The sequence below is a fragment of the Hippopotamus amphibius genome, chromosome 2 (assembly GCF_030028045.1).
Source record: "Hippopotamus amphibius kiboko isolate mHipAmp2 chromosome 2, mHipAmp2.hap2, whole genome shotgun sequence".
Lineage (NCBI taxonomy): Eukaryota > Metazoa > Chordata > Mammalia > Artiodactyla > Hippopotamidae > Hippopotamus > Hippopotamus amphibius.
The window spans coordinates 42,264,808-42,336,896 of NC_080187.1; positions in this window are offsets into that span (position 1 = coordinate 42,264,808).

The following is a 72,089-nucleotide window of genomic DNA, read 5'->3' on the forward strand; positions in this document are numbered from 1 at the left end:
GAGAGAAACTTAACACTTGCCTAGGTGACACTGAGTTTCTATGGATCCTAAATTGCCTATCATGAACTGGGTGTTGTTTGACCCCTCCCCCGCCTCCAGCCATCAAATTGGGAGTGTGCAGTAGTTTTCCATCAATGAGTAGAAGATTAATTTCAAGCAGGTCCAGAAAGTTACAAATAAATTTCATGAGCAAGTGACTCAGACTATGATGGTACCTCATCATGGGCTGAATTTTGTCCCCCATATTCATATGTTGAAACCCTAAACCCCAACACTTCAAAATGTGAACGTATTTGGAGATAGGGCCTTCAAAAAGGTGAATCAAATCCGACCTGACTGATGTCCTTATAAAAGGAGACTATTTGTCACCTACACAAACAACAAGGATGTGTAGGCACAGAGGAAAGGCTGTGTAAGGACACAGCAAGAAGGCAGCCCTCTGCAAGCCAAGGAGAGAGGCCTCACCAGATACTATATAAGGTGCTAACACTTTGTTCTTGGTCATCAAGCCTCTGAAACTGTGAGACTTGAAGTTTCTGTTGTTAAAGCCATGCAGTCTGTGATATTTTGTTATTGCAGTCCTAGCAAACTAATACCTACCTCGTCCTGCTTCATTGCCTCCTCTCCCTCAACCCACACCTCTGCTCTCATAGGAGTTCCCTATAATCAACTGACTACAGAATTTAAAAAATACACAAAACAAATCATGATATTCTGGGACCACATGGAAGAGGATGGCTGTAGAATTTTATCACTATTCAGGAACTGTATTAGTTTTCTATTCCTATCTAACAAACTATCGCAAACTTAGCAGCTTAAAACAACACCTATTTATTATCTCACAGTTCTGTACATTAGAAGTCCAGGTGGGCTTGACTGGGTTCTCTGTTTTGCATCTCACAAGGTGAAAATTAATTTGTCACTTGGGCTGGGTCATAACTGAAGGTGCTAAGAAAGAATCTGCTTGAAAGCTCATTAGGTTGGTTGGCAGAATCCAGTTCTTTGTAGTAGGTCTGAAGTTCCCCTGTTGGCTCTGGCTGTCAGCTAAGAGGCCTCTCTCTGCTCCAAGAGGCCACTCGCATTCCTTCTCTCATGGCCCCTCCACCTTCAAAGCCAGCAATGGCTCAACAAATTCCTCTCACCCTTGGAATCCCTCAGACTTCTGTCTACCCACTGGAGAGATCCTGCTTTCTAATTCAAGCCCACCTGGATAATCTCCCCTTTGCCGTATAAGGTAATATAATCATGAGAGATACCTCATCACATTTACAAGTTCTACCCATGCCCAAAGGGGAGAGGATTATAAGAGGGTGAGAGTTATTGGATGGAGCTCACTCTTGGAATTCTGCCTACCATGGAAGTGGCCCTGAAGCACACTGGGAAGAGAAATCCTCCCAAAGAGCAATACACCTTACGGTTGTTCATTTCATCTGGAAGAAGATTCAGCAAAAGTATGGATCTCTACTGACTCATGGATAGAAAGAGTCCAATGGTATGGCTAGATAATCAGGGATTTGGAAGAAAAAAGAAAGTCTGAGGAAAGAAGTTTGTGGATGGAACTCTCAGAATAAGCACAAAGTTGAGGATTTTGAGTCCCTGTGAATGTTTAATAAAGGAAAACCACTAGAGGGGAGACTCAGTAATCAAGTAGATGAGGTGACCTATTGTGTGGATATCAGTCAGCCTCTTCTCCAGCCACCCAATCCTCACTTAATGTGATCTAGAGAAGCTGGCCAGCAGTAGGGATTTTCATCATGGAGAGTGCTTTGATTTTTCTGGAATATACTTTGAATTTGCTTCAGTTAGCACCACTACATGTACTTTATTTACTGCCATGGTATCCCACACCACATTGTTTCTGACCAGGGACTCATTTTGCAGTGAAGTACTATAGCAATCACCCCACTCCACAGAATTCACTAGTTTACCATACACTCTGTCATCAAAAGTGGTCAGCCTTGTAACGTATTGGAGTGGTCTATTGAAGACTCAGGTAGAGCACTGGTAGAGGAAAATTTTTTCATGGCGTGGGGGTACCACCCTATAAAATACAGTATGTGCTACGATCCAGGGACTTATATGGTATCATTTCTCTCGTAACCAATTACACAGACCAGAGAATCAAGGGGTGGAGATGGGAATAGCTCCTCTCTATTATTCCTAATGATACATTGGCAGCATTTTTGCTTCGCTTTGTTGCAACTTTGAGCTTTGCTTATTGAGAGGAAGCTAGGACTTCTATCTGGCTGTTTTGAGCTTCTTGGGGTTTGAACCAACAGAGATGGGTCACTGTACTGGCTGGGATGATTCTTCCTGATAAGCAATGGGAAATTTAGGTTGCTTTTATACAGTAGAAGGATGACTATGTTTGAATCCAGGACATTCTCCAGGAATTCTCTTATTAATTCCATGTCCAATGGAATATGCTAATGGAAAACTGTAGCACTCAGTACTGTCAGGACAACTAATGGTTCCCCTCTGGAATGATGGTTTGGGTTACCAGCCAGGTAAAGAATGAAAGTAAATGAATGAGAAAATGTGTCAATGTCAATCCTTTTGTGTTGTAGAAATTTGACTCTTTTCTGTACGTGGCATTTAGACGTGAAAGCCCATGGATAGTGCTAGCATCAATCTACATGTTAAGTATCATGAAAGCTTCATTTCTTTCTTACTTTTTAAGATCAATATAAATAAAGGGCCCAATATTTTCTTGCGACCCCTTAGTGGGATGTTTTATACACCCCCAGAGGTGAACATTCCTGATCATTTTGAAGATCATTGACCTAGACTGTGGATGATTTTACTAATTAACTGGAGAGAAGAGTGGTTTCAGGGATGCCATAAAGGTCTCCCTGTCCAAAATAGTGTCTGGCTTTCTGAGTATCTGACCCTGAAATTATACAATTTCAGACCCAGAGCTTTGTGAAAATTAAAATCATTAAGCATCATTGGCAACTCAGGATGGATTTAGTTCATCAGGCTCTTATAGATTTTGTTGAGGGTAGGAGAAGATTGTATATCAAGTGACATGGTGGAAAGGTCTTTAGGGATGGAAATGGGATGAAGAAATCTATTTGGTGCCTTCCTTGTTGTGCTAGGAAATTTCACATATTTATTTCATTGAATTTTCTGAGTCACTCTGTGAGTTGGTAATATCCACACTCTACAGATTAGAAACTGGATTTCAAGAAATTAAGTTGTTTGCCCAAATTCATACAGTTTATAAGTGGAAAAACTGCTTCAAACCCAGATCTGTCAGATCCTAAAACAGATGCTCTTTATACTACAGTCTTTGAAAACAAACTTTGCTAACTTTTCATTGAATTTGCTTCTATTATTATCTTCTCTTTGTAGAGAGTCTGGATTCACATAGATAAGTTTACAGATAGAAACAGATTTTTGTTGTTTTATTTTTGTAAGTAGCTTGCTTTTCCATCTCAGAAGAAGCTTTAATTGAATTGTTACAGAAGCTTGGAAGAGGAATAGTGGAGTATTTTTGTCTTGAATCTGAATCATCCACTGACTCAAGATTTGGGAGAGTCGGCCCTGGCCTTCTACCTCCCTTAGCGAGGTTCTTTTGCTCCAGCAAAGAAGGCACCTTCCTCCTTTTCATCCAAGCTTCTTCCTTTCCCCCTTCTTTTTCCTGGGATGGTGAGGAAGGTGGCAATGGCCCAGAGAGGATTCCTCCAGGCAGGAGGTTGTGCAGGCCTGCCTTGCAGACTATAGGGTAGTTTTCCCTTTCCAACATGCAACTTGAGTAGCCCCAATACTTGGCTAGTAGCCAGGAGTCTGAGAAAAAGCTCTCACCTTGATCATGGCCTGGTCTGTCATGGCCTGGTCTGTCATGCCCTGTTTCCCTTAACTATCATGTCCAGCTTGGTTAGACACTGTTACTCTTTGACCCTCCTCACGTTAGCTCTTCTTCCCCCACAAATTCCTGCCCTTCTAATCATAAATATAAATGTCATGATGGAAACAATCCAAAGCACCAAAAACTTTTGAAACTGTCTACAATACAGAGCTATTATGATGCATTCCCAAATCATTGTATAATTATTTATAATGCTGTGATTTGGGCATGGTTTGAGCCTGGTATTTAATTAAAAATGGTGCACATGTACATGGCCGCAGGCTCACTTCAGCGGATATGCATGGGACTGAATTTAAAAAGAAAAAGAAGAAGGGGCAGGGAGAGGAGGAGGAGGGGGTAGAGAAGGGGGAGGGGAAAGGAGGAAGAATGGGGGAAGGAGGCGGGCAGGGAGGAGGGAGGGAGGGGGAGGGGTGAGGAGGAGAAGGAGAAGTAAAAGAACAGTACATATTTCCTACCCTCCGAACTGTTCTCTTATATGTTAAAGGTTGGAATGTAGCATATTTGAGGTGTATGGATTTTTATTACAGTATTTTAAATAGGTCAATATAAGAAAACTGTTTAATCAAATATTTGTAGAACTTCTGATACTCTTCTGCAGGAGCCTCTCATTTGGTCAATACAGTTAAAACACTCAAGGTATGGTAAAGCAATTATACTCCAATAAGATGTATATAAGCAAACAAACAAACAAACAAACCACTCAAGGTGTGATGGTACAGGACAACGTGGAGCTCTACTACTTGCTGGCTGGGTGACCTTGGGCAATTTACTTAATCTTTTGGGACTTCAGCGTCCTCATCAATCAATGCTAACCAAACCTCCTCACAGTGATGCTGTAAGATTTCATCAAAAATAGCAAAGACATAGCACACGCCAGGCAAATAGTAGGCATCCCATAAATGTAAGCTCTCTTCCCACCACTTGCAACATGCATGCAAAAACATACTCAGGCACCCTCAAAAACCTGTTGCTTCCCAAGACTTCCTGCTGCCTCAGAGCATCTCAGTTTCTCAGCCCTAAAGATAAGAAACAGTGCTATTCCATGTTAATAAAAGTACTTTATATTCGGAGCACACGACTTTTCCCCTCTGCAGGAGAAGTACATACAAGAAATGGATGGGATCTGGGTATTATCGCCTGTCGACCCAACAGGCTTTTGTTTCCCCAGGTACAGAGACAAGTCTGCTGGGCTGGAGACCCTACCAAAGGGAAACCTCTTAAGCACCACAGAAGCCCTGGGAATTCCCAGCTGAGCGAGTTTGCAGGTATCTGGAGCTGCTAAAGTGGCAGATGAGACACCGAATAAGTATATCTCAGGTAATTGAGGCTGGAGGAAAGACAGCATTCAGAAGCTCTCTGCACACCCCCACCTCCCTTTTAAATTTTTCTTTCTCTTCTTTTTCTTTTAAGGTGATTTTGTCATTGTGAAAAATATGAGCTACAAGAAGAGCTTTTGCTATGTAACAAATAAACTTAAAATTTAGTGGCTTAAAATAATAAACACTTATTTGGTTTGGCTTAATAAACACTTATTTGGGGCTTGGCCACTTGGGCTGGGTTTACTTCTTATCTCAGTGGGGCTCACTTAGGCATCTGTAGTTAGCTTCTGGGTTCGCTGAGAACTGGCCGGTATAGGACAGCCTCAGCTTGGATGCTTCCCCTCTGTCCCACATGGTCCTCCGTCACCCAAGAAGCCAGCTTGGGCTTGTTTACATGACAGTTGGGCAGGGCTAAGAAGGAGAGAAAGCTGAAGTATTCTTAAGGCCAAGAGTTTGGAAATGTCATACTCTTGCACAGGCAGCAATCTACTTACTGGCTAAGGCAAGTGCAAGGCAAGTCCAGAATCAAGGGCAGGGGAAAGAGATGCTGCTTTTTCATGGGATGAATTAGAGAGTCATGGTGCACAGTGATTTGACATAGGGAGGGATAAAGGGTCAAAGCCATTTTCACAATCTACCACACTCTGCGAGTTCCAAATCGCAACCTGCTTGGGGGCTGCTGGAATGATTAACATGAGAGGCGAGATTCAGCCTAAGAAGCAAATGTGTCCGGCAATTGACGCTGAATAAAGGCCAAGCATGCTGAAGGCATTTAAAAACATTTCTTCCTCTCTTCCCTTTAAGGTGACTTTGTCGTTATGGAAAACATCACAACGCTGTCTGCATGAGAGGCGCTTTGAGGGAGGAATGCTTCCTGGACTGGCGTGACTGTATGGAGGGTGGCCCGCCCGCCTCATTCCTTCCAGCCACCTTCGCCATCTTTGCTGACCATGATGGCATTCCTGCAGCCACAGCGATCAGGTTCGATCCCGGAGAAGGGTGGCTCGCGTGGCTTGGCTGGGGCGCAGCACAGCTGGCCTCCATCACGCTTCCTAAATGTTTCCTCTCAAGCTTTTAAGGGTCTCAGAGAGCTGAGTGCACAGGAATCCAAACACGCCTTAAGACTGCCTTGTTCAAAACTGGCTCAGCATCACCAAGAGAGGGGACATAAGGCAGGGCAAGGATAATGACCTGCTCAAAACTGCATTTAGGAGACTTTTTCTCTGACACAGCGCAGATGGCTCAGACCCCAAAAGGCTTCTTTCTTTAGGTATGGTGACCCTTGCTGGTGGAGAGCTTGGGACTCTGCCTGCTCTGTGGCTTTCTGAGCTGGAAAGCACAGACTGTGAACAAGGACCTTTGCTATCCTCGGAGGAGACTTTATCCATCATTTTTTTTTTTTACATCTTTATTGGAGTATAGTTGCTTTACAATGCTGTGTTAGTTTCTGCTGTACAACAAAGTGAATCAGCTATACATATACATATATCCCCTCCCTCTGGAGCCTCCCTCCTACACTCCCCATCCCACCCCCGAGGTCGTCACCAAGCACAGAGATGATCTCCCTGTGCTACGCAGCAGCTTCCCACTAGCTATCTATTTTACACATGCTAGTGTATATCTGTCAATGCTACTCTCTCAATTCGTCCCAGCCTCCCCTTCCTGCCCTGTGTCCACAAGTCCATTCTTATGTCTGCATCTCTACTCCTGCCCTGCCACTAGGTTCATCAGTGCTATTATTCTAGATTCCACATATATGTGTTAATATACTATCCATCAATTTTCTATCTGTGATGAGTCAAAAAGAGAAGAGGCTTTGAATTTTATTCACAGGACCCAAGGAAAGGAAAAGAAGAGCTTCTTTTCTTAAAGGTTTTCTATTTTCCCTTTTTGACACAGACCAAGACAGTAGTGTGGTGAAAACAAATATGACATTTCCCATCCTCCAGCACCTTGCTTCTTCCTTAGCTCCCCTTCCAATATAGAGCTGGATATAGTCAATCTGGGGATATATAAGAGGATATAAGTGCCAACAGCTGGATCCCATGCTTAGGTGCTAAATGAGGCTAACCGAACTCCCGTGAACATTTATGTTGTTACACCTGACAGCAGCCAGAGAAGCACAGGGACAAACCGCAAGATGGCATTGCCCTCTGCCTTCTGGGTCCAAGGTGGAGGACTAGTACAGAGGGGCCTGGGTGATGCTAGAGGGCTTAGAGAAATGCCACTGAACTACTCTCAAGCGATCGATTGGGATATTAGGGGCTCCAGTTTTCCAATACTTGGCTCTTTACAGTCCAGTTCTATAAAGATTTATGTAGCATTGGGGGATGGCCGAAGATGCAGCACATCTGGTTTTGAAGCTGTCAGTCAAAAAATGAGGCCAACTGATGCCTTCAAAGTGCTGGCACCTGTCTGCTGGAGTTCTCCCAGGCAGATAAAGGCCCACCTGATGTCATGGCTCTAAGACTGGCAGACATGACTGGATTTGAGTTCACAGGTGCTTGTATGACACTTGCTATGTGTCAGGCACTAAGCCCTTTACAAATGTGGACTCATTTAATCTTCATAGCCTAGCTCTTATTCTCCCTGTTACACAGATGAGGAGATGGAGCACAGAGAGGGAAGTAGCTTGCCCAAGACGGCACAGTGTGTAATAATGGTCAGAGCTGGGGTCTGAGCCCTGGCAACCTTGTCCAGGGTTCACGCCCTTAGCTATGTGCTCGGCTGCCTGTCATATTAATGAAAGCTTTTTGGCCTAATCAGACTCTTCATTTTTTGCCTTGGGTTATTAATTTTTGAGAGAGTGGGGGCAAGAAGAGAAGGGAGGACTAATACTTTCATGCTAGATGCTGTGCTCAACCTTTTATAGCCACCTCATTAAACTCCCAGAACATTGCTATGAGATATTCTTATCCACAATTGAGATGTGACACTCAGAGACTCAGAGAGGTTAAGTGACTTGATGGATGACACACAGCTAGTGCAACACGGGGCTGGGATGCGTCCTCAGCTTTTGTGGATCCCACAGCCCATGAGAGCTCTCACTACATTCTTCTGGTTACCTGCCTTAGTTAGCTAAACCTTGCATCAGTTTCCAAGAGCTAGGAGTTCAGTTCCTGGTTTCTGGTCTCTCAGTCCTGGATTGTCCTTCCAGTTCATTTTATTTTGTACTCAGGCAAAAAAAAAAAAAAAAAGATTTGAGGTTTTGAAGCTGTGTGAAATCTAGCCCAAAAAAGCCTTGCAAATCCTTTCAGTTTTCCATCAAAATATGGTCTCAGAGATGTCTAAGTAAGTCTAATGTGCTATTTCCTTTGGCTCTTGGACTGCCATAGGAACTTACTCATGGATTCATCTGTTAGATGGAATGATGTCATCTCCAGGTTCTTTCCTTTTTAATGACTATAGGAACATTAGAAAATAGAGATTTCTATACGCGTCCCTGGTCTAAGTTATCCCTGCATGTGTCAGAGAGGCTGAGACCCATCCACCTTGCCTGGTTCTACGGAATTTCACTTTGCACTTAACCCTGGGTGGACATCTTACAGGTTCCCCAAAGAGCACTTGCTATGTTGGTGGGAGACTCCAACACTGCTCCCTGAAATCATGCCCCTCCAGAGGACAGCGGTGGCATTGTCCTACATGCAAAGGAGAGCACAGACAGCTTTGGCAATCCTCCAGTGACCAGCAAATCCTTCCATGTGATTTCCTGAACACAGCAGACCTGCTTAAGGATTGAAATTAATGACTTAAATTGACGTTTTAAAAACCTCATAAAATAAAGCACGACACCAGAAGAAAAACAGTATATGCTTTTCCCCTTATTGCACTTTGTAGTTCATGAGTGCTTTCAGGGATCTTATTCTAATTTTGACCCACACCTATAAGGTAGAGAGACCAGGCATCATTATCCCATTTTACAGACAATGGAGCTACCAAGTTCAGAGATGTTAAGTGACTCACTCCAGATCAAACAGCCAGGGACTTCCCTGGTGGCGCAGTGGTTAAGAATCCACCTGCCAACACAGGGGACACAGGTTCGATCCCTGGTCTGAGAATATTCCGCATGCTGTGGAGCAACTAAGCCCGTGCGCCACAACTACTGAGGCTGTGCTCTAGAGCCTGCGAGCTCTAGAGCAATTACTGCAACAAGAGAAGCCACCACAATGAGAAGCCCATGCACCTCAACAAAGAGTAGCCCCTGTTTGCCACAACTAGAGAAAGCCTGCGTGCAGCAATGAAGACCCAATGCAGCCAATAAATAAATAAATAATAAATTAAAAAAAAAAAAAGAAAAGATCAAACAACCAGCAAGAGATGGAGCAGAGGCCTGGGTTCAGGTCATCTCACTCAAAATTCAGCAATCTCTACAAGATAGCTTAACTTGCTTTTATATGACCTATAAAGTAATGACGGCAATAAGGAATTATAGTGAAATCAGTCTGACTGTTGAATAGCTTTGTGTTATATAAAACACAAAACAATAATACTTGCTAGCTTTTTTGTACTGTTACTGTGTGCTAAACGCCTCACACATATACTTCATGCATATCTATCTGTTTGATCAACACAAGTGCTGACTATGATCCAGATGTTGTGCAGAAAGGCAAGGATTCTTTGCTCCATTTTATAGTTGCTTCATCTGAGACTGAGCAGGAAGGAAAATGACATCCCCAACGCCACACTGCCAGTATGCAAAAGAATCAGGCTCCAAACTCTGGTCTCATGACTCCAAAATCCAAAATCTAAACCATGTCACAAATATATCAATCAACTAGAATTCCCAGCTTTTTTTAAAATGAGGAGATAATAGCTTTGAGCCACCTTTTCTGTGTCTATAATGTAATTCTGGTGAAAACCAAGAGAGAAATATACATTTTGCCCCCACGTGACCTGCTGCTGGTTGGCTACTGCACATTCCTCCTGTTATTGGTAATAATTTCTAGTACTCTTGGATCTGTTTCAAGAAATAAATTCTAGTAATTGTATTTTTACAATGTTAATTATTTTACAAAATATTTTCTATGTGAGCACTGTCAGTGCATAATAAATAATCATAATAGTAATTATCATGACATATGTGACACCTATGGAAATGAGGGGCTGTTAACTCAGCCCAGATCCAGGCAGGGCTTTCACATGGAGACACAGTGAGAGAGGTTGACTCCGCAGGGACACTGTCACTGTCCTTGGTCTGCTCACGGTCTGCTTACACCTTGGCCATGTGTAAATTTCCACAGAAATGTGAAGATGCTGGGAGATCTGGTTGTGGAAGTCTGGTGCACAGAAGGGACTCCATGCTGCTGCCCACATCCACTTGGCCCACCTTGGAGGTTCCCTGCAGCTTTTGCGCACAGTCCCCTAGTGACTTCCTACATCCAGCTCCTGCATCTCACTCCCAGAGACCTCCCTCTGGCAGGGGAAAAGCCAGAGCGGGAACCAATCAGAGGCTGGAGTTGGTGGAAAAACAGCCCAGTTTCCTAGGTATCATCTATATCGTCAATTGCCCATAGCAGTGGCTTGATTATTAATACACCATGCCGTGGCGTTATCCTCCTCCCTCCTTCCTCATCGTACTTCAGGGCTCACCTCCCCAAAATACCACTTGCAAGCAAATCTTTGCCTCAAGTTGTGCCCCTCCCCAGGTGGGGCGAGGTCTCAGAATAAAACTACCACCTTAATCGTGGGTGATTCTGCCCTACTCCCATTACATCCAATGCTAGTTCAGGGCTCTTGCAGCTTTTCTCCACCCTACATGGGAGTGGTCCTTCTCAAATGCAAGTCTGCTTTTGGCATTCCTAGACTTAGAGCCACTCATTGACTCTTACCTGTTTGTAGGCAAGAGTCCCAGCGTGTTGGACTCAGCTGGGTATCAAAGGTGCTCTGCAATCTGTCTACCGTGTATCCCCCAGCCTCCTCACTCACTCCTCCACTCCTTCTGTCTTTGGCTCCAGCTGCATTGAACCACCAGCCCTACACTTCTCCTTCTAGGCCTTTGTACAGGATGTTCCCTCTGCTTTTCTGGCTTCCTCTCCCTCTCTCTGACCTCTCCTCCCCATCCTTGTGATCCAACCCTCACTTGTCCTCCATGTCTCCAGTTGGATGTCACTCCGTTGGTGAATGAAGTTCTTCCAGGCCTTCCAAATCTGGGTGGGGCACCCTATGACTTGTGCCAACCCATCTCTTTGTGCCTTATGGCTCTGTTCTGTCATAGTCTTACTTTGTCTCCCTCATCATCAGAGTATGAGCTGCTTGAGGGCTAGACCAGCCTTTTTACCTTTGAATTCTTAGGACTGAACACCTGGCATGTGGTAGGTGCTTATGAAACGTTTGTTGAAAAAATTGCTATGAGGGGCGGGTTGGTCTTCTCTGGTGATGCAGTGGTTAAGAATCTGCCTGCCAATACAGGGGACACGGGTTTGATCCCTGGACTGGGAAGATCCCACATGCCATGGAGCAACTAAGCCCATGGGCCACAACTACTGAGCCTGCACTCTAGAGCCCGCAAGCCACAACTACTAAGCCCTCATGCTGCAACTACTGAAGCCCGCGCTCCTAGAGCCCGTGCTCTGCAACAAGCCACTGCACTGAGAAGCCCGTGCACCACAACAAAGAGTGGTCCCTGCTCGCCGCAACTAGAGATAAGCCCGTACACAGCAACAAAGACCCAACGCTGTCAATAAATAAATAAATAAATAAATAAATAAATAAATAAATAAATAAAAAGAGAGAAAAAGAAAAAAAAAGAAAATATTGCTATTGGAATTTATGTTTTCTTAATTACTGGTGTGGTTGAATTCTTTCCCCTGCTTATGTTCCACATGTACAGATTTTTTTAATTTTTTCCTGTGAGTGGTCTGCCAGGCCATTTTATTTCTTGTTTTCCCTTTTCCTTCCAAAGACCCCATGTGTTTCAGTCTTCACCAGGGAATACCTGTCTGCAGCCCGCAGGTTAAAGAGCTGCTCACTCACGTCCTTCTCTGTGAACCATGAAGAGTGCAGGACCATCCCTGGGCAGTTCCACCTCGGCCACCAACCAAGGCAAACCAGGAGAGACTTTTTCCTACGTGCTAGCCCTGACAGGAACATGCCCGCTAAAGGTGTTTCACCTTTATTAAATCTCTGACTTACACTGCCAGCTTTCTGGACTTGTGTTCCAACTTTCTGGCTTTGGGTTCTTGCTCTAAAATTCACTGCTGGCTCTTGAATGAAGTACGAATGTAATGTGCAAGTTTGGCCAAAATGGCAGACTTTGGAGGAGGAAAGAATAGCCATTCTACTCATCAGGCGAGATTCCCTTGTTCTCAGAGCTTGAAAATGGGCCTGACTCAGAGGCTCAGGACAAATGCTCCTGAAGAGGGACTGCTCGCTGCATGTCCTCCGTGCACTGTCCCTCCCTTCCTGTCACACAAGTGCTCTCTGAAGAGCTCTTTAGGGGTCTTGGCTGCAGAGAGCTGAAAGCCTTCCCAGGCATCCTCTACAGAGCAGTAACTCCCCACCTCTTAAGATTTCTGGTTTAAGATTTCAGACACATTCTTTGGGTTTCTTTCACTTTTCAGGGAATCGGCTGAGGGAGGGGTCCTGGGCACGTTCTGGTCCCTGGCTCTAGCTCTCCTGAGTGTTAAATGCCAAAAACACATGTAAAGTCTGACACTCAGTAGGTTTTCTGTGAATATTGCCTTCTCCCACTGCTCTTGCCTGTTGACTGATTCAGTGATGAAATCCCTGTGTCACGTGACAATCACTACCTACTAGATAACTACCAGGTTTATACCCAGAGAATTCAAAGAGGGGGGCCTTCTAGAAACTTCTACTTCCCCGGAGTTTCAATGCCACTCGGGAAAGGATAAGTAGGTGAAGGGATTGAAAGTGAAGCTCTGTATTATTAGCACACAATTTCAATTACAATGCTGGTCATGACAACAATAGCAATTATTAACAGCTACCTCACTAGATGCATGGAACATTCTGGAAACTTTAACCCGTGTTCCTCTGTTCTTTACAACATCTTTTCAAAGTTGGTGATTTCGTCCTTTACTGGAGATGAGGAAACTGAATTTTGGAAAAGTTAACATCAACTGAATAGTTTGGAAGGGAGTACAGTCAGTAAATAGCACTGTTCCTCTCCTTGCCACCACTGCTGTTCAAACCCCCTCTGTCAAACTCCACTTTCTCACCTCCTGAGATATCTCGGCCTATCCCATAGCTTTCCAAGTCCTTTTCAGATGTTCAAAAAGCCTCCTTTCCAGATTTTTTAAAAGCCCAATTAAACCTAAATCAAATTTCAATTTCTCGTGGGAAGCTGCTGCACAGCACAGGGAGATCAGCTCGGTGCTTTGTGATGACCTAGAGGGGTGGGATAGGAGGGTGGGAGGGAGGCTCAAGAGGGAGGGGAAATGGGGATATGTGTATACATATAACTGATTCACTTTGTTGTACAGCGGAAACTAACACAACATTCCAAAGCAATTATACTCCAATAAAGATGTATAAAAAACAAACAAAAAAACAAAAACAAAAAACCAACGTCAATTTCTCATCCAAATGAAAACTTTTCTTTACCCAAACCTCAGGCTGAACCCAGGCTCTAGAAAGTACAGTGGAGAAAGGATGCTGTGTGGTTTGTTTTTTAGTACTTGTGCTCCCCCTTTCTCTAGGTCAAGGCAGGAGAAGGAACGAGGGGCAGACGGTGAGAGCATCTTTCAGGACTGTGTTTGGGATTCTCTCTCTGCTGCTGAATGTCCTCTGTTAAGGCTTATGACCAAATTCTAACTATATACGAGAGGCTTTGGAGGGTTCTTTATGACTTCCTCCCTGACACGCCTTAACTCCTTAATTTCCTCCCACTTCATGTATCTTAACCTTCTCCCAGACTCGCCCCATCCCTCCCCTTGGCTCCAGGAACTTCTGACCTTGTGCACTTTGACTTCAGAGGTGGATCCTCCCACCGTCCACTTACAAATCTCCCTCTCAGTTTATTTCTTTGGGGGTTGACACACTGGCAGGCAGCCCTGTGGAGAGAGCCACTCTTGACCTTTGTGGGCTCCAGACAGGAGTACAAACAGAAGCTTATGACTTTAAATACGTAAGTGTATTTAAACATTTTAAATCAAGCTAAATATTCTTTATTTAATAAAATGTGTCCTATCCTTATTCCCTAATAACCACACCTTTATAACAACCTGGACAGCCAGGCAGGCTTGCATCTAGAATTCTCACACTCCTTGGAATTTCATGCTAAAAGCTGGCTCCAAGCCTAAGCCCCCAGCCCACTGTTAACCTCTCTGCTATCCTTGGCATCACTGCTATCTCTTGCTATCACAAAGGGTCTTATATATAGGCATGTGGGCACCCTTGCCCTCACATCCACCAGCAAAAAGCTAGCCCTTCATACCCCATGGGCTTAGGCACGTACACACAGTGATGGGTCTACCCCTGGAGTAGTCTTGACTTAGGGCCATTTGGGAATGGAATTCTGCAGTCTCAATGACCCAAGTCATGATTTACAAGAGGGTATCTTCTCCGGGGTGGGGGGGGAGTGTGTGTGTGCGTGGGGTGGGGGGGGGGGGAGGCGTGTCTCTAAAGTGGATGTGTCTCCTTGGCTTCATGAACTGTTTATCTAAAGAAGAGGAACGTGGCTGGAGGAAGGCCAGAGGAGTCCGCTAAAGCTCAGGGGCCAGGGCAGGAATCCCTCTTGCCCTGGTCTAAGGGGGCTACTGCTCTTGAGCACAGGCCTTACAAGACAATTCACACCCATCTAACTTCCACAGAATTCACTCAGCCTATGGAAAAACTCAGACATTATGGCCCTGCAGGCTGCTCCTAAGAATTTTGGTTTTGTATTCTCATAGTTATACAGGTGAGCCTACAGATGACATCTCTGTCTCCCTTCTCACTGACAACCACATTTCTCTAAGGACATTTCAGGAAGCCCTCCTCACTTGCTAAAAGTAAGCAATTTCTCTTCACGGCTGTACTCCTGGTACCTTGAACTATGCTTGGAACCTAATAGGGGCTCAACTCAGATTTGTCAAACACTGAAGGATTGGAAAGCATCCCTTTCCCTCAGCCTCCTGGGACATTTCCTCCTGGGACACAGTGTTCTTCAGTCTCCTCGGTGCATTCCCAGACTCATCTTATGTGGGGGCGATGGGCTAAGAGTCACAGGGCAACTTAGGCCAGCTCTTGGTCTTGCATGGATGAGCAGTATGTGGGGATGGGTCCCTTCTTTGGACTTCAGCTGGAATTATAAGATAACAGGAAAAGTTGCATTTATCAAGCTCCACATAACTTGCCTAGTTCATGCAGCTGTAGTGGCAGAGAGTCATCTGAACCCCGCACTGACCAGTTCCATAAGATATTTTCTTCCATTATGCCAAGCTGCATCCGGGACCCCATTTTAACAAGATGGGGTGCAGCATGGGAGACTGCACGAGCGCACTGGCAATCGCGCGTGGCTGAGGGCGGCCTGACCTCTGCCTGCCCGGCACTGGATCTCTGATGCTTGTGACACACAGCTGTTCCCACATCTCATTTGGCAGCTGTTTTATGTCCATCGTCAGACGCTGGCCTCACAGGAGTACGGCAAGTGCCCCCAGCTAGTTTGAAAGTTCAGTCAAATGGCTGCACAGATTACTTGGGACTGTTCCTGTGATTCAGCTGTGCTGTGATTTGTACAATTAGAACAGCTTTCTTGCCCGAGGCCTTTAAAGAACAATTACAAAAACAAATAGCAGCAGCAGAAGCAGCAGCAGCAGTCGTAGCTGCAGGAAAAAAAAAAAAGAAAAGAAAAGGCACCGAAGGAAGGAGGCCAAGCCCTCTCGCCGCCTCCCCCACATCTTTCAGTGGAAGGCAGATGCATTTTTTCATCCGAGGCCTCAGAAAGTCAGTTTCATCAAGAAAAATAGCAGTTAGCGTCCCATGTAATTACAACAACAGAGACTAACCCCTATTTCATAATTCTTCAGAGATGAATACACCAGTAAGATTCTCTCTCCTGGAAATTTTCCCTATTAATGGTTGGACAACCCATCCAAGCCAGCAAGTCTGGGCTGTGGAAAGTCAGGCTGCCGGTCTGGCTGATTGGAATTTGGTGCCTGTGCTGCTCCTCTGTGTCTTGCCTCGGCTGCTTGACCATCACACCTCCAGGTACTAACGCTCCCCTGCTCCAAGCACGCCTGGAAGTGTCTTTCCTAACACTGACACCTTCCATTCCTTTACGTTTTTAGAGTATGGTACTTCACCGTCCCACTGCCTGAATGAAGACCATTCCCAGACAGTTGAATAATAATACCCCAAACCAGCGTGTATAATTTACAGCAGGGAAGCTTGTCATCCTCATTTTGCAGATAAAAGAGAGGAAGGGTTAAGAGGCCAAGAGTAAAGCTAACCAATGGCAGCCTCAGGTCAGGTTCTCTTGTTTATACTACTGCTGTATCAGTTGCAGGGTGGGGAGAAGATTTCCCAATTTCTCATGCTACAGCATATGTTACCAAAATCTGAAATGTTATTCAAGGAAAACATAAACACACGCACACACAGAGAGGGAGAGGTGGGGAGAGAGAGACACACACACATACACAAAGAGAGAGAGAGAGAGAGACAGAGAAAGGGAGAAGGAGCGGGAGATTGGGAGAGAAGGGGAGAGAGAGAGAAAGCGTGTTCACGATAGAAAAAATAGAAACACAGAAAGAGAAAAAAGAACAAAAAATCATCCCAGAGTCCCAGCAGGCAGAGACAGCCCCGTTAGTATTTTGATTTATATGCCTGATGCCCTTTGTGTCTACATAGACATAATTTCAAAATTGATGTCATACCAGATATGCTGCTTTTAACTTGCTTTTCATTTAACGGTATTTTATGCACATCTTCCTCATGTCCATAAATACAGAACTTCCTCCGTGATAAACTTTTGATTTACAAAGTTCAAAGAATGAAAAAAAGCTAAGCATTGGAACTAAAGCATGTCAACTCTACCTGCCACAATTGGAAAGCACTAGGAGTCACATTTATGGTGTCCAACCGGGTTTGTGAACAAGTAAGTTTCCAAACAGGTTTTCAGAAACCAGTGAGTTCATACTTGCAGAACTGTTTCTAGAATGTTCCCCCAGCTCTTTATAGGCTGCATTTTATTCCATTTTATGGGTATGTTGTAGTTTGAGCAGTTCCCTGTTGTTGGATGTTTTGTGATCATAAACAGTTCTAGGATGGATATACTTTTTAAAAAAGTTTAATGAAATATAATTGATTTACAACGTTGTGTTAATTTCTGGTGTACGGCAAAGTGATTCAGTTATACATATATATTCTTTTTCATATTCTTTTCCATTATGGTTTACCACAGGATATTGAATATAGTTCCCTGTGCTGTACAGTAGGACCTTGTTTATCCTAGGGTGGATACACTTTTTCACATACCTTTGTCATTGTCAGATTATTCAAGGTCAGCATTGTTGCACTGTAGTTCTGTGTAGGGATCAGAGGTTTTTTATTCCAAAGGCGAGTGGCCAGGGGGAGTCAGTACTCCTTGAGCTCTAGCTGCTAAGGGTCCTCCAGTCCCTCCAAAGCTCTATCATTGTTGCCAGTCCAGGTGGTTCCACCATTAGATACACATTCCTTTGGATTAAGTCTCTGTCCTCCATGAAATTCAATTGCCTCAGGAAGAAAGCATCTCCTGAGAGCATTTTGATGCAAGGATATCCCTTTATGTGAACTCATGTTGTTCTTTTTAATTGTTCCTGAGTCAAAAAGAGAAGTAATGGAGAAAAGTTGTTACCAATGTGGGCTCTGAAGCCAGCCCGTCTGGATGACCACTAATACTACCACTCAATAGCGAGGGCAAACGTGGTCAAGTTATTTAATGCCTCTGTACCTCAGTTTTCTTATCCACATAATGGATATAATGATATCACCTTATGTCATACACTTGCGAAAATCAAATGGAAGATGCCTACCTAATATAGCGCCCTGAACATAGACATTTGCTCAATAAATGGTACTTATTACTATCACCCCAATGAGATTATGATCGCTGATGTCCGTGATTACACATCATAGCAGAGGCCATGGAGCCTTGCCAGGCCCCCTCCGCCCCCCCTGCTCCCCTGCACGCGGGCAGCTTCTCAGGGCAAACATCAGCCTCTCTGCCCAAGGGCTTTCTCTGGTCTCTAGAGTGTGCCCAGATCACATGCAAGGCAGGCTAGGGAGTCGAGGCCCTAGGAGCTGCGCTAACCAAATGACAGCGCGGAGTGTTGGGTATATAGACACACACATCTTCCTTGCCCCTCAGATAGGGCAAACCTGAAGCAAGTTTTATACCATGTCCCAGAGGGCTCCAGCAGGACTGAGCCCTCGTTGTCCTGGTAACCAGCTCATCACATCCCCTGCACTGGCATTTACTGTCTTCTGTTTACTGTCTTGCCTGGTCACTCCCTCATGAATGGAAGAACCAGGGGAACACCTTCCAAGGAGGCCTGAAGAATCCAACCTGAGCCACACACCAGGATTCTTTGAAGATGCCATGGGATCAGGGGGCTCAGTACTTATCACTTCTGAGTTTACCAATAAATATGTGCTTAATAAATTAAGTACCTCCAAGAAAGTACAATTTGGACGTGTAGCTTTCTTCTCATTTATGGGACTTCATACGTGAGTATTGTGTTCTGTCATCTCTGTCAACTGGAAAGCACAAGGGTCATCTTGGAGAGAAAAATAATTCTCTTGGTAACTAACCTTTCTCCTGTTTCAATCCTAATGTGAGTCTGAGGAGAGATTCTAATTCAGGAATTGCAAATCCACCTGCCTGTGGGGGCCAGGCAGGCCAGCCGGGTGAGGGAAGCCAGTTCAAAACAGCAGTGAACTGACACATGGGTGTAATAAAAGAAGCGGCCTCTCAGCTCCAGCTACTCACTGCCATGCAGGAGGAAGGCCCTTTGCTCCTACATCTTCTGTCTCTTATTCTTTCTCACTGTGTACTTTTGTGTCAAAGAGTCTTATTCTGAGATATCGACAACTAATTTCATTTTCCCACAAGCATCTCATCCATGGGCACAAACTCTCCTCATCAGTGACTTTCCAACACGTCATCACTGCTCTAAGCAATGACCCAAGTTCACCTGAGTCACCACAAGGACTAATTTAAATGCTCAGGGAGGCCACAGCACCTGTCCTTGTTTCCATAAGGCTCAGAGAAGCTGCATTCTACCTGGGGATCAGCCCTCGTTTCCAACCTCAATTCTCTTCACATTATGTGTGGCTGAGATCATTTGCCTCCCCAAGCAGTTACTGATCTAGAATTATGCGAGCAGGTTTCATTTCCAGATCTCATGTAAAATTAATTTTCATAATTCTTTCAGTTCCTGCCTATCTATACATATCTTTCTTCATTAACCACCTTATTTCCATCTGAACTGCCTCTGTCCCATGTCTAGGAGGCAAAGATGGCAGGCGACTTGTAAGCATGAACTAGCAAAATCCATCCTGGAGACCTGAACTATTGGTCTCAGAGTCTATCTCCCTGTGCCCTTTAAAACATTAGCGTAGCATCGAAACAACACAACAAAAAGCATTAAGTTCCATTATGAGTAATTAAATCAAATACAATCTTAGAGAATATTGCTCTAGTGAGAGATGCTCAGGTGTTTCTGAACCCACAGTGCCCAACTTTAATAAAGTTTTTGATTGTATAAAGGAGGCTTTAAACTCACAGGAAGGACTTTTCCCAGGCACCTTGCTCTGAGGAGCAACTGTTCTGCGGGAACAGTTTTGTTCTGCTTCGATTTTGAAACATTCGCTAATTAAGTTGGGCTCCCTCCACCCACAGCTTACATTTGCCAGTTGCTTCCTCCTGAAATCGGCCCTAGGTACCAGCCGACTGAGCATCTGTTTTTGTTCCTGCTTACATGGGTCAAGTGGAAGGTTCTACAAATGAAACTCATCATTTAGTTGGGGTCTCCAGGGCCATTCCCTATGGGGCTTTTCTTTTGTTGTTCTATGTGTTGGAGAGAGGTTTGTTTTTCCCTTTCTTTTTTAATTAAACTACAGATTTGGTGTTGCTGCCGTAGGGTCCATGCTATGTCAGAAAGCAGGTGATGAGATACTAGATTCTCAGGCGGGAGCAGTGCCCTCAGCTAACCTAAAGGGAACTTTGGTGTAATGGCAAAAGGGTTTGTGAGGAGGTATTGTCGTGCTTCTGCAGAATTATTTGTTTTCATACTGGTGTAAATTTATTAACCCTGTGGTCTTCGTTGTTGTTTTTTGTGTTTTTGAATGCGTTTCAGACAAACTCATAAAGTATAGGATAGAGCTGCTTCTGCTGAAAATGGTGGAGGAGGAAGAGGCAGAACTCCCCTTTGATCCTCCCCTGAGCCTCACGGGAAACCTCCCAGAAGTTCTGGGCCTTGCTACTCAGAGTGTGGTCTCTGGGACAACTGGGGTCACCTTGGAGTTTGTAAGAGATGCAGAGTCTTGGGTCCCACCTCTGCCCCCTAGTATCACAGTGTGCAGTTTACCAAGGTCCCCAGGTGATTCCAATGCGCATTAAGATTTGAGGAACAGCAGTTTAAAGCTGTGCAAAGCACTGTTAGAAAACTCTGGTCCAGGGCTTACCTCAGTGGTCTAATAAAGACAGTCCCAATCACTAGATTCAAAAGTTGTTTACTTTCTCTGGGACTTCCTAGGTGGCGCAGTGGTTAAGAACCCACCTGCCAATGCAGGGGACACGGGTTCGATCCCTGCTCCAGGAAGATCCCACATGTTGCAGAGCAACTAAGCCCGTGTGCCACAACTATTGAGCCTGCGCTCTAGAGCCTGTGAGCCACAACTATTGAGCCCGTGTGCTGCAACTACTGAAGCCCACACACCTAGAGCCCGTGCTCCAAAACAAGAGAAGCCACTGCAACGAGGAGCCCACGCACCACAATGAAGAGTCGCCCCCGCTCGCCGCAACCAGAGAAAACCCGTGTGCAGAAACGAAGACCCAATGCAGCCAATAAATAAATCAAAAAAATGTTTAGTTTCTCCAAAACCTGTTCCAAAGTGTGATACTGTAGATGTCTACTTTGAAAATGGAAGTTAATTAAACTTCATTTTTTTCTGTTGTATTTTGATATAACATATATCCAACATATATAACATATATCCAAACTTGCGCGTTGGTAGCCATGACTGGGAACATGAGAGATATTATTCAAGCTCTTCCAGAGCAGAGTCTGTCTCTAACAGTCCCTGGGACCTCTAGGTGCACATGGTTTTGCTCCTTGGCTCACTCTCCACTGATGGAATAACATAGCTTTTTAGATAGTTTTCGGTGCCACATCAACTTTCAGCAAATAGGGCCACTATACCTGACAGCACCATGACTTGCTCGAGTGAATATACATTAAATGTCCTCGTGGAAACTCAGAGATGACTTTACTATCAATTGACAAGTCTGAAAAATCATCCAGCCTCTGTATACCTCAGGTCATGCGTCTATAACAAGGCGACCAACACGTTCTGCTTGGCCCCGGCCTCTTCTGGCTTTAGCACTGAAATGCCCTCATCCCAGAAAGCCCTGCAGTCCAGAGAACTCTGGGACCGTTAGTCAGACTAGCCTACTAGTGGGGACAGGCATGTTTCATCACCCAAAACTTTGAGCATCGTGTTGGTGAAAATGGCAAAGCAAGCTCTGACGTTCTCCTATGCTCAAGCACGTGAATTTTAAAAAGTGGCTTAATGATATTGTCTCAACACGTATTTCTTAGACAGCAGTGGCAAATGATTCCAAGACAGGAAACAGGTGTTTCTGCATAGTGTGCAGGCTAGAAGGAAGAAAAATGTCCTCCCAGATGACCCTACAGATGATGGACTCCATGGCTTCTACTTTCAAGTGAAAAATACGCTCAGTCACGTCGTCGACAGGATTCCATCTGGCCTCGCTATAACATCCAGGTCGGAAGTGGAAACCTCTGTCACTTCTAGATTCAGGCCAAAACTTCACAATGCTTCATGAAGCAAATAAAACAGGTGTGTATCATCCACACTTGCTGCTTGTGCAAACAGTCAGCACCCTATCCTCACGGTCCGGAAAATTACTTTTCGTGTGGGCCTGTGTGACCGCAAACAAATGCTTGGACAAGGCATACTTTCGTGGCCACCAGCATCTTAATAGGGGATTCAGGGTTCCCTTTACAGAACTGTCACTTTTTGCATTGTCAAGGAGGAATTTTCTAGCCAAAGACCCTCTAGTTTACTGTCTTTGGGTTTGGTTCTCTTATAGCTTTAATATAGTCTTGGGTTCTAGTAACATCATGATAGTTGAACATTCTTGTCTTATATAGACCAGGGTGACTGACAGAAAGTGAGAGGCCAGGCTTTAAAAAACTCCAAAAGATTTTTTAAAAAATAAGGTGTCATGTATAGAGAACAGACTCGTGGTTGCCAAGGAGGAGGAGGGGTGGGAGAGGGATGGATTGGGAGTTTGGGATTAACAGATACAAACCATTTTACATATATATATATGTGTATACTATGTGGATAAACCACAAGGTCCTACTGTATAGCACAGGGAACTATACTCAATATCCTGTGATAAACCACAGTGGGAAAGAATATGAAAAAGTACATATATATGCAAAACTAAATCAATTTGCAGTACAGCAGAAATTAACACACCATTGTAAATCGACTACACTTGAATGAAATAAATTTTAAAAAGACATATCATTTACAATCTTAACAATAAAAAATGCTCTTAAGGTAAGCTTAAGATCTTTTAGGCCAATGGATATCAAATTTGGTGAGCACCTGAGAAACACCCAAGAAGGTTGAAAAAATACTGATGCCCGGATCCTATGCTACAGACTCTGATTTAATTAATCCAGAGTGAGGTCTTGGCACGAAAACTTTAAAAGCTTTCCAACGTGCTCTAGGCTCTTAGATAATAAAATTAGTCTAGTCTTTCATATTCTCTGACTAATTTAGTCTTATTTATTTGTTCCTTCTCTCTTTTGTTCATTCATATCTGCTTATTGCCTTTCTACAAATTAATTGATTCATTGATCCATTCATTCATTTATCCCTCTGACTTATTTCCTCTTTGTCCTGTGCCAAACAACACACAATGAAAGGAGAGAGAACCATGAGGCAAAGTTTTGGTTTCTTTCTTCTTTTTTTAAATCTGGAATTCTTTTAAAATGATCAGATCCAATGATATGTTTCCAGGATAAATCATAGTCAGAAATTTTCCCTCAGTCTAACTTTAAATACTGATAAAATATTTCAGTTATTCATTTCCTACCTCAGATGTACCTGAGAGGGGATATAATTTTTTAAAATGCATAAGTTGTTTTTAAACAATTTAAAGACCAATTGATTGGGGTCAATTTTGACTTCTGAATATAGGCTTGTGTTAATTCTCCACTCGTATTCATTAAACGTGCAGTTCAATTACTAGCACTTAAAGATGTCATCAAACACAGGGTAATTCCTGCTATTTGTAATCATAAAGATGATTCTGAATGCTGTGTGAGCAAATTTACTCCTCATTAACAACTCTGTCATTTTGAAATCTCAGAATATTCTTGGATCTAAAATATTGTACTTAGAGATCTGTGCATAATTTGGGGGTTGGAATGGAACCAGCACTGGACTGGGGATCTGGTGATTCCGACCGGAGTCATCTTCCAACAAAATAGGCCTGATTATGTTGCTGTCCTAGTTTGGTGGGGCTCAAATTTCAGTGCAAATTATCAGCATCGCCTGGAGGGCCTTGTGCAATCACAAGCGCTGGGCATCCCCTAGCATTTCTCATCCTGTAGGTCAGTGCGGGAAGCTGAAAAATGTGGGAAACATACTCTGAGAACCACTGCCTTGTACTTACACACCTTTGCAGGCTTTCTGTTTCCCAGTGCCTTTATTCTTAGGGTGAAAGCTGAAGCCTTGAAGCCTTGCCATCACCTGGGAGCTTGTTAAAGATTCAGAATCTTAGTGCCATCACCTACTGGGTCAGAATCTGCATTTTAACAAGACCCCTGGTGATCTCTATGCTTGGCAAAGTTTGCGGCACACTAGTCTAAGTCTAAATCTTTAACACAATAGATGGGGCTCTTCAATACCTGGTCCCATATCCCCCTGTCGTGAATCATCTTCTGCCAGTTTCCCCGTGTCTCTAACACACTAGTGCTAGACCATTCTTCCTTGATTCTTCTTTGCTGTTATGGTTCCAAGCTTTTACAAATGCTGTTTCCTCTGCCTGCACTGACCTTCCCCCTTCTTTGATTGAAAAGTTCAATTCACCCTTCAAGTCATGGCTCAGATTTCCTCTTCTGTGAAGCTTATTCTACCTTCTCCAAGCAGACTACTTCTTGCATCTCTGCCCTACCACGTTCATCATTGTATTGTCATTATCTGTTTAACTGCACATTCTTCCCTTTACACTAAGAGCTCTCTAACAGCAGTGATACGCCTTAACAGTCCTATGTCCACAATCCTGCTCCCCAAGCATAGAGTCTGTGCTCAATAAATATGTCTTGAATGAACAGGTCAAGTAATTGTGACACTTTGGTTAAGTCACAACTTCTTTCAGACTCTGTTTACTCATCTGTAAAAAGAAGGGGGTGGGTTACAGAATCTCCAGCTGCCTCCTCTCCATCATTATCGCTCTCTATATAATTCCAAATTATTTTAAATTTCCTACAAATATTTTTTGAGCCAATGTCAAGTACTGGGTACATGGCCATAGATAGGACAGTGGTCATTGACTCCACACTTGTGGCCTCTTCAACCTAGTGAGAGAGGCAGACCAGAAACACCTCCTTAAACAAGAACAACTTATTTTCAATTGGTTAAGTGCTTCTTAAAGGGTAGAAAGGTGTTATGGCTTATATAAGAGGGGACATTAACTCAGTTGAGGAACCCAAGCTCTCCTGACATTATTTGCATTAATATTTTATTAAACCAAATCAAAGAAGAAAATTCATTAACTTTCTGAATGTAGTTCTTAGAATGTATCTTGCGAAGTCCAGGAAGATTACAAGTTAAGGAAATCAGCTAAACTGATAGGCTGCAGAGATGGAATAGACTTGAATCTTCTTTGGGATTCTTAACCCAAACATGCCTTTCTAAGCGAAAAGAGCTTTGAATGCAGCAAACAGTCTAGGAACTATACTGAATGTCTGGCCATGAAAGAGCTATTATACACAATTCTATGGGATAGGGATGTGGCCTGTCTCCAAGATGTAGTGTGGCTTAGCGAAGGGGGCTCTTAGATGGTAGGAGCCCCAGGCTCTAGTCCTGAATCCACCATGAAAAACCATGAGGTCTGGGCTCAGTTTTCTAAGTCATGGAATCATAAGGATGAATTGATGCTTTGTAAACTCAAATATCTTCCCAGGGACTCAGAAATCTGCCAGCACCTATGTCAGACAGTGATGATTTTCAGAGAACACAATTGGGTGTTTCTTTGGCGGTACAACTATGCATTCTTGAATCACTTGAGTAAATTAAATTGTCTCTTCCCATTCTCTCACAATGGTCCCTTCCGGCTGATGGGATTCGAAGGTTCTGAATATATAAGATAGAGGTTGAGCCTTGGAGACAGCTACCCAGGGACAGACCACAGCAAAACAGAACAGGGAGGAGCCCTCCTGCCTCCGTCATGGTCTTCATTTTCAGTACAAGCTCAGCTAAGCTGCCATTCAGCGGCTGCAGGAAGAGATATATCATCTGAAGAAGCAGAGCCAAATATTTGATTTGGATGATTATGCTGCAGGTGTCTCATCAGAACTGCAGTGCCTGGATTACTAATTATTTTTCCTCAACCTAGTGCCTCTTGCAGGGAACACAGAGCACGGCAGCAATCATGAGGGATGGCTCTAATAAATGAGGCCTGGACAGCTGATGCCAGGGGCTGGCTGGAGAAGCCGAAACAGCAAAGACAATGCGATCAGTGGGCAGAGAAGAGGGTGGGCCCCATCAAACAGTTAGACTGGGTGAAGTGGTGATAACAGCTACCTACAGCCACCTTGTTTGGCTCAAAGGAAAACAAGCATCATCATTTATAAAGTTGAGCCAGAAACGGCTACTCAGGACCACAAACTCCTCGGGCAGACACTCATCTGCCCTTCAGAATACTGGTGTTTTCACATACCTTTCAGGGTGGCATGAAAGGGCTAACATAATCTTCCAAGCTGCCCAGATCTGCTGTGGCAATAATAAAATTTCACACCTGTAGTCATTTTGCAGCATATAAAGCTATTGGTTCACTATTTGGTTTCAGCCTCCCAGCAAAGTGGGAGACAATTAATTATCTTGATTTTGACAAAGGAAAATTATAAGGGCTTAGAGATTTCTGCAAGGTCACAAAGCTAGGGAACGTTAGGGCCTCAGCTAGATCCTTCTGAACTCAAGACCAGGCCCTTTCCCATGTGCTATCTGGCCTCCCTCAAGCTGTACGAGGGTCCCTTGACTCATCTGGTTGGTGTGTGGTGTAAGAGAGGCCAGGGGAGGATATGGCCCCATGACAGCCAGTGGGCTACCAGCCTCTGGGTCCACAGATGACACCAGTTCTTCTAGACCTCTGTCTTTATGAAATGGCTATGTGGACGAACACAAACCTGTCACTGCTTCTTGAATAAATGGTTACATACAATCTATACACCATATGTCATACACCAGTGATGTGCAATTGTATATATTTAGCTCAAATTTCTTTTCTGAGATTCAAGTGCACATATCTAGCTACATACTGGACTTGTCTCTTAGGTAGTCAATGAATCCAAAGCTGCTAGCATCCTTTTCCACCAGAACCCCAAACCTGACCCTCTTCTTTTCTCTATGTTAATGGGACTACCATCTGCCAATGTTCTGAAGGCAGAAAACTGGTGTTATCCTTATTCTTTCTTATTCCTCCCTTTATCTTGAATGAAGGGTCAGCTTCATGGGCATGTGACCAATGCAGTCAGAGAGGCCTCCTGCTTGGGGTTTAATGCTCTACAATTGCTGTCCTGAAATTCTTAATAGTTTTTTATTTGAATTTGTGCTTTGTAAAAGGAGTCTGATAGGATAACAGAGGAGGATGCATGGGGTCATGGATGTGGGCATACAGACCCACCCACTGAGTGGTGGGGCCAGGCCCAGGGCTCCTGTGAGGATTTCCACATTCTCTCTGAATATTCCTATGTCTGAGGAAAGCTGTAGAAAAAGGAAAAAGATTTTCCCCACTTTCTGAAAAAGGGACCCATCATTTCATTTTGTACTGGGTCCCACAGATTATGTAGCTTGCTCTACTAACCAGTTATAAGTCTTAATGATTCCACCTCCTCCCCTAAGCCAGGGGGAAAGTGAGGAATTCAATCTACTGACTATCTTGAATCTATTTACCTCCATTCTTATTGACATTTCTCTAGTTCAGAAAATTATTTCCTTTCACCAAAATTATTACAACAGTTGCAATTATTACAACAGCAACCAGACCTCTCTAGCTTTCTGGTCTCCAGTCTTGGCGCCCCTCCTCCAGTGTTCTCCTCTGTTTGATGTGGCCAGAGTCATCTTCCTAAGCAGCAGCACTTATTCTTTCACCACTATGAGATGACCTCAACCTCATCCCAAATAGCTCTCTCTGTTGACCTTGGGATAAATGTTAAACAGCTCAACAAGGCTTAACAAAATTCTTTATAGACTGTTTACTATTTGTGATGGTTACTTTTATATGTCAACTTGGCTAGGCCATGGTACCCAGACATTTGGTCAAATGTCAGTTTACATGTCAATGTAAAGGTATGTATTAGAAGAGATCAACATAGGGACTTCCCTGGTGGCCCAGTGGTAAAGAATCTGCCTTCCAAAGCAGGGGATGTGGGTTCGATCCCTGGTCAGGGAACTAAGATCCCACATGCCGCAGGGCAACTAAGCCTGCACGTCACAACTACTGAGCTTCAGTGCGCCTCAGCTAAAGAGCCTGTGTGCTACAAACTACAGAGCCCACATGCCACAACTACAGAGCCTATGCACCCTGGAGCCTGTGCACCACAACTAGAGAGAAGCTTGAATGCTGCAACGAAAGAATCACATGCCTCAATGAAGATCCTGTGTGCCGCGCTAAGATCTGACACAGCCAAAAATAAATAAATAAATATAAATAAATAAATAAATAAGAAGAGATTGACGCAGAAATCAGTAAACTTCAAGTAAAGCAGATTGCCCTCCATAGAGTGGGTGGGCCTCATCTAATCAGTTGAAGGTCTTAAAAGAAAAAGACTGAGGTCTCCCCAGGAAGAAGGAATGCTGACTCCAGACTGCCTTTAGACTCAAGGTATGACATCAACTCTTCCCTGAATCTCCAGCCTGCAGGCCAACCCTGAAAATCTGGACTTGCCAGCTGCCACAATCTTGTAAGCCAATTCCTTAAAATCTCTGTTTTTCTTTCTCAAATTCTTTGAACATATCATATTTCTCTCACTTCTGGAAACTTTCCATTTTGTTTTTTTATAAAAAGAATACTCTTCCCCATTATTCTGCAACTTATTAACATTTACCTCCAATTCTGGACTCTAGGTTCCTTTTAAAATTCTCCCAGTCACCCTCTTTTTAAACACCACATTATATTGGACCACTTTATTTATTGTCTCCTTCACTGGGTTCTAAGGGATAGGGACCATGTCAATTTTGTTAAGAATTTTATCCCCAAAGGATTACAGTAAGTATCTGGCTCATAGGAGGAACTCTTGGATGACTGCACAAATTGAATACTTGAATCAGTTAAAAGGGGCATATCTTTGTGTCGTTAGAAAGAATGAGAAATTAACATAACACATGACATCAATATGGTCCCCGGACATCAACCTCTCATAGACCCTCCTAACTGAGTTTTGTTTCAAAGAGATATTAGAGCCTTGATGATACTGGCTTAAATATCAACCTGATAAAGAAAAACTAAATGGATCCTACACTAATTGCCTAATCTCTTTTAAGGCCCAAGAGTAGATGTGAGGCAACATTAAAGGATGAGGTTATATCTGATGGTCTGTGAGGGATGTCGTTAATGATTAAGAATCAAATCTCCAATGTTTTCATTGTGCCTGGGGTACTCCATTATGGATCAAAGAAATTTCACAAAACACAAAAAATAACCATATTTTCTGGGAAGATAAAGAGGCCCACAGACATAGTAGGAAAAGGAGAATCTGAACCACTAGGTTTAGTTCTGTTGGTCATCTTTGACAAATCTGGAACTCGGTCAGCTACTCCTTTATAAGAAAATCTTCAATGCTGACAGCGGAACCAGCAGTACATATCAATCACCAACAAGCCAACCATGGCTATTTCACAATCCCTCCCAGAAGGTGAAGTGGAGAGTGGTGCCACAAATTCTCCCGGATCCAAAGTAGGGGCTGGCAACTAGGTATTGTTTCTTTTTGCCCTGGAGCCATTTTTCTGAGAATTATTGACACACGGAACCAGGGCACTGATGAACTTCCATAGTCTCTTTAGAAACAGGGCTCCCCTCTAAAATCTTTTCTGTCAGCCCGAGGAGGTGGATTCTAGGCCTCTCAGAGTTTGCCCTTGGCCTTGTCTCGCAGTCGAGATGTAGTGTGAAGTGGTGTGGCCAGTGGCTTGAGGGATGCAAGGTTACTTTCGGTTCAACAGCGACACCTTTCCGCCTCCTGTCTGCTGCTGTTGTGTGACTGCCCAACTCTGGCTCTAAAATAAATAGGTTTGTACTTCTGCCGATGGAGCTGCGCAAGCAATTGCCCCCTCTCTGAGACGGGAGCCTCCCTCCCCACCCATACTTCACCCCACAGGCTGCCTGGCAGAGGCAGGGGGCAGGATGCACAGTGTAATAAATTCCATTCACTGCTGAGCCAAGGGATAACAGATGGATAGGTTTCCTCGTGCAATTTCCACTTCACTTGGTTTGGGTATAAGATAGCAGAAGGGTGGTCTCTTCTTGTGCAATTTTCAAACAGATGAAACCAGAGGGAGGGTGTACGAAGCTGGGAGCAAAGTGAGGGACTCGACTGTCCTTTAGAGAAAGCCAAATGAACAGGATGCCCTGAAAACCCCATGAAGGATGCAGACTTGTTTTTGCTGCTAGATGGGAGTCAGATCCTTCATCCAAAACTGCCTGCTCATCCCTACCAGGCATGGCAAAGGCAACGATCAGGGGAGGCCAGACAGTCTGTTGCTCATGTTGTTATAGTGTTATGGTGATTGCAGTACAAATTCTCAGGGTGGAAAAAAAGGTATAATGACAGATTGTGTGATTATACCCATACTTATAATTAAGCTGCTACAATACAGACAAGCGCCTGCTCGCTAATGTCACCAACAGAAACCTCTTTGCTTGGCAAGGAGAGTGACTCACTCTGGCAATTAGAAGGAGTTCCCTATAGGACTTCATTTTCAAACCTTATGAACACGCCACCAGGAAGATGTGTTGCTTGCTTGAATTACAGGGAAAAGTACAGAGATCCAGGAGCAACCACTCGATCTCCAGGTACAGGCATTGTGGTATTGTTAGAGAGGGAGTTATTACTATCACAAATACCCTCGCTGCAATGCACGGGGAACTTGGCTCCTGCTGCAAAGCACTTTATCATGGTGTTTATATCCAACTCTGTGGGGCAAGTTGGATCCGTGGTTTCCACTTTAGGGTGGGGAGAAGGGGGAGAGAGAGAGAGAGAGGAGAAAGGCGGCAGGCAACAGAGGAAGTTGGTGTCCAGCTGGGACTGCTGGCTACCTGCCAACATGGCTACTTCCATTGGCTGTCACTTGCCTGGTGGTACAGTGGATGATTTCTGCCTGAATAGTGCTCAAAATCCCAGACAGGGCTGTGTTGATATTTTCTGGGAACTTTGAACCCTTTTCACTTCCAAGGGAGTCAAAGTCTTTTTTTTTTGCCTCTTTACCCACTCCTCTTTGATTATTAGGTCTCGTTTTCTTTCCTCTAGCAGCCATCTTTCCTGCTAGACCTGCTATAAGGGAGTCCACCATCTCTCACCTACAATTATGTGGGTGGGATTCTGTTTAGGTAATCCACAATGTAATTGATGTAAACCTGTCAATGATGGATACATTCTTCTGTGTAGCAGGCAGCTGCTGTGAGATCTGCAGAGAAGGAGAGGCCCTCCTTCCCTGGTATGGTGTGAACCTGAGGTTTCTGTTGGAAAGGACTTTGAGGGAGGAATTGTAATGAGGCAATTATTGTGAGTTCATTGGCCGTTTTCTTGGAAGTTGTGTAACCTCTCTGTGTACCGTTTCCTTATCTGCAACTCCGGGTGATACCTATTCACCTCCAGAGAGGCATCTTGAAGACTAATTAGTTAATGATGTTTGTGAAGTGTCTTGAAGATGCAAGGCAAACACAAGTGGGAAGAATTAATAGTATCGTATTCACATAAAAATCATTCTTAGGTGCTCAAGGAACTCACCTTGAGTTATTTCCATAAACACACAGAACATATGATTAATACCAAGTATTCCTGAATTAAAAAAAAAAAAAAAACCACTTGGTTGAAATGTTGAGGGAGAAATGGTGGAAGAATTATACAACAGGGTAGAGAGCTGATCGGGAAAATATCAAAGTGAGAGAGAACAAACAGGGGTCTTTGCATTGGCCATTTCCGTAAGGTCCTGGAGAGGGCGTTTAAAGTTTTTCCTGCCCAGAATCCCTTTCTTCTTCTGATGGTACTTGATCTCCTTCTGGGAATCCACCTTTCCCACTTTCAGTCCGGTGTGGATATGGATGGCCTGTGACCCACACCAGTCAGGAAATTCTATCTCCTGCGTCAAAGTGATTTGTCCAGGGGCTCCTGTGTGACAAAGTAGCCCCCATCAGAGGAAACCCCAGCATGTCTATGGAAACTGTTGGTCATAGAACATCATGTAAGATGGGAGGCCCAGGGGGGAACTATGCCACCAACAGGCGAGGAATTACATAAGACTGAGACCAACCCACAATGAAGGACTATAATAAGGCACCCAGTCCTGATATAAACTCATTTGAGACCTGCACACAGTCGTGCCTGGACTTTCTGTTGCATGAGTCAGTAGTTTTCTTTCTTACAAACAAAATTTAAGCTAGTGTTGAGTTTGGGGTTTGGTTGCTGACACCTGAAAGAGTCTTAACTGTCAATAATATAATTCTATCAATCTTTTACATAGAAGTGCACTACCAAAATAAAAATAGCTGAAGCTGTTTTGACCCATTGAGTTGCCTTTCTCCCACTACATTTCTTCCCTATGAAAACCTCATCTTACGAATCACCCATTCAGGGAGAAGGTCCTCACTGCTCATCCACTGTGTACACGGTGCTGGGAGAGATACAAAGGTAAAGAAGATGGGGTCGCCATTTTTACAAACATATGGTCTAATTTGGGGCCTATGAGATCTATTCAAGGCATAATCACGTATAAGAAAAGGAGACATTTATTTTAGGATGTTCAGACGTGGGAATGATTATAAATGTTTGGGAGGGGGACTATGAAAGCAATGGAATCTGAACAGACTTAAACACTTAGGGAGGAGAGTAGAGCTGAGATCAGGAAAGAAGGATTCCAGCTGGGAGGGACAGTGTGAGCAAGGGAGAGGTGGGGGAACCCTGGACAGGGATGGTGGGATAGTGGATGGACCGTAAGTCTCCTGAAAGCCAATTAATTGGAAAAATTAATTTAACTCAGATTGTAGAGGGTCTTTGTGTCAGGCCTGGGAGTTCGATTTTATCCTTGATTAACAGGGATCTATGGAATCTTACTGTCAGGGAAGAAAGGTGATTATAGTTCTCCATGGATTGAAAGGGGGAAGAGAGGACAGCAACTGAGTTCTCTTTTGAGATTACTGCATTAGTCCAGGTAAGAGGTAATGAGCCTCAGTTGATTACAAGGATGGTAACTAGAGATCAAAAAAGAGGCTGAGATGAATGGAAAAGACATTTTGAACTGGTCTTAACAGCTGATTGGATGTGGAAACAAGGGAACTTCCCATTAATTTGGATAATGGGAAGATTTCATGCCAGGAACAGAATTAGGAAATATGGGAGGAGTAGTCTGTGGCTGAGGCAGCTTTGTCTTCTTAATTCTTCCAGAATTCCCTATATGGTTTCAGGTGAACGTTGTTTCACAAGACACATGTCCCATGGGCTTGGGACGTGGGAGTGAAGCAGAGCCACCTATTTTATGTTCTGCAGTTTGGTGCAGGATTCCAGGAACTGTGGCAGCTCATGGGTGTCATCGCAGATCTGCCAGCTCATCTTGTTGGTGTGGGGCCACACCTGGACATGCTCCTCCTGCTGCTCCTGCCAGATCTCCTCCTGCAGCTTCTTCAAGGCCTAGGCCAAGTGCAAATGTAGCTCTGTGGAGAAGGGTACCAACTGCTGCAGCAAATAGCAGCAGTCGGAAGAGGTAAGAGACTGATGTAGGTTCTAGCTCATCCTCTCAGTTATCCTTAACCTTGACCATGTCAGCTTTCTTTCCCAACTTCCAGTCTGGTTGACCCCTAGGACTCAGGCTCAACACCAGGCACAGAAACAATAGCACTGAAGACACCTCTCTACAAGCTCCCATGATTGTCGAAGGTCTAATTCCCATCCTATATCCTTTATTGTACATACATTCATGGTGGTTCTGTTGCTTCTGGTTGAACGCTAACTGGTCAGGAGATATGAATCCATTCTCTTTACATCTGTAGAACTTGAGATTGGTAGCATATTCAGGTGGAAATGTATTTCTCAGACAGTTGGAATGATGGGTATGGATTTTGAGAATGGGGTCAGGACTAGAGAAAGAAATCAGTCTTCCACGTAGAGATCATGGTCAAAGCCACGGGGACAGAGAGTATAGATAGAGAAGAGAACGTGGACAAGGAAAGAACTTTGGACACCGTCAGAGGCAGGAACAAGAGATGGGGAAGAAACCCAAAGTTAACAAAGAGGCCAAATGAGACCAAAAAGATCACATTTATGGAACCCAGAAGAAAAGGTCTCTGGAGGAAGTGGTTATGCAAAACTATAGCACAAAGGACAGGCATTCTCTTTTTTCTATGGTTGAACTTAGCATCATAGAGAAATACTGGACTTTAGTTCAACTCTCTCATTTAATAGAGGCCCACAAGAGCTTTCTTGAGGGCATGAGCTACTTTGGGGCGGAACTAGAAAGAAAATCCAGCTCTCTTGCTTGTGTTTAAATGATCTTGCACTATACTATTCTTCTTCCTCTTGTTTATGATGCTGCTAGAATCAATGAGACAACATTGAAAATATTGAGTCCCTGGGAGAAAAGATTTAATGATAATGCTGACATAAATCTCAATATTACCTTGTCTCTAAGGTACACAAAGCACTTTACATAGATTATTCTTTCTCAAAAGAGTTGTCTACCACAGGAAGTTGGCAATAATTTTATTCTTCTTTTACAAACAGAGAAACTGAGTTATGCTGAAGTAACTTTCCTTGTGTTATAATTACAATGGCCTTTGGAGATGGGTGCACCTTAAATGCTTTTGACAATGTGGTTACATGAGTGTCACTAATGTTTCCATGCTTGACAGTTATTTTCTGAAAGAACAGTTCCCTACCCCACCTCTCTACAATTACAGCAACCGCTGGGTGGCTGGTGAAACCTGTTTCCTTGCCTTATACTTACAGTTTGTGAGCAGTGTTCATATTTTTCTATTTTATATCATATTTTTATGATGCATACTGGGAGCCTAGCAGGTATGCAAGAAACGTTCTTGACTTAGGTGTTCTCAGGAGTGTTCTTTCACTTTTGTGATCTACAAAAATGGGGACTAGGAATAAATCCTCAAGATAATTTCTCTACATCTTTTTCATCAGCAACTCCAATGTGTCCCCACACGAATGCACTGGAATGTTGGCAAAGCAACAACTGATCTGAGTTTCATCTCCTGGGCAGCCGTTTGGATATTTGGTTAAAATTTGCTCACTCATCAGTGGTGGCGAATCAGATGGAGTGAAATGAACAAAGAATGAGAACTGGAGATGTGAAGTGAGAGGCTGGAAATGCAAATGGATGGGAAGGGTTACCATATGCCCAAGGGCCACATCCGTTTCTCCTGATTGGCTTTTACACTTAGGCTGTATACAGGTTTAGGAGAAATAACATGCTTAAAGTTCCTACTATATGCCAGATACTTTGTTATGCTTACCAGGTGTGATATGCAAGATACTTAGGGTTTCCTTCCCTAGTTTCTCTCCCTAGGCCTATTATCTAATTATCTGTCCATTTGTCTATGTACCTAGCTAACTTACAAAGATAGCAGTTTACAAAAATACAAAAGTTTAGTAAAGAAATGTATACTAAATATTCCTCAGAAGGTGGAGATGTGGATAGCAAGGTGTTACTGTCTGGAGAAGGGCTCCCTCTCAGCTCACAGAAGCTGGAAGCCTCCACAAAGGCAGGCCACCCCTTCGCCACTGTATCGATTTCCTTTCTCGCTCGCAGGAGGTTTACTGCTGTTCCCTGTCCACGCGGCACAGTCGTCCCCGCCCTGCGTTGCTGGGAGGGGAGGACCGTAATCACCCCTGACTGGTCTCATGCCTTCCTCTCTCTCCCATCCTTTGTGTCTGCAGTTCAGACTGCCTTTTGTCATTCTTGCCAGCGCAGTTTTCAAAAGGAAGAATCTCGCTTCCTTTGGCCACTCGGAGAGCATACAGTATATTTGATGTCTGGAACATCAAACAAATTCTTGTGCTCACAGTGCAGAAATAATCCCAGACAAAAGAAGACTACGGCCATGCAGAGAATGTGAAAGAGATGGGGTTGGGAAATTACCAGTCTAGTCAAAGAAGAGGCTGTTTCCCCAACCCTGTTCACCCTCACCTGTGAGAAATAGGAAGCGGGAGCCTGTCAAGAATCTGCTCAGAGCCCTCTGCCCCCAGCCACCCTGGATGGTGACCATGCCAAGGAAAGTCACCTCTTCTCCCGAGTTTTTCCTGAATCATTGGCTGCATTGCCTTATCTTCTTTGCAAGCAGACGCTTAAGCAGTTTCCTAAATGCTCCTAAACTAGGGCAAGGTCGTTTAGTTGTATGTATGGGCACAGTTTGTACCCATATGCGTAGCCCTCCAGGTAAGAAACTGATCCTGGTCTAGACTTCTACTATAAAAGCTGGGCTGCTCAGCGTCTGCAGAACAGAGTTTGGTGTTCTTAGTTCCCTCCTTCCCCCGAGCTGCTGGGCTCTCAGTAAAAGCCCAGGAATCTTGGGATTTCCTCTTCAGCATCTGGCTTCTGGCCACTCTCTCCCACCCCCATCTGCTTGTCCTTTCCCCAGCATGGCAGCTGGTTCAGTGACGCAGCCACAAGAGTTAAGGGGTGAATTAATTGGAGGAGGAGGGCGGAAAAGCCAGGGCAGGGAAAACCAGACAAATCAAAGAGGTTGATCTCCCCGGAGGGCGGCTTGTGGGACCGAAGCTTACTCACAATAGCAGTTCAAGTTCACCTTGTGTGAAGGCAAAGAGGTGTTTTAATGGCTCTGTAGGAAGACGGGAGGAGAGAGAAAGAGGGATAGAATATCAAAAGAGAGAGAGAGAGAAAGAGAGACACAGAGAGAGGTGCAAATCCAAATGTCGATGTGTAGACAGAGTGAAGAGAGCCTGCTGGCTGACAGGGTGATTTATTGGATTCTTCCAGTTAATCACTGCCGGCCTGTGGCCAAACGGATCTCCAGCAAAGCTGAAAGGCAGCCGAGGGAAACAGGCTTATAAGCATAAAGCCGCATAATGGTGTTCAATGAAGTGTGAGACTTTTAGTTCAGTCTCGCTGAGCCGGCCGCACCGCCGGAATGTCAAAGAGGGATTGTGGGTGGAAAAATTATGGATTTAAACTGCTAGCTGTAAATGAGGTCAATATGTCTGGTTCATAAACAGTCCGAGCCTATTCCAAGAATGCAGTGAGGGGGAAAATTAGCGTGAAGCCAACACTGTAGACAAACCTCATTGAGATATAATTGCAGCTATAAATACAAGCGAAAAGCTCACTGAGTGCAATAAAATACAGACACGCTTTTTTATTCCCCCTTCTTCTTCCTCCTTTGAATCTCTGCATTTGTTAAGGGCTGTGCATCCCTAATGCCCCTCTTCATGGCTCCCTCCCTCTCCTAGTGACACCCAGCGTTGCAATTAATTGAGTGTTCTTGATCTCCCATTCCATTTTATTTCGGCAAGATTGGAAAAAATCAAAAGAGCACATCTAAAGCATTTTCTTCCCTTTTGCTTTTCTATTTGAATCAGGTTGAAATGTGTGGGAAAAAAAAAGCAGCGCTTATTTTTTATGAAGGAGGAGAAAATCCAAGTAAAAAGCCCTTTTAAACTAATACATCTGTTAGATCATTTGAATCTCAATTTAATGAAAGGACATCAAAGGTGCCCACAGGATCCTAGGGTGGGGAGTTTTTCAAGGGCTACCTGGTCTTGGCTCATGAAACACTGACTCAAAATTAATATTTTTTTTTCTTCTTCTTCCCTTTTCTTAAACTCCAAAGATTCTCATTACCGTATTTTGTACACGAGCTCAAAGGACAGAGGACAGACATCAGCAAACTTGCTTCGCCCAGTTTAAAAGCCGATACAGTAATAAATTGAAGTCTAATAGCTCTGGTCAGGCTGTCTTTGCCCCTAAACCAATTGATTTAAATGGCAGTAATTTGGCCAGTGAGGCTAGTCCTGTTTAAATTAAACCCATTAATATAATAGCACAAGTCCTGAATGAAATCCATCTGCAGAAAAGGCTCCACTGGTCAGTAGTTTCATAACAGCCAGGGGATGTCCTTAAACACCCACAGTTGTACAAACAGGAATTACACATTACAGCCAGGACCCCAGGACCCTGGAAGGCTTCTGATGCAAGAGGTGAGAGAGAGAGAGATAGACAGAGACAGAGAGAGAGGGGGGGAGAAAGAGCAGGATATGAACAAAATAGTGTGAGCACATACATTCAAAGCAAGTGAGAAACTGACCTGAAGTTTTTGAGTGAAATGACCTTGGTTATTAGTAACAGTGAAAGGTTACTTGTATTAATAACAACAAGCAGTGTTCCTGTGGGAAATGCCCTCAGTATTCTTCTTCTTTTCCTCCCTCCCATCTCACTAGGGAGGCATTTTTTTCTCTAACTCTTTGGCCTAGACCTGCTGGCCCAAAAGGACGAAAATAATTTTGAAGGTGTATGTGTGCATGTACTTCAGCATTGGCTCTCAAGACTTGCCACATCCACGTCTGGTTCAGAGTCAGTTTACGTCAAGGTGGTCCAGTGCGTGGGATTTGAATTGGGGAATCAAGAATGCAGCTGCCATTTTCATCACTGAGGCTGAATCAGTGTTTAAACCTGAGCAAATTGTCTGCCATCTGTTCAAAGGGAATCGATGCTTCCTAAACAGACCAGAGAGAGCTTGAACTAAGGAGCTGTGGAATTGTAGGGACTTCAGCATTTACGCTGAAGGATGGCAGTAAAAGAGCACCATGCGTGTTCACAGGTGGCCTATGGAAGAAGTTTAATTACTTTATGGGCACACTCTGAGTCCAACATATCAGAAGCCAGTAGGAAGGGGCAAGGATCTGACAGCGGGACTAGGGGTTAGGGATCAGGCGCTCCAGGTTTTGATCCGTCTCTGTCATTTCTCAGTTGTGCAGTCATAGGCAAGGACCTTAAGCCAAGATTGTGTCCTCATTAAAAAGGAGAGAGTGGATACTTGCTCTGCATTCCTTACAGAGAGTTGCTGGAATCAAATGAGAGGGTGAGTAGAAAAGGACTTGGTAATCTATAAAACATTAAGCATACATAAGATTTAGTAGTAGTAGTTGTAGTACCATTACTAGGCTTACTAACAAGGCAGCAACTTATAACTATACTAAATCATAAGGGAAGGTTGCATAGACTCATGCTGTCTTTATTGGGTGCTTGCCATGTTTGGGGCAACGGTGATAGGCTCTCTCACATATGCTCCCTCAGTTTCTCCTCGCGCAACCAGGTAAAGCAAATATTACTATCCTTCATATTATAGGTGAGGAAATTTACGTTTAGAGAATTTGGGTCATTGCTCTCTGCTATTAATCATCAACACTGGAAACAGAATTTGAATCTAGTTCCTCTTCCTTCGGTTTTAATGTGCTTTGAGGAGATATGGTGTTCCCCTTCATCAGAATTGTGACCCTATTTCTTTACCCAAATATTTGTGCTTGGTGTACAACCTTGAATGTACACTAAAGTCACAAATACATTTATTTGTTTGTTTAATTGCTTTTAACAATGCTGTTCAGGGCCCACCCCAGAGTTTCTGATTTGAGAGTTGTGCATCAGGCCCAGGGTGAGATATACATGTTTAGCCTAAAAAGAGAGAAAGAGAATGAGTATCCCACTCCCCCTTCCAAACTTTGTGTGTCATTCTGCATGATGAAGACACACAGGCAGCGCTTACAAACAAGGGAACTGAAGATTTCTGTCACTACTTCTACAACTCAGTCCTCAGCAAAACAGCAGGATGACTGCAGTCTTCCCTACAAATGCCTGCCTTCCTTAGGCACTGCTCAGCAAAGAAGACAATGCTGCTTATCCTCTTAATCTGGGAGCACAAAGCATCAGGGTCTACCTTCTGAGTGACAGGCCCTCACAACCACCACATGCAGGTGGTGTCATACAAATGCTGATGGGCAGGGCACCCAACACGGGAGAGGCTGGGGACGGAAGTGGGGAGCACACCGATTTCCAAGTCAAGCTGCCACTTGGGGAAATTTCTTTGTTGCCTCTTCTTTCACAGCGTGATAAACACAGTTCCTATCCTACCTGGTCAGCACTGCATGTCTCCCAGTGTTATTCTGCAGAACTGATCCTTCCCTGAGAAATATCAGTCAAAGAATGTCAGATATCGAAATGGTTGATCCTTTCAGAGTGCAGTACACATCATACGGCTTCTAGGAGGTGGGCAGAACACACATTTTAAATTCATATTTCACTAGCAATAAAATAGAAGATATGTGATACCCAGTCACAGAGCTAAAATACATCATGTATTATAGGTGGGACATGTTCATTACCAAATATTTATTGAGTGCTTACTATATGCCAAGCAATGTTCCCAGTCCTGGGAAATCCACTCTCATGGAACTCACTTTTGTAGGAGAAAAGACAGATTAATAAGGTAATAACTAACAAACGTATAATATGCGAAGGGTGAAAAGTGATCTGAAGACATCTAAGGAGGGTCTGGGAGATAGAAGATGATGAAAGAGGCTACTTCATACAGGGTGGTTAAAACATCCGTTCTGATGGGGTGGCATCTGAACAGACCTGACTGGAGTGAGGGAGGTAGAGGAGAGAATAGCCTTTTAGGCAGAAGGATCGGTAAGTGCAAAGTCCCTCAGGCATGATTGTGCTTGTCTGTTTAGGGGGTTTCCCATTAAGTTTCTGAATCCAAGTCCTGTATTCTTTCAGTTATTCAGTACAGTCGCTATGGATATGCTGTATATCCTGGACGTGGTTTCTCCTTATCGTCTCAATCTGTGCCCATAATGCAAGTATATAAGCAGATCTTCTAAGGGGAAAGACAGAGAAATGCACACGCCTCTCCCTACTCATCAAGGTTTCCTGGGAAGGAAAAAGAATGGTGGAAAATAACTCACATGTTCTGGAATGACCGTGGCTCAGCAGGGAAAGAAGCCATTTTGCTCCCACCTGCCTCTCTTCTATGCCCTTAGTAACATGCAGCTCATTATAAAACCAGAAGACTTTGCTTCCTTTTATGAGCTTTTCTCATGGGTAGACTGGTTTGCTATGGAGCTAGTACAGAGGTTCAAAAGCCACAGAGAGCCTTAGTTCACAGCCAAGACTTGGTCACTGCCAAGATCTGGGCTGTGCCATTTGAGGAGTCATGGAAATGTCATCTAAATAGCATTGGAAATATAGAAATTTTCACAATGCTTCTGGGACATTTCCCATTGCCCACAAACTGTCATCTCCATTAGGGAAGCCTCCTTGTTTTAGGAACCAAGGGAGCAGGATGTATACTTGGATACACATAGGCTTAATTTAACTAGGTCATATCAGCTTGCTCTCCAGAATAAAGGACTTTCAAGGCCAATACATCTTTACCAGTACTTGCATTGGTCAGCTACAACGCATTACTCTGATGGGTATAAAAAGATACCTCATTGCCTTCTTAATTTACATTTCTCTGATTACTAAGTTTGAACTCACTAACCTTTTGAGCTTCCTCTTCCCTAAATTGAACATTTATGTCTCTTTAAGGTCTATCTTCTTTCTGGACAAAGTGTCCTTGTGATCACCAGGTGAGTCCACGCTCTCTGGAATGCCTCACACTCTGGGGTGGGGTAACAGGCTCTCAGCAATTCCTTTTCTCCCACCACACAGTGAATCCTTTCACATTTTTCCCATGCCCAGTTGCTCCATGACAAGAAGATGAATGCTATCTGTGCACTTACACGGCAGACCCAAGTTACTCAAATCCTGGGGTGGCAAAAATGCCTAGGAACCGTATACAGAGTTTTATACATTTTAGCATCAATTTTATAGAAAAAGGGTTTCTCATGGTAACAGGAAAGCATGTACTGAATTCTCATTAATGAGAAATGACAAGCTCAGCAAGAGTTTCAAGAAGCATCCAAGTTGCCAATGGATTATGTATAGTGTCTTTGTTGAATGAAAAACTGAAGTCTATTACATTGCACATCATCATGTGTAATATTCATGCCTTGTTCGAGGGGCTTGTTTGCAGAGTAAATACACTTTTAGTTTTACTTAGATGCTTAGTTATTAATATGGCCAAAGGGAAAAAAAAAGAATTTTGTTAGCTGGTTTTTACTACTTACAATTCTGATAAAAACTATATTAATTTAGTGAGATTATACATGCCATTCATTGACACTGTGATATTTTGTTGTCTGTACTTTTTACTCTAAGGATTTTTTCCCTTGGAGACTTTCTGTTTTGAAAATGGGAATTTAAGTATTCTAAACTAGTGTTTTAGTCTTCCATTTAACAGTCAATAGCTGCTTGTTTCTTCTTTTCTCCCTAATGGTTAATTTCTGAGCTGTTTCTGGCATAAACTAATGGAAGGATCACTTCATATTTTTAAAGTGAGGCAAAGAGGAATTTCTTTTTTCTTTTTTTTTACATAGAATCATAGGTGTTTACCTGAGGGGCAGAGATGTGATACTGTGGTACAAAGCAGTCTTTTTGTATACAATAATCGTTGAGCTTTTTTTCAGTTTCAGAGAATAAAAGTCTACACTGTGTAATTGGGATCTCTATTTTAATGTTTCCTTTGAGTTTATTCCTCCTAGTTTCTGGTAATTTCCAAGCCCCCTACAACCTGTACTATGCTCTGAAGGTGTTGTTTCCATCCTGCAGAAGTTTCTCCTGGACAAAAATTTCACCAAGGGGTGGGGGTCCCTTAGTAGGAGATCTAAAATGTATGTTGAGCAAAAAAATGAGTGAACGTGGTAAAAATTTAAGGCTTGATTGCCTCGCCCTAGGAAGATCGGAATATTAATAGATGTATCTTGAATAAATGAAACAAACAAACCTTGAAAACCCAAAGCCATTAACCTCTAAAAGAGGGTTTGGGGGTGACCTGAGGTTAATGGGGATATTTTGAATAAGAGGAATTAGTCAGACACCATCAAATGACACTTCATAGGCAACTATCAAAGTTACTCACTCATAATTCAATTTTATTTTACTCAGAAAAAGTCATCAAGGGTCCACTATATCTGGGCTTGGCCTGAGATGGTTACATAAATACCCATTCTCACAGTTTAATAAGGAAAACAGACAACATTGACATACTATGATATAATTTGATAGGTTTTGTTCTTGCGGCGCGTACAGTGAAGCCAGAGGTAGGAAATAACTCTTCCTGGGAAAATCCAGGAGGCTTCCTGGAGGAAGTGGCATTTGTATCGTATCCTCTAGATCTTAGAGAATGAGAAGGCATTCAGCAATTGACTAGTAATAAAGAGGATGGGAGACTAAAAATACCATGGACTAATCTCAATATTATATATGACCAATAGAGACAGAAATGACCTGCCAAACCCCTCAAGGCCACATACTTTGAGACATCTTGCTAAAATAGGTGAAGATCTTATGGAAATACACTGTTCAACCACATTTACTCCTCTTACATTCATGTCACCTTTTTCAGAGGCAGAGTTGTTCTCTTTTCATTCTTAGGTTGCCTGGGTGCATGTCTGTGTTGTGACAATCAAGGTTGATTGTCTTGGATTAGTTATACTATTGAGCTTAATTTTCTTTTTGAGCTGTTAACCATTCCAAATGTGCTTGAGTCTGTGATTAGTTTTGCTGAGGAGATTTTTCTGTTTGGGAACGTGGGTAGCTTTTCAACCCTGCTTTTCTGGCAGCATTATGCAGATTTAATAACTCTGGTTATAGGAAATTTGGGAAGACAAAGATGTTAAACCAATATTATGTTAGTATTTATTACCACTGAGCTTATTCTGAGCAATGAAGGAGAAATGGCTTCTACCTAAGAGGTCAGAGTTAACAAAGAAATGACCAGATGTGTTTAATTATAAAGTCTGACTTTCTTCCTTCTGCACCCTGCCCCCCTTAATCTTCTCTAAGGCAAGAAGTCAGCTGATAGGGAAAAGCCGTTCTCTGCCTTCTGTATCTTATTTGAGATGGCGGTACCATTTCATCATTCTCTTGAATAAATGAATACTGCATGTAAAATACTTGTTGACATTTCCATAGCAAAGGGGAGAGTTCCAATTATTGGGTTCTAAAAAAGGGATTTGGTCAGGGGCACAATGGGTTTCTGTGTATTTATTGCAAGGACAGTGATGTGCATTTGAAAAGAATCATAAGAAAATACTAAGGCAGAGGGGAAGCATTTAAGCATGGTAGCCAGGAAAGCCGGTTCCCAATCCTGGGTAGAAAACTGGCTTTTGCGAGCGAACCTCCCAAGACCTCAGCTTTCTTATCTATAAAATGAAAGCGGGCTAGCTGACTTCTCAGACCCTTTCCCTTTTTTTGAAGCCTCACGTGACAGTTTGATGTGAACTGTGTTGTGCAATTCAATTTTTTGAGAATGTGGGTGGAATTCTCATCTGTGATATTATCATTTGCCCAATATGTCTCCTCCGGCATACTGGCTAACAAAAAGCTAATGTTTAGTTTTTGGAAGGGGGTGTGTGATACAGCACTGCATCTAGCATTGAGAGAGAGAGATCATTACTTTCCCAATGTCCTTTGCAAGTAGGTGTGGCCACATGATACAATTCTGGCCAAAGGATCCTAAGAAGATGCTTGCTGGGAGCTCTAAGAAGACTTTTGCTTTTCCTGATAAAATGAATGACCGTTCTCCTTCTTCCTGATTTGAATAAGGATGGGAACTTTTGTACCCATCTTGTGACTATGAGGTCAAATCATGCTGTACTGGACGTCACTGAGCAGCCTCATATCTCCAGAAATATTATGTAAATAAACCCCTTCCTGTTTGTTTAAGGCACTATAGGGTTCATTTTCTGTTATTGCAACACTGTCTTTTCCTTTGGGGCTTTACTGGCCAATATACGCATTCTAGTAAGTTGAAATTAGCCTCTTCAGAATGAAGATGTTCATTTAAAATGTTAAATGTTTAGATCCTCTTCCTGCTTGGTCTATAAGCTTTAAGGTAGCTATTCTGTTAAATATGTGTGGAAAAAATCAGAATATTTCAAGGCATCTATACTGGACCCCTACTGATTTTATGACCAAGAGCAACTTAAAGCACAGGCTGGTATAAAGCTGTCAGGGCAAAACATGAATAGAAAAGTTATCTTGAGAGTTTCAGCTCTCTTTTTCCTACCACTACCCTTTGGAGTTCTTATTTTCCCATAGGAAGATAGTGTTCTAAATCATAAAAAGATGCTAGATAGTCAATAATTACCCCCAAAATGCTTAACCCATAGGAGCATATAGATATAGTGGATTCACAGGTATCCTCAAAGGAAGGTCTTTGTTTTTTTTTTTTTTTTTTTAAGCTCTTTATTGGAATATAATTGCTTTACACTCTTGTACTAGCTTATGAGGTACACCAAAGATTTGTTTGTTTTTTTAATGGCTAAAGGAGAGTTTTCTTTAAGATCTCTTTTAATAATATCCTGCGGGAGAAAATTTATCCTACACCTATAAAAGGCCAGCCTGGCATCTATAGCATAGGTTGATAAAGACCTGTTTATAGGTTTTATTCTCACTGATAGAGAAAAAATTGAGAGCGAACTATACATAATCCCAAATCACTTGTACCTGTTTTTTTGGAAGCAGTTAAGAATACGCATTTTGAAACATACTTACATACATGCTGTATACGCACACACATATTCTACACTCACTTGCCCACAAATCTCTCTTCAGTTTATTTTTATCACAGAGACACTATTGTATGGAAGGTGGCACCAAAGAGAACCAATAACTACTTCTTAAGTGTAATCAAAATTTGGCAGGAAGTAATTTCATGTCAATGAAGTAAATATACAAGACTTCACCCCCATAGGAAGCTGTGGTTCACCGCTTTATGTTTCAGCCCCTGCTAGGCAGACAGAAAGCCACACTTGGGGTCTATAATAGTACAGCGTGAGGAAAACACTACACTCCTGCTTTGAAGCACTCCGTGTCTTAGATGTGCTTCTGGGCTCTCCCAAGCACACAGCCACTCACGTGGAAACCCTTGATGTATGGGCTATCAATACTCCATGTGTTTACAGAGAGCTCCCCAACTGGGATCTCCTGCTGGAGGAAATACTGGATGTGATACAGCACACAATACATTTCAATTAAAACAGAAAGGAGTTGCTACTTCATAGAGGGCAATAAGAAGTAGAAGATGTGTGTTGAATGTAAAATGTGAAGACGAAAGTCTTGCTAATATTAGATGGTAGCTTTCTAAGCATACAATTTCTTGGAACAAATCACACTGCATTCCTCCTCAACATTTTATTCCAAATCTGGGTAAAATCAGGTTAAAATAATTGGCTGCTTTATCAGAACAGAAGAAAGAAGGACTCAACTTGAAAAAGTAATGTGTACAGACTGGAGGGGCAAGGGGAGAGAGAATAGCTTACTTGTTTTGCCTCAGTGATATCCCAAGCAGAGTGGTGGTTGTTATGAATGAATGTTATGCATAGCTAAGTGCATAGTTTCTCTTGATAAACATAATTCAAAACCACCTCTAGATCTGAACTCAGGAAGGAGACTCTCCAAGCAGGGAATGGGGACTTGATTAGACCCTGGTCCTCCGGGTCCTCCCCTGCTGCCCCTGGGTTGCAACCGTCCCTTTGGGAGTTTTAAGGCTGCATGATTCCTACTGTCATCATCATGTTCAGCTCTTAGGGTCCACGGCTCCTCTTTCAGATTCTACTCTAACATGAATCTAAACCCTTCTTTTTATTTTCCCTCAACGTGGTTGACATTTTCAAGGGAAACTTCTCTGTGGCAGACAAAAATAATAATGTAACCAAAGACTACATCGACAAACAAATCCATTAAACAATTTAGAAAATACAAGTTTTTTTGGGGGGTGTTGTCTTAAAAATACTATATCACGACCTTCAGATAGCTGGAACTACTATATTGGCCTTGGTTTCTTGATCTCTCGATTTCTGACCTCCAATGGGTATGTAAATCTTTATTTTTTATCATTGGAACTATTTCCTAGACCATTCCTGTTGCAAAGGAGGAAAAAATTATTTTCCTTCTACCCATCGGGGGTAATTTGGCTGGGGCACTGTAAATTAGACTGGAAAAAGGCAGATTAACAAGAGAAAAACAAACACAAGTTTATTAATATGTACATCGTGCATACACACAGGAGTACCCAGCAATGAGTAACCAAAAGGGGTGGCTGGAACATGGGCTTATATACCATCTTAGGCTACACAAAGAAAAAAGGGGTTTGATTGGGATTGCCATATATACATTACTAATTAAAAAAAAATACTAAATTGTACACTCTAAAAAAAAAAAGTAAAGCAGGAAAGAAAAAAGAAAAAAGGGGTTTGAGGCTTCTGAGTAAGAAGGTTATGGAAAGGCTCTTTCATTGGTAATGGATGCAGTGCCTACTTGGTTACCCTCACGCAGTAATGTTTACCTCATGGAAAATAAAGGACAATATCTTGACCATATCATACACATGCAATCTTGTTAGATTCTAGTCCACAGTCTTGAAACATTTTGTCCAAGAAACTGAGACCATCAAAGAAAAAGTAATTTAAAATTAATTCAGGTATTTTCCTTATATTTCTTGAAAATAGTGAAGGACATTCATAGCTCACAACATAACATTTCTACCATTTTTTCTCTCTTGACAATTTCCTTCATGCCACACAGGGTGTTTTTGACTGATTTACTTGCAAACTCCTTAAAAGAGGGCTTGCCCTCCTCCCCTCATAAAAGCTTTCCCCTAACCCAAGCCAGTGCATTTCTTCTTTTTCGGCCTCTCTCTTTTCTTTTATTCCTCTTCTCTCCCTTCTTTTATTCTATTCATCTCTCATATTTCATTCTGCATTGCAAAGGCCTGAATTACTACCCTGTTGAGGCTGGCATTTAGTAACAGAAGCTTCCTCAGCAAGTTGGGGAAGGAGGGAGAAAAAACTGAGAAAGCGAAGCCAAGATCCTTTTTTACTGGGCAGAAGAAAAGGCAAAGTTTGCAAACTCTCATGTTAAAATTTTTTGTTCTTCTACACTCAGAATAGGATTATATACTGTTGGACTGGGAAGTTCACTGTGTCTAGTCTTCTTTAAAGAGGAAAATGGACAGGTCCTCTTTTCAGCCCTTTTCTACTCACTCTCCCTGTTTCTACGTATAGTCCCTCATGTAGAACATTGGGACCAGGTCCATCTCTGATCATGGGATGACCTATTGTCAATTCTTTGAGTTGTTTGTATAGCAAAACTGTGGCCCTGGCTTTTGGAGTCATATCAATCCAAAGCCTTGAAAGTATCTACAGCAATCCCGATTCTTCCAAGTCCATCAAGTCTCTTTTTCTTCATTACGAAAGAGGAAAATTCTTGCTGCCAATATTTTTGAGACAGTGTACTTCTCCTCCAAGGTACATTTAACACTGACCTCAGAAATGTGACTTTTATTTTAATGTGGCTTTTAAGAAGAGAATATAGAGCTCAAAATAGTAAAAGCACATTTGAAATAGTCCCGGGAATTGAGAAGATATAATATTGGGAAGGTGGAAGTAAATTCTTATTTTTGAAATTTTCAATATACTTTCTGCATCAGCAGTCCCCCTCCCCCCTTGACAAGAAACTCTGGTTTGCAGGAACACACTGGTTTAATAAAATTGGCCTTCTTCCTCCTACTAAAAGTTTACCTGCGAGAGCCCCGAACATAATAAAATCAGATTATGAAGGCAATCATATTTACTTGTAATAAATCAAATCTTGCAGACATCAGTTAAGTCTCCCTACTGCACTGGGACAATATCATGCGTGCATACATCAATACCTGAGGTGTCAGAAATATATTTCATAAGTTCAGAAAAATTGCACATATACTCCCAGCACCATTATGAGCAGTGAATTTGTAATGTGAACATTATGATGTATAAAGTGGCTTTGTTCCTACATTTAATAAGCACCGCATGTCAAGCCCACAAACATAACGGAATTTGCTGGTGATTTCTTACCATTAAATGTAGGTTATTGTTTTCAAGGAAAAAAAGAGAGAGAGAGAACTTTTCCATGCTTTGCTAACATTACCCATTTCTAAGCACACACAGCCTCCTTCAACATAGTAGCCGCCTCTTTAAATTAGTAAATAAATAAATAAAGCCAGACCCACCACTGTGACATTAAATTAGGTGGGACTAAAATAACCACTGGCCCCACTCTTCGTTTAGAATTAGCTGCTATGAAAATCTATGCCTTTCCTTTTCAAAGACATCTTTTAATATTACAGCAGTCCAAAAAGGCACTGTCTTCTGTAGAAAGGTCCCAATACAACATAGCATTTTTAGGATGGATTCATTGAAACTTTATGGCTCTTGCCGCCAACCCAATACTTCAAATTATTAGCTTATTTATTAAGGGTTATAAAATGGAGTTTGAGTATGAAGGGGTAGTACATCTTATAGTGGTGATTTGAGACAGTTGGCACCTATGTGTGTTTAAGTATTTTTAAATTTTTTTGTAGGCTTATTATGAGTATATGCCCTTCTTCTGAAAATCTCTAAGAAACCAGTTATTAAGTGAAAAAAAATGTAGAATATCCTTTCTTTCCTTTGTTTCTTAAAAAATATTTCTCAGCAATTGATGTTTGTGAGATCTTACTGCTTTAGTAGATTAGCTTGTGTTCTCTTAGTGGAAGGGGAATGGTGAGAGAAGTCTGAAGGACTAGAAAGGGCAGCAGTAAAACTGATCAGTCTATGGGGGCATCGACATCTGATGCAGGAGATGAGTGCATTTCACAGGCACCCGACGATGCTGGGAAGGTGAGCCTTACTGGGCCACAGTGACATCTATCAGACAAACTCACTGTATTACAGGTCTCAAGCACTACTATCTGGAAAGATTTCACAGATCTCCCATGAGCTACTTGTTCACTCTTTTCTGCTCTGCTCCATATCTTGCTATCTGTTCTGTCCTTTTCCAGTTCTTTCTTATCCATTCCACTCCATTATTATTAGAGTGGGTCCTATGTGCCTTCATTGCTTTAAACACTCGGTAAGTTGAAATGCTGGATGAAGTCTCTCCTTTCATGGGGCTGATGAGATGAGGAGACAAGACAGGGACAACACACAAAGGGTCATTGATGATGGAAGGTTCTAGTTCATGCTCACAGGAGTGTTGACTGACAGCAGACGTAGATGATGAAAGGAGAGGAAGAGAGCACTGAACTGAGTTGTGGGTTTGAGTGGGGATTGGGAAGAGGGTTAGTTCTGTATTTGTGGAGACTACAGACAGAGTGAAGAATGGCCTGGAAACATACTTTCCACTTTCTGGAAGGAAGAACGCTTATTACTGTTTAATTTTGCTCTTTAAATTCTGCCCAAAGAAATTTCAAGAAACTCTCTAGAGAAAGTTCAGCATATTTACTTATCACAGAGGATTTTCAAATGGAACATTTTCCCCCTTTTGATGCCTTAGAAATAAGCATTTCCATTCACAACTGCTCTCAAAGATGCTATTTGAAAAACCGCCCACTCTGGGTCTAAGTAGATGGGTATTTAAAGAGTCCTATGGCTTATTGTTCGTAACGCTTAGGTCAGGTACACATAGTAGAAAAGCAAAGTCCAGTGCTGCGGGGAACTGAAAACACCCATTTTGTTGCTCTCAAAGTTAAGGGAAAAGAACAGAATGGATGGAAGAGGAGAAGGAGACAGAAGAGGAGGAGGCAAGGAGACAGGTCAACATCGCTTTAGCACATACTATACTGCCCAGCTCTGTGCCAAGTTCCTCTCATACACTTCCTCACTTCAACCACGCTGTGACCCTTCGAGGCAACTATCAAGGTTATCCCTACAGTTATGGACCATGAGTCCAATAGAGAGAGAGAGTAAGACCCGCTAAGGGACAGGATTGTGTTTGAAACTTGAGTCCATCTGTTTCAAAACCTGTGGGATTATCCACTGCACTTACTCCCTTGCTAATAAGACTATCAAGAAAAGCAACTGATTTTTGGTTGTTTGTTTCCAAATTCACCTAATACAACTGAACACAATCTTAAGAACATCAGCCTTAAAGTTTGAGGGGCTTCAAATCTTTTCCTTATTGCTATACAGTTGATGGCACAAAAGCAAAAGCAAATTAAACTGTTATCTGGTTGAAATTTTTGGGTGATTGATATATATGTATTTTTATTAGTAGTAAAGATCAAAACATCGTTAGGAGGTAAAATGTCTTTCCCATGTCTGAGTTGGGGGTGGGTGGGTATAGCATATATGCTTGAGAATGGCTTGATTTCTCAATTATCTTCATTCAGATTTTCAAATATTCAATAGTGAGTATGTAAAGTTTTTAGTGTAGCGGCTTTGTTGTGTGTCAACTTGGCTAGAACATACTACAATTCCTAGAATTCTCTTTTCTTGTAGGTTTCTGGCAAAGATGGGCCACCAGAGAACTTCTTGTATGAGATTTGGTAGGCAGAGCCAAAGCAGCAGCCGTTTTGGAGTTCACAGATTCTTGTTCACAAACTCACTTTATGGGTGTGGGGCAGCAGACAGGCTATACCTAGTGAGGGTTTAGCTCATGATGAAGCATCCCGTCTTTTCCAGCAGGATTCCCATGCCATCAAAGTCAGAGGCATTGAGAAATGGCATGGCTTTACGTCATCCCTGTGGGTTTCAGCTCTTGCTTGTGGGTCCCAGTTTGTCCGGGCTCTTCCCCACTGTTATGGGTTGAATTGTGTGCCCTCCAAGAAAGATAGGTTAAAGTCCTTGTCCTCAATACTTCAGATTGTGACCTTATTTGGAAAAGGGGTCTTTGCAGAGATAATCAAGTTAAAAGGAGTCATGGTGGTAAACCCTAACCTAATATGACTGGTGTCCTTATACAAAGGGGGGTTTGGGACACAGAGACATGCTCACAGGGAAGCCTGTGTAGAGACACACAGGAGGAACACCCTGCGAAGGTAGAAGATTGAAGTGATGCATCTACAAGCCAAGGGATGCTGAAGATTGCTAGCTGCCTCCCAGAAACTCCTGAAAAGGAACCAGCCATGCTGACAGCTTGGCTTCAGACATCTAGCCTCTAAAATTGTGGGACCATACATTTTTATCTTAAGCCATACAGTTTGTGATATTTTGTTAAGGCAGCCCTGTGGACCTCAAGCTCTGGTATCAGAAGTGAGGACAACTGCCTTACAGAGATGGCTTAATCAGCTCCCACAATTGTGTAAGATCTAGTCCCGGCAACAAGTCCCTAGTGGTTCTGCTTCTCTAAATGCTAACTGATGGGCAGAAAAGAAATTAGTTTAAAAAGGACCACAAAGCTCCATGCACAGCTGCAGAGTAGGTAATTTAGAGATAACAAGAAAGGGACGCCCCTGTGATATTAACAAACAGAATAAACCTGAATCTCAATTGGTGAAAAGTTTACAGCTCATAACAAAAGTTCTTCTCCTCTAACACAGGCTGTGCTATTTAATGTTAGTTTATTGACGTCACTAAACACATTGGTGACAACTGCCCATATCTTCGCTGTTTAAAAGCAATACTTTTTATTTTCGCTAAGTCACCAAACAAGCCCTGAACAATTTATGCTCTTAAAAGAAGTTAAATACAAATTCAAGGAAAACTGTCCCACATATTGCCGTATACCACATAATTATCACTTATTAATATCGCAACTTGCTTTGAAAAAAACTCAATACTTGGAAGATACGACTTTATTAAAACCCTACGCATGTCATTCTGAGTTAAGAGAGAGCACAATTAATTATCACTGCTTTCAGCCCAATCTGGGTACAGCAGCTGGTCAGCAGGAAAACTAGGACTAGTGCCCTGGTAGTTGCTCAGATCTCCAGGCTAATGTGTTATTTCCTCAGGGAAATAGTAAGTTTCCCTTGAAGCTGTGATTTCTTGGGATTTTTTATTACAATTATTACAATAATTATTTTTCTTTAAGATTCCAAATTATTTTGGCTCTAAGCTGAGAAAAACTTGTTCCAAAACCATACAAGCCAACAAAAAGGAAATGTGTTCGAGTTAATTTTTTTCCATGAAGGAAAGCATTTTAATATTTCAAAATTTGCCTTTCAGTTATCAGGATGATATTTTTATATAAGGTATCATCCTGTAAGTTATTTACTTTTGCTTAATTTTCTCTTTTGAAAAATATAGTCATCTATTTGGAAAGCTACCTGTTACTCAACCACGTGAAATGCATTTTGCAAATAGGCCTGGCAAAACTAAAATTTAGTGGTCATCCTTTCAACTGCTTTAATCAGGTCATCGGTCCGGCTATAAACTCTTAGAAGTATACCAGCCCATCTCCAAGTAGATTTGTCATTTAGTATCTTTTCCAAGATAGACCACAAGAACAAATCTAATCAGCACATACTCAAGGTATCTAATGGCTTTAAGCTTGGTCCTGATGTTTCTTCAGTTGATACCATATAACTTGTTTATATTAGTATGAAGAACTTTGATATAGACTATTCATCATTTTGTCAAATTCTTTATCCTGTTCTGCATGCTACAATCAATATAATTAGTACACCCATTTAAGCACATGGCAACTCTCTTGTAAAGAGGATCCTATGTAAAAGGTGGCTTCTTAAAATGGCCTGCTATGTTTCAGCTGTCTTTTAAAAATATTAAAAGTGGGGGGGGGGGGAGTAATAAAAGCAATTTCTACCAAAGATCTTTGACAGAGTAACAATCAGTTATTGGATTATTTTAACTCCATTAAGCAAATTAACTTATTTGCTTAGATAGTTAAAATAGTGACTAACAAAAAAGTTAGCTGCAGGGGGTGACATAATTATAGTTGTTAAGAATAAAACATTTCTGTTTAAAGAATCACAGACATTTTTGTAGAGAAAGTGAGCAGGAAATGATCTTACATCCTTTTGTCTTGTTACTCTGCCCATGAAAGGAAGAACAGAATACATCAATCAGAGAGCTGCTGGGAGCAATGTCAGTTGGTTAACTCTAGAGGGGAGGAGGGAGGAGAGAAGAAGAGAGGAGAAATAGAAGCAGCCTGAGAAGGACTGCCCTGATGGTGCAGTGGTTAGGGTTCTGTCCCTGCCGTGCAGTGCCGCCAAAAAAATAGAAGATTCATATACCAGTAAACCAACAAGTATGAAAGAAACAACCAAGTAATTAATTACTTTATTCAACAAAGCAGCTCACAAAGTAGATGAAACTGGCAGAACTGGCAATATTGTATAAAATGGAATAAGACCTACCAATAAAATAAAAGTTAAAACCAAAATTAGATGTTGCATAGTGTTTGAATAGAGTTCAACTTGGGGTGCTCGTCTGTACATGTTCATATTTCTTTTAATTATGTTCTGCATTATATATTTTCTTAAGACTTGTTAAACAAAGTAGTAATTAACATATCATTTAATAAAATATATTTACTTTAACAGGAAGTAAATCCTACTTTTCTAGGATCATTGGAGTGGGAGAAAGCAAATTAATTAGCTTTCAAGAAGCCTGGCTCCTGGTTCTAATTCTTCTATTGGAATTTTTTTTACGTTGGGGAAGTGATTACTTACAAGGCCCTTATTTCTACATCTGTAAAATAAAGAATTTGGGTAGATGAGTATTTTTCAAGCTTGGTTTCCAGCCATGAAACAATTTGTTCAAGCAGAACTCTTATCTGGAAACTCAGTGTGCAAATCTAGAGGTGATCTGCTTGAAGTTGAGTTGGGGATGAGAGCCTTCCCTGCCCCAACCATACTCTGATCTCAGACAGTCTGGGCAGCCTCTATTAGACCTGCAAGCACAATGGAAAGTTAACACTCATCCAGTGGCTGTTTTTTGAATCATCAAACATTCACACTTTCCTAGAGTCCTTGGTGTGTTTATTTTCCCTTACAAGTTAGTCTGAAGTGACTAGTTCAAGGTGATCTTATTAGGGGACCTGCCATTTATAACTATCTTGATTTCCTTTCCCTTTTGTATCTCACTTTGGTCATATTTTGAATTTCCTTTTCTCTTGTCATTGGCTGTCCCCAATCATTACTAATTTTTTTTTTTTTTGTGCCTTATTAACACATCTGCTCCCCTTGTGCTTATATCCTTTCTCAGGGAATTCTGAGATCTGCATTATAATTCCACAGCCAGGAGGAAATCTTCCCTCACCAATTTAGATCCATCTGTCACTTCAATATCCTAAAATGTTCCGGCTACCTCCATTCTGAGCATATGCTGATGTTTTACAATATCAAAAGCTCTATCCGTGGTTGTGCTAAAGGTTTGTTTATGAGATGAAATAATTAATGATGAATTTGTTAGTCATAGCATTTTTGCTTATGCTGCCAATTATATTTGTTTCTCTTGAGGTTGCCATTATTTCAGTTATTACTAGTAGTTAGGGATTAACTAAGAATTATAATAGCATTTTGCAAGTATAAGTGAATAACAGATTTATGTTTTTCATTTACTTTTTGAATCAGAATGTGCATAGTTTGAAACATCTGTGGCTTTACAAGGTTCATAACAAAAAACAGCACTTCTAACTCTACTTCATCCTATTCCTGATTCTTGTCTTTGGCAGGTGACCATTAATCCCTTGGCATTTTCTTCTAGTATTTGCCATCCATATTTCTAAGTAATATTTTTATTCTTAAAATTTTGTTTCAGACATTACCTATTGACATTGACCAACCCCTCCCCCACAGCACACCTATCACCTTGAAAAGAATACATCCATTCCTACCAAACTCTTAATGCAGTTATATCACAATTTACTTAAATCAATAGTCCATGCTTACCTGGTTATGGCTCTGGGAATGTTATTTATAGCTGAACCATGTAAAGTATAATGATTCTATTCCTAGGTGCACTACTTTTTGTTTTTCCTGGAGTTAGTAATTGCCTTGCTCTTTCATTTTCTCTGTTATCTAAGAAGCTTTTATTCATAAACTCTCTTTAGAAGCATAATTCTTAATATATTTCCAAATGTCAGGTAATCTTTTTGTAACATTTTATTATTTTTCCTTGAGATATATCCATATTCTTGCTCCAATTTGACCGTTTTGCTCTCTTGTCTTGGTACACAGTCATAGTTGTAGGATTTTACCTCATTGTTTTGTGTTTTGGATGCTACTTAATTGATACATGTTGTATCTTTTGTTCCTTGAATCATGTTTTCCTCTTTCTTGATTTTATTACTTCATTTTTTGTTTAGCACATTCTCCAGTGGGTTTCTAATAAATGGTCCATAAGAACAACATTTCTTAAGAATCTGCATTTCTGAAAAATGAACATTTTATACCTTTAAATTAGGTTGGTAGTTTGACTCCATGAGGATTCTAGAGTGAAAACCCATTTTCCCTCAGAATTTTGAAGGCATTTAATCATTATATTCTATCTTTCAATTTTGATTTTGAGAAATCCAGTGTGTCCTAATATTTTGTGACATTTCATTTTTCTCCTCTTTGTATATATTTAGCTTTTTCTCTTTAGCCATTGTATTCTGAAAATTTAAAATGATATTCTGAATGAATGACCATTTTCGATCTGAGAACTTATGGCTTTTGATTTTGGAATTTTTTAGTATGAGTAGTTTTAAAAATTATTTCTTTCCTTCTGCATTTTTATTTTCTTTTTTCTATTTTCTACTATTTAGATTTTGAACCTTATGCACAGATCCTTTCATTTACTTATATTTTATGTCTCCTTTCCCATCTCTTTTGTTTGTTTTATTTCATTTTGCTTTTTGGTTAAAGAAATAGTCCGGAAATCACCTGATCTTCCATAAGTCTTGATGAATTTTTTATTTATCCTATATATATTTAATTTCGATAGTTATTTTTTTATTTTCTGAGTGTTCCTTTAAAAAACTTGTATTTTTTATTCTGTAATAACTTCTCTTGTCTCTCTACAGATAGTAACAATATTTTATAACATAATTTTCTCTAACTATTAGTGTTGTGATTCCTCTGAGTTCTCTCTTACTCTTTGTCCCTTTTAATCCTTGTGTTTCTGATAGAGGCTTTCCTCAAATCCCTGGTGATCCTTAGCACTCCCGTTTATATTTGAGGCACTAAAGGGTTGATGAGAAGCTCTATGTCCGTGATCAGGGTTTACCAGGTGATCCAACAAGAACTGTTTATTTAATCAAGAGATTCCAAACTGTTATTTCAGTTTCCTCTGAGAAGAATCTAGCACACTTCTGCTTGGGGGTATAACCTTGGCTGCCAATATCCTCTGTGCCTGGTGGAGAAAACAGGCTGGTGATGTCACTGTTTTCTATGTAACACTCACTTAGTCTTCTGTTTTCAGCTGTACCTGATGTCTCCGACGACCAAATAGTCTGACTGGTTCAGTCTTCTGCTGAGGTGGAGGAGGGAGAGATGCCTGGCTGTGTGAGGTTAGGAAAGGGGATTTAGGCTGGACTGTTACATAATTTTCAGTGCCAAGTGCAAAATGAAAATGTTGGGCCACTTGTTCAAAAATTGTGAAGAACTTCAAGATGGCAACTGAAAAGCATTAAACAGTGGCATGGGAGCTTCCTTAGTGTGGGGCTCTGTGCAAGTGCACAGGTGCAGGCCCAAGAAGCCATCCCTGGATTTAGTTGTCTCACTACTTTCACATACATTTCAAACTAATTTTTTCTACTTGTAATCCTAACTGCACCCCCATTCTTCCAAGGCACTCAGTGCCTCTGACGTTTGAGTTCTCATACTTCTGTGGCACAAATGAGCTTGTTGGTTTTCCTCTCCTCCCTTAAGGCTCCCTCTCCACAGCACTTGCTCTTCATGTTGCTTCAGTCATCCCTCTGTCTTTGAGCTTGCAAAATTGTGTTGACATCTTTCATATGTTGTTCTTTCTTCTTATTCTATTTGTCCTTATGGGTTTTGTTGTCTTCTTTTTGCAAATCTATTTTCTCTTGTTAACTATTGTTTTGGGAGAACATTGAAATAAGCACTTGTCTTATATCTATATTTAATAGGAAATCTGAATTTTAGTTTTATATTTCTCACAAAATCATTTCCCCTTTACTGCACTGATTTTTTAAAGAGATTTATACTTTCTGTAAAGGATCAAAGTCTTCACTAAGTTAATAAATTATTATTAAAAATATTTAAACAAAAAACCTTAATCTTAACAAGCAGTAATAAAGGCACTTAATAATAACTGCACACTTGTTTTGATCATTAATCCAAGTTAGTTTTTAGGATGTATTTTCTATATTAAAGTATCTATATTATTTAATCATTCAACATTCAACAAACATTTATTGAGTGCTTCCTATGGGACAGGTTCTGTTCTGAATGCTTGATTATATAACATAGTTATAAAATGCAACTGTATTTGGTAGCCTTCCAATAGGAAAAGATCTTGGAGAAACCAAGTTCAATTTCCTTATTTTAAATAGGAAGAAAATAAAGCCCGAAGAGATTACTAGATTATGAACTTCTTTAAGAAGTTACCAGTTGCTTTGCATCAGTAAATTGATGATATATAGGGTTTGTTTCTTAAGCGTTTAAAAAGTACAATTGAAAACATTAAACTATAGATGACATACATCTTATTTGTTATAAGTATTTGAATATGGTTAAATATATGAAAATGTACAGTGTTCTCAGAACTCTTGAACGTTAAAACAGCAAATAATTTTAAAAGACTAAAAATTAGGATAAAAATTATAATTTATTCTATACAAATGAACTAAATAAAGGCTGTTCACAGAAAAGCCAAGAATCCTTGCTTTATGGAAGAGAGGCAGCATCTCCTAATGTAACTCACTTGGGGCAGCAGTGATACCCTAAACGTGACCTTGGTCAGGAGGTCCAGGAAAGACTTAAGAAGAAAAAGACCAGGAAGAAACTAAAGCAAAATCCTACTAATGACGGTTAGGAGCTTTCAAAGCAACATCACAAGTTTCACAGGATCCTTAATTTGTGGTGACCGCAGTAGCCAAGATTCAGCTGCAGAACCTTTTAATGGGGTGGCCTCAGGAGGAAAGCTGGAAATAACTTTTCAGTTTGTCTTTTGTCAATGTCTGTTGTTGCTAACAGATAAAATGGTTTTAAAGGCAAAAATTAGGATGCCTAGAGTCTCTTGAAAGCAAAAAGCAATTAATAATTCTTAGAATTATTTGCCAACCTTTTGTACTTGTTGCCCCACTAAACAATAACAATAAAATGGCTGGAATTTATTGAATATCTCTTTTGCAACAGGAACTGTACTAAATGCTTGTCCTACATTTTTCTCTTTGAAACGTACAGTAAAATGGAAGTGTTTATAGATGGAGAAATTAAGACTCAAATAAATTAAATAATTTGTCCAAAATAAGTGTAAACAAGAGAGTCAGATTTTGAACTCAGTTTTTTCTTACTCCAAAGTCCATATTCCAACCAAACATAGAGAGACTGAGCTTAAGAACAAGGAATTAGACTATTCTGCTATGTTTTTGTTCATGATTTTTTTTTTTGCTGACTATGTTAATAACTAATTCATTGCCTGATTATGGGAAAGAGTGGGATGAGGAAATTAATATTATCAATAAGTTGGTTTTATCAAAAAGAACTGTATGAACACAACTGAAAACTCTATGTAAAGACACTCACAGAGCCCACTGATTCCAGTGGCTTATATTTGACTTCTGATAGCAGCTCATCAAATATGATATGAAGCCTTAAGTCTCATACAGCATGTAATAGGAATTATATTATAGACCATTCTTAATGTTCTCTACTTGTTAGTTGTCCTCCCCCAAACTAAATTAAACTAAAATAAACTCTGGATTCTTACTCCAGGAAGTAGCGTTATCCCCAGAAAAGCATCATATATTCAATAAAACACAACTACTGAAAGAAAACACTGAATATGCATTTTAAGACTGTTCTGTTTATTCAAATGCATATAGTTTTTAGAAGATTAAAAACATCTTGCTTCTCAGTAGAAACCTCTGACAAGAAAACTATGTCCTCCATACCAGCACAAGTTGCAAAATTTATCAAGGAAAACTACTAGACTATAAGATGGTCACTGATAAAAAGTAAGAGAAAATTGAGCATAAATTAGTTTTTTCTTTTCTTTTTCTTTTTAATTCCCTCAAAGATTATTCTTTTGTTTAGAAAAATTTTAAAGTTAAGTCATGAGAAAACTCAGTTTGTTAGATCTGTGTGTGTTTGTGTATAGTAGATGTGTGCATTTCTGACTCTATTTTTCTCCACTAACAATAAGAAGTAATAACATATGGATTCCAAGCAAAGAAAAAGTACATAGAATACAGATAAAATATTAAAATATTCTGAACTTGGATCAGTAATGAATACCTAGGGAGAGGCAAGATTAGAAATTTGGCAACTTGTCAGCTGGGTCTGCTCAACTGTGTTGTCACATGTAAGTGATGGGCAAGATGATGACCTGAGTAGGAAAGACTCCCTCCTGCTCTGCCTCCAAATATCTGCCTCATATGACTTAATAATCAGTAATCCGATTAGCAGCAGGGTCATTTCTTCAAAGAAGATGTACAGATGGCCAACAGACACATGAAAAAATCGCTCATCATCGCTAATTATTAGAGAAATGCAAATCAGAACTACAATGAGGTACCACTTCACTCTGGCCAGAATGGCCATTTTCAAAAAGTCTACAAATAATAAATGCTGGAGAGGGTGTGGAGAAAAAGGAACCCTCCTACACTATTGGTGGGAATGTAAATTGGTACAGCTACTATGGAGAACAGTATGGAGTTTCCTTAAGAAACTAAAAACAGAGCTACCATACGATCCTGCAATCCCACTCCTGGGCATATATTCAGAGAAAACTATAATTCAAAAAGACACGTGTACACCAATGTTTGTAACAGCACTATTTACAATAGCCAAGATATGGAAGCAACCTAAATGGATAAAAAAGACCTGGTGTGTGTGTATATATATATATATGTGTGTGTATATATATATATAGTGTAATATTACTCAGCCATGAAAAAGAATAAATAATGCCATTTGTAGCAATATGGATGGACCTAGAGAGTATCATACTAAGTGAAGCAAGCCAGACAGAGAAAGATAAATATCGTATGATATTACTAATATGTGGAATCTGAAGAAAAAAAGATACAAATGAACTTATTTACAAAACAGAAAGAGGTTCACAGATATAGATAACAAATTTATGTTTACCAAAGGGGAAAGGTGGGGGGAGGGATAAATAAGGAGGTTGGGATTAACATATATACACTACTATATACAAAATAGATAACCAACAATGACCCACTGTATAGCACAGGGAACTAGACTCAATATTGTGTAATAACCTATAAGGGAAAAGAATCTGAAAAAGTATATATATGTGTGTGTGTGTGCATGCATGCACACGCACATACACATGTGCTAGAAACCTGAAACACAGCACTGTAAATCAACTATACTTCAGTAAAAAGTAAAATAAAAAATAAAGAATAAAAAAACCAAATTAGATAAGTTACTTTGACTGGACTTCAGTCTTCCTCAAAAGAATGACTGAAGCTAATTCTCCTACATTTCATATATTATATACATAATGAGGGGTTTGACAGGAAGACCCTGAAGGTCCTTTCTGGTTGTTAATGTTATATACATAATGTGTATATATATATATATTATATATATGTTATATGTATCTGGTTACCCAAAGATTACAAAGCCAAATGTCTACAAGGGTGGTGGGCAGGTAACCTACATGTTAAGTGGGCCAAGTATGGACTATGGCAGTTTCTCAAACTTGGTACCCTTGACATCTGAAGCTGGTAATTCTTTGTTGTTACAGGCTATCCTGTACATTGCAGGATGTTTAATGGTATCCTTCTTCTCTACTCACTAGTGCCCGTAGCACACCCCATCCCCAGCTGTGACACCCAAAAAAGGCTCCAGACATTGTAGATACTCCTAAGAAGAAACTCCCCCTAGGCTGAGAAGCATCGACTATCAAAAACCTTGGAGATCTCAGTTTAAAAAGTGCAGGCTCCACTCCCCTCCTGGTGACTGTTGCAGGATGAAAATACCAGCCCATTATGGACAAATTTGAAATTTTTTCAACAGAAGCCAGAAACAGGGATATCTTAAAATATCAAAGCACTTGGTTCTAAAATCCTGGTATATAAGTGCCTTTCCTACATTATTACCAGAATATGACTGTGAGGATCAGATATTTAAGAGTTTTCAGGAACTTCTAAAAGTTGGACCATCTCCAACATGCGGACACAAATTTTCATCTAAGTGTGTACCTGGGATAGGTCACTTTTGAGTACCGGCCAATAGGAAAGAGAGTGGTGTAGGGCACTGGAAGGATGCAAGGCAGCTTGAAATCATTGGGAAAAGCTGTTGCTCAGAGAAGGAATGAGATTAAAAACTTAGTGATTTTTAGATTGACATCTGTATCCTTCATGAGGTCTTTCTAGTATTTCTTTTCCTTATCTTGGCTGCTCAAAGGCTGTATCTGTATCAAGTTATTGGAATTATTACAATGGCACTGCTAGGGACTGTCCCTACCACATCCTGGCTCACCAGGAGAAAACAGACTCATAGGAGGAAGATGTGTTATCATTCCTCATTCATCAACTGCATGCACCATTTGCTGGTTTATCTACCTGAGAGATTATGTACACAGTCTACTGGAAATAAACATCTTTATAAAACCAGCAATTTTCAAAACATTTAATGCATTTGTACTGGCTTCCAGCCTCTCTCATATACTTGGAAATAAATGTCTCTGAGTCAACTCTCCAAAAATAATATTTTTCAAAAAAACCTTTAATAGTAATACTACATTTATGAAAAACGAAGCGATATAAAAGCAGTTCTTAAGATGATATTTCCTCTTTTTTATTTGAAAAAAATTCTGAATGTGTCAGATCTACTAGGAGTATAGTAATTAAGGATGGACATTATTTTTATGATGTATTAATTGTACTATATAGTAATTAAGAATAACAGTATTTTTTTACTATAAGAAAAAGGATTCAGGGTGATTCAAAGGAAACATTGTCATCCTGCAATAAAATGAACTGGTCAGAGGAGAGTGAATGCTTTGGATTTCAGAGATTGACTAAAATTAAACTTTCACCCATCGTTCACATCTGCCCATTTATTCCAGAAATCATTTCACTTACTTGAAATCCCTGAAGTCCAGTTTTGACAAGACTAACTCTCTAAAGTGTGAGAAGATAGTGATAGCAGAGTCTAGCAGTTTAAAAGTTAGATGCTCGGGAAATATTTCAAAGGGTGTTAGACTGAATAAAGAAGTCTACCGTCTTTATGATGCCAAAGAATCTAAACTTCACAACATGATATCTTTGGTTGCCAAAGTAAGTACTTTGTAATTCAGTGACCAAAAATGATAAAAGCTTCTGCAAGCTTTATCCTCACAATTTTCCTCAGACATAGATGGAGTTCAAAGCAAAAGTGAGGGGTAGAGGAAGTTTTGCTCCGCTTCCCAAGGCCATTATTTCTCTTTCTGTCACCCACTGCACTCCCTGCTACACCTTTGATTATCTCACATTTACTCCCAGATCTATTCTTAGGAAATGATCTGATATTTACAATTTAGAGTGTCTTTGTGTCAACATGGTGATGTATCAAGTAAGCCTTATCTCGAACTATGGAATAAATGACTATTCCTTGTTATAGAACTGTCAAGTTTCAGCGTGAGATGAGATAATCTATCACGTGTAAAATCCTGTCTTTTGGCCCCTGTAGTCACCTTATATGGATGGCACGGAAAAGTTCTTAATGCTGAAGAAACAACAGTACCAATACGTCAAACTCTTACATAGTTTGGCTCAGCACAGGAAGAATTCTGGATTTATCAGTAATATGGTTTAACCCGAAACCTTGGATCTGAATGAAAGGACGTATATGCATGATGCCAAGACAGCAATGGAGAACCCCAGAAGGTGTATAGGCACTTGGCCAATGACTCATGGAAACTTTGAGTCCTGCTGGCCAGCTACTATGCTTCATTCATTCATCTTCTTCACCCTTATCTAAGTTCTCAAACACTTCTGGAAAATTTCACCAGCATTAAAAGTCTTTTCAAAACTGCAGGAAAAGGGATGGGCTACAATCTCCCTGTTAGATTTGGGAAAACTAGGCACATTCTTCTCTTTCCAAAGCAGATGCAGATCTTGTCACTGTGGATAGTAAATGAATCTGAACATTGACTGTCATCTTGACCTTGAGTAAGGTGTAACCCAAGTGATGTAATCCTCAAGTGACTTTTATTTTTACTCCCACTGTCTTCCTAACTGCTCTGTTGGAGTAGTTATTTTTGCTCCTGAATAAAAATTCAGACACTCCCTAACTGGTCACTCTTGGGTAACACAGAGTGTTCTCCAGTTAATTTCTGTCATAAAACACAGACTCAATTGAGTAACTATCTTGGCCGGTTTGAGCTGCTATAACAAAGATGCCATAGATTGGGTGGCTTAAACAATACACATTTAGTTCTCACCATTCTGGAAGTTGGGAAGCCCAGGGTCAAGATGCTGCCAGATCTAGTGAATGGTGAGATCACTCTTCCTGGTTTGCAGAAGGCAATCTCCTTGTATCCTCATATGGCAAAGAGCAGAGGGAGGAAGCAAACTGTCTCCTGTCTCTTCATGTAAGTGCACTAATCCCATCATGAAGGCTCCATCCTTATAATCTAATTACCTTCCAAAGGCCCACCTGCAAATACTGTCACATTGGGAATTAGGGTGTCAACATATGAATTTGAGGAGGGCTAAAGCATTCAGTCCAAGCAGTAATCATAGAGTACATCTTGATTTAAAGTTAACACTTCAATCATGATTTTAAATTAAATAGTTTTCTCCCCTCCTCCACTCCTGTCTGCTTCATACTAGAAGCCTCTTGTCCACAAAGAATGTGGTCAGCTTCTCTCCTTTCAACCTAGTATATTGACTTTTCCTTTTCTATGTTCCTAACCAAGCTTGGCTCATCAGATGGGAAAACATGTAAGAAGTTAGATCTGTAACTTAACTGGCACTGTCACTTTAATCTAGGGTCAGTACTTTCTGGGCTCAACACGATATTAAAATGTGTCTCTTGAAAGACATACCATATGATATCACTTATATTGTGGAATCTATAACATGACAGAAATGAACTCATCTATGAAACAGGAACAGACTCACAGACATAGAGAACAGACTGGTGGCTGCCAAGGGGAGGTGGGGGAGGGAAGGACTGGGAGTTTAGGATTAGCAGATGCAAACTATTATAGAAAGAATGGACAAACAACAAGGTCGTACTGTATAGCACAGGAAACTATATTCAGTATCCTGTGATAAATCATATGGAAAATAATATGAAAAAGAATGTGTGTGTTTGTTTATATATAACTGAATCACTTTGTTGTAGAGCAAAAATTAACACAATATTGTAAATCAACTATACTTCAATAAAATAAATTAAAAATAAATAAAGTGTGACTCTTTCTCTCATGGGGGATTTTGTGAGTTCTTCAGAGACCACCCCCTCATTTCCCTCATTCCCTCCTATATAAAAGTCACTTGTTGAGGACCAGTACATCTCTACTCTGTCTTACTCCTTCCTCAGCTGCTAAGAATAGAGCGATCCCCCAGCCTCCTCTCTGAGGTGCAGTGGACCTTTTGGACAGGCTCTACGATGCCCCAGTGCCAGCCCTCTCTGATGCATGGTCCACATCTGATACAAGAGATGTGATCCCTTAGTTCTTGCCCTGAGAAACTCTAGGAGGATGCATCATCCACAGTAATCTTAACCCTTTGCTCAACTTCAGGTACGGAGATCATGGTTAAAACCCCTGATGTGTCACATTTCAGTACTTCACCCATTTTTATCCTTCTTAATCCACCAAATAGACAAGTGTTGGTGCTATGGGGCTGGGAAAAACACTGTAGTCCTCAAATGATGACCACGAGCTGCAGTCCCTATAGCCCCTCTCGCATGTCCTGTAAATGGAGGAGTTTTCAGAAGTAAGCTACATGGTCACTTGAGATTTAGTAAGGGTGAACACAACAGATTGTAATGCTTTGTTTTATAGTCATCTACTCCCTAATATAAGAAGAGCTGCTATGTGATTCTTCTAAGCAAGTGTCAATCCCTGGGAGCACTCCTCAGTGATCTAATATCATAAGAATTTTCTCAGTCTAGGGTTAGATCATATTCCCAAGAAGCTGTAACGTCTAAGGCAATCCCCTTTGAGTACAAGGGCAACTTTTTATGTAGCTTAGGGCATTAACAAAATAATTTTTAATCTTCATTTTCATTGGTTATTCCCTGAAAAGCATGAATCCTGACAAAGTCTATCTTTAAGACAAGAAATTAGCTAGAAAGAAGAGTATGTGTATATTTTACGTATATTTATGGACACCAAATGGGACAACTCCAAGACCACAATCATATAGTCAATATCCATAGTCTTGTGTGGTGTCCCTGTACATGTTTCGTTTTTTTTGTTTTGTTTTTTTGTTTGTTTGTTTTTTGGCAAGAGCAAGAGAAACATTTCTTTACAATAATCGCAAAGATTATGGTGTGTGTGTGTGTGTGTGTGTGTGTGTGTGTGTGTGTGTTTTGTGTTGACTAGAGACAGGCCTTGAAGAAGACCAAAAAAGACAACATCTGGCTGCTCACTAGACAGAAGCTTCATGATGGCAAGTGTGTTTGTCTTTTGTATTTACTGATGAATCCTTAGCACTTAGACTAATTCCTGGCACAGGATTGACCCTCAATAAATATCTGTTGAATGAACAAACCCTTTATGTTTCATTCTTCTCCATAATAGAGGACTGAAAGGGACACCCCTCAGTTCCCATGTGAGTCTTGAAAATAATCTAGTTTATTTTATCTCAACAATAAGAAGCATTTTGGGAAAATAAATTTAATGTCTATAACAATTTATGAGGCTTCTAATATGTGCTAGCTGTAGTCCTAGGTGCTTTCACATACATTATTTAATCTGATATTCTCAATAATTCTGCAAAGGAAGTACAGTTGAGCATGATTTTACAGATGTTTTGAAAGATTTTCTTTAAACAGATAAGGAAACAATACTAATGGGACTTAGTTACTTGCTTAACATAACGTATAATAAATAGCAAAATAGAGATCTAAATATTAGTCTCTTGACTTCAAGTCCAATGCTTTATTCACTCTTCTGAAACGTGTTTTAATTTTTATATAGGAATGAACTTATTTTATTCAGTGACATGCTTCATTACATTTTATATTTTCTGTGTTGTAGTAAGAGGAACTCTTTACACGAGAGGAAAGAAGACACTTAGAATACCTTTAGTCTTGGCTCTAAAATTTTCTACCCAATCCTTCTTTTACTCAATTGAATATTTTTAGTCTGGACCAATTCTGGTCCAGCTTCTCAGTTCCTATGAGTATATGGGAGCTGTGGGGCCTGGGGTGCATGGTAGAGTGGGATGGGGTTAAGGTGTACTGATAGGGGCATTGTATTAACTACTAAGAGTACCTGGTTGTCAAAACACCTCTCAGATCTAGGACTACTTTGAAGTAAACACGTTTTAATTACAACAGGTGGATGGATGTTAAAGATTCTCTCATGATTAAAAACCTTGAAGCTCAGTTTCTACACTACAACAAATATCTACTTGGCTTGGCTCCTGGTTGTATTCAAAAAACAACACGACCAACAATGGGGAGTAGACCAATTCTGAAATGGCAAGTAGAGAAGCAACACTGATTTTGAAATGATTATCTATGTGTTTCTAATTCAAGATTTCAAAGTTTTTTGAGTCATTTGACAACGTCCAATGGTTTATGCAAAAGCACAGTTAAAATGGGAAATGCTATGTTTTATTTCCAATCACCTATGATAATTCTTAAAATAAAACAGACAAGGAATACTTTGAATTTTCTGATTCTGGCAATGTTACGAAGTAAATATGAGTAGTGGGCCTCAATGCAAATGTTCCTTCCCTGTGAAGGATCTCTTGGAAAATAGATGCAAACTTAGATGGTTTATCACTCATTCCCTCTGTATTTCCCTTCATCACTTATTGCCTAGTAATTAATGGTTTATTTCTCTGTCTTCCATCATTAAATGTGTATTAAGTGAATCAATGAATAAGCTCAAGGCAATAATGTAGCTGGAATATGTTGCTTTCTTAGAGAACTTTGATTTAATATTTGCCTAAGCCAGGCTGTATCAAATCATCTGTATTATACATATGTCTCATGGTTTAACAACAACTATCATTCTCTAGGTTTCTTTCTATTTGTAAGTGTTAACAGTGGAGATATTCTTTGCCCAGACCAAATCGAAAGGTGAAGATTAGATTTTGCAACAGTAACATGTAAAGGATGAGCAACAATTCTTTTCTTTGAGACTAGTGGTACTCAAACTCCAGTATGTACCAGCCTTATCTGGAGAGATACGGAAGAGCACAGAAGAGAAGGCTGGTTAAAGGAGGTGGCTCTCAACTTTTAACTTTTACCAACTCCCTGGGTGATTCTAGTAATCAGTCAAAGTTGCAGAACGATTTTTCTGGTGGAAAATGACTGGGTTATCGTACAACTCCTTTCCCACTTCTGATACCCTGAACCAGTAGGGACCCACACAGGAATAAAACAGATACATATAAAGGAATAAACAGTGCTAATAAACAACAGTGCTCCTGAACACATATATCTTGGGTATTTTACAGGTCCTGTGTCAAAAGCCAATCAAAATCCTTTTGAGTTTGAAGGGAAATACAAATTGTTTAGAAGGCTTGCATATTAAGTTTAGTGTGTGTGTGTGTGTGTGTGTGTGTGTGTGTGTGTGTGTTTCCATACAATCTTTTCTTCAGATGAAACCCTATGTGGATTCTGAATATGTAAGACATAATAAAACTCCAGTGCTTCTTTTTGAAATGAATGTGGTCAAGGGTAAGTTGCAGCCTGGCCCCTTGCCCACTAAGCTGCCCCTTTGCCTTTTAGAGTGACTTTTAAGGACTTTCCACGGGGTTCTGTGGGTTTGCAGGGGCACAGTTTGAAAACCACCAATATAGTTTAACACCTTAACCCATTATATTCTTCTGGATTCTTTTCGGTGTACACAGTCAATGCTGATGTGATAAATCATGGAACTCCAACTTACACCTGTTTCTCACATTTAGGAAGCACCTAAAAGTAAGGAAACATGCCAGATCTACTGAAAGAAAAAGCAAGCAGACATTCTTGGCTTATGTTTGCCTCTGGACAGAAAGAAAAGCATGAAAAACAACACTGAACATGCCAGGTAGATGAGTTTTCATCCTGCACTTGCCAGTTTGGCTTCCCATTCTCTCTCTCTTTCTTTTTAAAGGGGAAAGTGATGGAGAAAAGGTTCCTTCTCCTATTCCATGTAGGGTCATTTGCTCCCTGACCCTCAAAAAATAAGCTGACTTTCTAACTGATTGATGACATTGGCTCATTGTTGCCTGATTTATCACAATCATTTTGATCTGAACTTCATTTTTTCTTTATATATAGATCTTGAAAAAAAAACTTTCTTTTAATTTAATAGCTTAAACTCCTTAGCAAACTGACTTGTGACTTTCAGAGGGGCAAGAGAATACCTAATATATTAATTATTAATCAAACTATGTAATCTCTGAAGACAGGCAACAAAGGCACATTTCATAGAGCTCCATTTACTTTATTTCAGAAGGAACCTGTCTGACATGAAAAAAGGAGAGATGATAATTTTTTTTTTTCATGTAAAAACCAATATTCACCCATGTTTCAAAGGAATCCAAATGAGAAATACAAGCATTAAAAACAAGATAGAATGCTTCTTCGGTAGACCTGCCAATACTCCTTTCATATCTGACATGACAATCTCCCTTTTACAATTATCTCATAGGATTAAGTCACTGGAGGATAAGCTCTCTAAATCTACTTTCCAGAAAACAATTGTTAGAAGATTCTAAAACTGATCCTTAATTCTTTTACTGGGGAGGCAGGAAGAAATTTTACTTTTCCTCTATCAGAAGAATCTCAGAATACTTCCGGGGGAAAGACATTTGGATGATGTATTAGAACTTTTACTCCATGCTCTATACTGTTTTACTGCATTCTTAAAGAAAAATTTGTTCAACTGACTGAATTTAGAGATATTTATGGGAGAAAATCCTCTCTCTTTCTGAGAACAGAGAAAGAGAAAGAGGAAAATGTCTTATTTGTATTAAAATATGCAACTGCAATAGTAGAATAAAATCCAGTATTTGTGTGTTTGGAAATAAGTGGGAACAGGCAACAAGATGTACAGTTCGCCCTTCTCTGCCTCTCATCTCTGTATTTATGTACCTGGACCATGCGCCTGCATGTCTGTGCTCATTGCCATGTGCAGTTTGCTGTCCGTGTGCAGGCACAGATTTTATGCTGGCAGGTGTATGTATGAGCCAATGTCAAGTTTTCACTTTCAGAGTAGCACTACAGAAAATTTAGTCCTTCAATTTGTAAGTGTCATATACTTTCTGAAATTTCATCTTCTCCGGTTGCTATACCTAGACTCACTCACACATTTAAAAAGTGCTTAGAACTGAGGTTGATTTTTCCATCATGCCACAAGCTTTGCTTCATTCTGATTTTTGCCTTTAAAAAGGCAGGCACAGTATAAATACAGAAAGTAGTGGGAAAGATATGCAAAATAAATGTAATTCAGTTCCATGTTAGACCATACCACCTTGTATGTAAAAAGTATGAAAATAAAACACAAACTCAACTAAGTCAAAATTTTACTTCCAGCAGGAGGATACGAATGAGAAAAAAAATTTACTTTCAGCATAAGGAAATAAAAATGATCAAATGTTCCCTATCTTTGATAAAACTCTAAGTTTTTAACCATCTGGACATACTGGATCCAAAAGAGATCCTCATGGTTCATTTTAGGTTGAATTTTGACCAATCTAGAATGTTAAATATAACTGAATATCTTAGCAGTGATATGAAAAAAAGGATTATGCCCTGCCTCAAATTCTTGGGATATGGCCTAAAACATCAGATGAGGAAACTAAAAACCTCATCTGTAGTTGTCAGTGTTTACCACCTTCTAACATGGAAGGAAATGAAGTTAATTCTATTAGAGACTCAGTACCAATTTCCTTTCAAGCTGAGAAAGTTAAACCATTATTTATTGCCCTGCTACAGTATCTTGGGAATCTGAAAATACTTCCGCTTCCACTGGGATGTTAGAGGATATTTCTAAATGCCGATTTCTCTGTTTGAAGCAGTATTAGAAGAGAATGCCATGTTCGGGTTAAAATCACCAACCCCTATCGGAACAGAGAAAGTTCCCTTTGGACGGAGCCAACTGGAATCTCCTCCGTTGGAATATTAGGTACCCTGGTCCTGGGGAGGTCCTTCTCGTAGCTGAGCCACTCGTCTGGCAGCAGCTCAGCTCAAGTCCCACATGATGATTATGACGGTTATAGTGCTAGTCCCCTCCCCCTCCCTCCCCCTTCTCTCCCCCCTCCTCCCTCTCTCTCCCCTCTCTCTTGCCCTCTCTCTCTTCCTCCCTTCTCTCCCCCCTCCCCCTTCTGTCTCCCCTCCCCCTCCCCTCTCTCCCCCCTCCCTCCTCCTCCCTCTCTCTCTCCCCCCTCCCCCTCCCTCTCTCTCTCTCCCCCCTCTCTCTTGCCCTCTCTCTCTTCCTCCCTTCTCTCCCCCCTCCCCCCTTCTGTCTCCCCTCCCCCTCCCCCTCCCCCTCTCTCCCCCTCCCTCCTTCTCCCTCTCTCTCCCCCCTCCCCCTCCCTCTCTCTCTCTCTCTCTCCCCCCTCTCTCTTGCCCTCTCTCTCTTCCACCCTTCTGTCCCCCCTCCCCCTTCTGTCCCCCCTCCCCCCTCTCTCCCCTTCCCTCCTCCTCCCTTTCTCTCTCCCCCTCCCCCTCCCTCTCTCTCTCTCTCTCCCCCCTCTCTCCCCCTTCTCTCTCCCTCTCTGTTTCATTTCTTTCCTCCTAGCAAAGATGACTCTATAAAAATGTGATAGTTACTTTTATGTGTCAACTTGACTGGGCCACAGTGTGCCCACATATTTGGTCAAACATTCTGGATGTTTCTGTGAGGGTGCCATTGGATGAGATTTGTGGACTTTGAGGCCAGAAGATGGCTCTCCATGAGGTAGGTGGGCCTCATCCAATCTTTTGAAGTCCTGAGTAGAACAAAAAAGACCAGCCTCCCTCAAGCAAAAGAGGATTCTCCAGCAGACTACCTAGACTACATCTGCAACACTGGTTCTCCTAGCTCTCCAGCCTACCGGCCCACTCTGCAGATTTTGGACTTTCCAGCCTTCATCATCACATGAGCCAA